We start from the raw sequence: 64,085 nt of genomic DNA, 5'->3' as shown, positions 1-64,085 counted from the left end.
CGACAATCGTTATAAAAGTGTTAGTAAAAGCTGAAAACTCAAATTTAATAATATTTTACTGATCTCTTTGATTATTTTAAAAAGAAAATTTTATTTTAATTTGTCTAGTTGTAAGCAAAATGTTGCTACCTTTTTTTAGCCCAACGAGAAAAGATTGGATCTTTTAGTTCATATCAACTTGGACCTGCTGATTTGATGGAGTCCAAAAGGTTCAAAAAAGTACAAAGTTGCTAACGAAGAAGAGAAGAAGAAAAAACAAACGAGAGAAAAAAACACACAACGAAATAATAAAAAAATAATCAAAATTAACAATATAACGAACATGATAATTATAAATAGTTTGAATCTGAGGAAAATGAGATTTTTTCTATTCAAAAGTCTTGTACAAAATATTTAAAAAAATCTAGAAATTATGAAGATATCTCTAATATTGCATTAGCCAGTATTCGATATGGTGTTGGTTTAAGAGCACTGAAGCCATAGCTACTGCAGCATGGGTAGATGGAGGACTTGTATCCCAAAGTGACACTAGATTAATAATAGATCACAGTAAAGTTCGGAGAGATAAGATTATTGAGTATACTGCAATGAGGAACATTAATGTACACTTAAAAGCAATTGGTGGAGACTCTACCAATGTAAACACTGGTTGTGATGGAGGAGTAATGCACTTTATGGAGCTGAAATTAGGGCGAAAGTTAAATTGGATTGTATGTGCTCTACACACCAATGAATTACCACTCAAACGTCTAATCAAATTGTTAATATGGAGAATCTAAAGTGGTAAAAAATGGAGTGGACCCATTGGAAGCTTACTTGATGAAGCAACCAATCTTGAAATTACCCCTTTTTTTAGTAAAGTTGAAACTGGTGAGCCTCTAATTAACTTAAGTAATGAAGTGGTTAAAGACCTTTCTACAGATCAGTATTACGTCTATCAAATAGTTACTATACGCAGTGGTCATGTTCCTCAGCAACTAGGACTTCTTGAAATTGGCCCTGTTAACATGGCCAGATGGCTAACAACAGCCAATAGAATATGTAGAATTTGGGTATCTCATCATGGTCTTCAAGGCGATGCAGCCCAAAAACTTCTTAAACTAGTCGAGTTCATTGTGGGAGTGTACTTTCCTGTCTGGTTTAACATCAAAGTTAAACATAGTTGGACAGAAGGACCAAAACATGTTCTTTACCAGCTTAAGTTGCTTCGACACCAGTCACTCGATATTCAGAATATTGTCATTCCAACTATTAAGCGATCTGCTTGGTATGCCTTCTCTGAATCTATTCTTCAAACTATGCTTTGTTCTGAAAATAAAGAGGAGAGAAGTTTCAGTGTACTCAAAATTCTAGAAATAAGAGGAGAAGGTGATGAAAATGAACAACTAGGAGATCTATCTGTTAGACCAAGAAGGACACCAGATATCAATACTAAGGCAACTTGTCTCAAGGATCTTATTGATTGGAATGAAGCTTTTGAACCACCTTTGACTTGTTGCATGACAACTAAAGACATCAAAGAGTATTTATTTAAACCAATGATTGTACCAAACTGGTGCTGCCACACTCAAGCTGTCGAAAGATGTGTAAAAAAAGTTACCCAGGCATGCGAAAATGTTTTTACAAAAGATAGAAGAGATGGTTGGATTAAAGGACTAGAGTTATCACAGAAGTTGATGTCACGTAATCTATCTAAACAAAACCTTATTGGCTTGACAATGTTTAAGAATTAATCTTTATTGTACTTTATTTTAATAAATGCCAGTAAATATTGTGTGGATCTATATAAAAGTTTTATTTTTAGTTCCAAAACAACCTAATTTTGCAGTTTCAGTGGTAGGCAGTGGGAGGGGGCAAACCTCTTTATTTGTTTTTACAAAAATATTTTTTTAAAAAAAAAAAAAAGAAATGGCGTTTTTTTACGTTTTATAAGTTATTTTTTTTTAATACTTCCATTTTTTAAGTTTTTACCTCCCCTCCCCCCCCGGGCTTTTGGTGAAATAGTCTCATTGACTCCCTGGTAGCTAAAACTTTTTTTTTTTTTTTTTTAACGGTTCTGAACTTTTAATATTATACCTCACCCTTTTTTAAACTATGCAAAGTAAAATTCAAAAAAAAAAAAGTATGACACACCCTAATATATATATATATATATATATATATATATATATATATATATATATATATATATATATATATATATATATATATATATGTATATATATATATATATCCACACACACAAATTAACCAGACCTCCAAACCTCTGTAAATAGGCCATTTTTCAATTTAGGGTAATATGGCCACATATTGACTTGGTTGATAAATTTGTAAAATTTTTTTTTATCAGTTGCAATATACCATGCACATACAAACTAAAGAAAGGTTACAAACACAGTAACTACCTAATAGAGCAAGTTCCTGAGGCTATAAAGGCAATTGCTGTTGGTATTCAGGTCAAAAGGGCCTTTGAGACCTACAAAGTTTCCTGATCAACTCTTAGAAATTATCTATGTGGCCAAGACCAAAAATATGCAGACACCTTGTTGAACTGCTATTTCTACTGAGTATAAGCTTGTCATTACTCAATATTGAGCAATGACAAAGCACTTCATCACAAGGATGAAGATTTTGGGATCTGGCTGCGTTAAAACAATTTATCAGATCAAATGTACCCTTCACAAATAAAAGAGAACTTCTCATGGCAAGATTTGACTTCCTGATTTTTTGAAAAGGCAACACCACCTAACCTTTACAGAGAATTAGAAAGAAAATTTTAAAGAGCCGTGCAACTGTAAGTGAAGAGCAGCTTATTGTTTATTTTCAACAATCTGCACAACCTAATCATGAACATTGTCTTTCTAATGTAATGAACTTTGATAAGACTAATCTCAGCTAAAACCCTGGCTCCAAGGAAAAAACAGAAAGGCCAACAAGATACCATTATAAAGATTGAAATGCCTTTGAAATTTGTATATTGTTTGTATTTTTTTGTATTTGCATTTATTTTGAACTTAGTTTTACACATATAGTTTTAGGATTTGAAACTTCCTTTAATTTCATAAACATGTATTGCAATGTTATGTTGTTTAAATTAGGTTTTTTTGTTAAATGGCCTAAATACACTATAATTTGATTTTTTTTAAATGATTTTTATATATAGAAATTAGTTAAAGTTTTAAAGCCACATAGCTGATTTTCATATATAATGTGCATTTGGAAAAAAGTACTTTCTCAAATATAATCTACAAGTTTATAGCTTTTGTATTTAGCAAATTATTGAAAAAAAAAAGTCAAAATGTAGCCATATTACCCCATCTGATGGTATTATATGAATTAATGTCAGTAACAAATATCTAATAAACATTGTTATTACCAATACATAGTTGGATAGCTGATATCCATTCATTCATTGATTTAAGATCAAGAGCTTCTATTTCATAATTAACACCTTTGATGCCACAATTCAACAGAAATCGAAATCTGTTACTTTTCATATCAAATAAAGGTTCAATTATTACTGCCTATGTCAACAAAAGTGAAAACATCTTTATTTACACACTAATATTATGTTAGATTTACATGGTATAAAAAAATATTGAATGTGGAAATTAAAAAACAGATAGGAGGAAACATGTAGATACAGATAAACAATAAACAACACCCTGAAGATCTTAGCGACTTTATAAATGATAAACTATTAGGTGTAAATTACTTCTTAAAAAGCTTACCTTATTAATGCAGATTGAACCTTTTTTTTTTGCTCCTTTAGTTTTACCATCATAATAAAACAAATTGTCAGGCGTGAGAACAAACCATCGTTCTTTCATTGATTTAATCCGATGGCCTTTCTTTACTAAGAATCCACTTTTTACTATTTCCAAGATATAATAATTAAGAATGGACTCCAGACCATCTTTATATATACTAAAAAAAAATAATTTACAAACTTGATTTTTTAACATAAAATATCAGATTTTTTTTGAACTTTTCTCTCTGTATACTAACATTAGATACTTTGATTTTTCTTTTCCATTCAATTCATTACAGCGACTGGTACTCAAATAATTGCCTTAACTCATCAAAAAAGAAAAATACAACAAGTATAAGACTTCACGGAGCTGAACACTTATTAAAGCATTGACAGCAAACATGGATGAGGTTGCTAATAAACTTTTAAAGTGGAAAAATTGTTTTGATAATTGTTTTATCTCCACATCAAAAATTAAAAAGAAATTCTGTTCAAGCTGGCTTATCAAACTGTTGTACTCCGTGGAACAAAATAGTTTGATAAGCCCAGGTTTTCTTTAACACGTTTGGGATTTGGTCTAAAAGTTGGTCATAATGAAAGCGGTATTGTTTAAAATTATATTGCAAGTTGGAATTCCTGGAAATAAACGTCATCATACATTTATGATACTTTTGTGAATGAGAATGTTGTACCAGTTCATTGAATACCAGTTCAAATCTTACAAATACAAGCTCAAATCCTACAAATACAAGTTTAAATTTTTTAAGAACACTTTCAAGCCATGCTTTGACCTTAAAATTCAACAGCGCTTCATGTTGTACTATACTTATCATAATTTAACAATTGTAAACTTTACTAGGAAGATTACCATCCAAGGTTTACAAGCTCCTAAAGCTTTTACCCACAATGAAAATGAGGGTTTCTACCAGAGTTTTGCTAACCGAGGTAAGTTGCTTCCACCAAGATTTAAGAGCCTCACCTGCCCAGGATCTGCAAGAAAAAGTTTACAGTAGAACATTTTAAAAAGAAGATTTTTCTTTCTCTGTTCATTCCGTTTTTCCGTTGCGTTGCACATCCCTACTTTTAAAACTGTTTGTTTATTTTCAAAAAAATTTTTTAGATCAATTAGTTATTTTATTTTTGCTTTTGACAAAAATCAAAAAAGTTGTTATTGTTGTATAAATTAAAACTAAAATCAAAAATCAAAAACTACAATAAAAAAATTTAGCTATTAAACAACTTATTGACCAACACCAACACCTAACCAACACCAACACCTAATTTAACTATAAACCTCAAGACTCACTTAAGATATTCTTGCTAACAAATTGAATTAAAATCTCAACATTTTAACATGCTTTCCAACAAACTATATCAAACATTGTACATTCCACCTACTATAAACCCAACAGACCTGCTTGAATATTGGCCAGGTGAAAGAGGCAAGACTGCTTATCTACACAAAAGATGCAACGCTGTGATCCGCTCTTTTGCTTTAGCTGTCAAAATACTACTTGAAAAAGTAGCAGCTCTTGAAAAAACCAAAACCAACCCGCAAATTCAACTTGCTAATTGCCAACTGTCGGCAGATCATCCATCCACTCCACAGTCTCAAACAATCTTAAAGTCATTTACCTCACAATTAGCCAAAACTGGGTCAACCACTAACAGTGCTGTCATAGATACCGTGAAAACAAGCACTAGACTTGAATAACTAAAAGCTTAAAGGGTCATTATTACCGGGTTTCCTAAAGCAGCTGGTACCAATGCTTTCACCGTTGATCAATAGGTTAAAATATTTTGCATTATATACACTACTCAGCTTCTTTCAGAGTTGTAGGATGCATTCTGGCTATTATTTATAACAAAATCAACAAAATTTGTTGATTTTTCAACAAAATTTGTTGATTTTGTTATAAATGATAACTGAGTAGTGTATAATACAAGCGCAAAAAGAAGCTGAGTAGTGTATATAATGCAAAATATTTTAAACCTAGTCATCGGCGGTGAAAGCATTGGTACCAGCTGCTTTAGGTGATTTAATCACCGCCAAACACTAGCACATTTACTACTTACACTGCCGCAATACTTACTCAACCAGCTCTCCCGTCTTTCATTTTCGAATTTGTAATCAATGAAACTCGTAATGGTCTTCTAGCAGTAGCCAAAAACCTGGCTACAAATGAGGCATACAAAAGTGTATTCATACGGTATGATCAAACTCCCTCAGATCAAGAGCTTTTAAGACAAATTAAACAACGAAAAGTACAAACTCAACAACGGCCAATAATCAACTACTCGCAATCACCCACTTAACAAAGAGGTGTTTTCAAACCGTCACTAAACTGATTCTACACTAACGCCTCATCTCTACACCCTATTAAAATCACCAAAACTTGCTTTATTGAATCCTCAGCACCTGTTCTTCTAAACTACAACATATATAGAAAAGATCGCTGTGGTCGTGGAAGAGACGTAGCGATTTATGTTAAGAGCAGTACTAACGCAAGCAAAGTCGACCATTCTTAATTACACGACATTTTTCAATAAGGTCTGTTTGATTTACATCTACACCAACACGTTTGGTGGACCACCTTTGAAATATACCTGATAAATAATAATACAAAAAATACTTGAAAAAAGATCATTTAAAAATACTTATAGAAAGCGCATAAAACTAAATTTTAGAAGTGTTTCATTTAAAATTTTAAAACTTTTCAAATTAATAAATAAAAACCAGGATATTTATTTGTTTTATTAAGAAACCTATAAAAACTTAGATTAAAACTTAGGTTTAAAAATTAGAGTAAAACAATCTAATAAAGACTAACTAAGCTTGGTTTCCAATAGTTGTAGGAATGTTATACAACTGTTGTACACCATTTTATAATAGAACATTGCGCAACTTAACGTCGGTTGTGCAACAAAATGGTGCAAAACAAAGGCTGCGGAAACAGAATCAAATTAATTTCGGCAACAACTTTGTACAACAAAATTGCACAATTATTCTACAACATTTTTACAACTATTGGAAACTAAGCTTTAACGTCTTAATTAGTGTTTTTCTCAAATGTTCAGACCTACGTTTTTATACGTTTTTATACGTTTTTTAATCAAGATAAAATTATCAATCAATAAATATTAATAAAATCAATCATAAAAAAAGTGGTGGTGGAAAATGCATAGGCGGAAGGGATTCCGTCTCTTTCTAAAAAATTTCAAGTTTTTTAAAATGAAATTTAAACGTTAGGATAGAGCGGGGCAAGTTGAACCCGGGGGCAAGTTGGGCAGTTTTTCAAAAACTATGCATCACATGACAAAACATTTTTTGTAACGGTAACATTAATAATAAAGTTTTTAAAATCGGGCTTCAAATTTCAAGATAGTTATATAAAATAATATTTTCCTATTTTATGATGTTTTCTTACTATTTAATTTTTTCTCTTTTCTTACTTATGTGATTAAGTGCATAAACTAAAAAGTTTGTAAATTATACACGCTTACTGTTAGTAAAAGTTTTATTGATGATTTACTCAATTTTCGTACCATGCATATTCTTTCATTTATCGATTGCTCAACTAACCTACACTATTGCTCACCTTACCCCGCTGGGGCAGTTTAAGCAGCTCCGCATACTTTAGGCAATATCTTATTAAAAAATCAAAATTTATACTTTTCTCTTAAAGCTTATAGCAGGTTAAATTATCTTTCAAATAGTGAAAAATTATGTAAATCCGACGCACAGTTCATGGGATCTGTTAGATTTAATAAAAATTGCTAAACTGCAGCCCCACTCTACAATATTAATAAAAATTTTAAAAAGTTAATAAACTTTTTTTTGCATCTCTGACTAAAAATTTACTAAGTTTGTGAAAGGTTACACTGCTTGTGGCACGCTTGCAAAAGGTTACATTGCGTGTGGCACTCTTGCAAAAGGTTACACTCATTTGACACTCTTGGTTATTGTTAGGTAATTTTAAATTAGATAAATACATTACCATGAAAAATTATTCTGAATAATACAATTTGATTCCAAACACTCTACAAGTTCCCAAAAGTTTAACTCTGTCTTATTTGTATAACTATCCAAGGAAGCTTTGGTCCATGGAGTTCCGATACCTTGCATAAATACTTGTAACAAAAAAACAGTTTCTTCAATGTCAATGAATCCTGACTCATTAATGTCAATTTTATTAAAGGCTCTCCATATATGAAACACTTCTTCATCCTGAAGGATCTTTGAAACATATTTCTTTTTATCTTGATTAGTTACAGTCCAACAAAAAGGGTCAAAGTCATCAAAGTTTACATTTAGATCAGGAGCTAAATTTTAAAACAAAAATAATTTTACTGCCTAATAATTGTGTTTTATTATTATTTTTTTTTTCAAAATATATTTAGATAACATATAATACTTTCTAGATTACAAAATGATATTGGATTAAACATTTTTTCAAATAAAAAATGTTTTTTGGGGTTTTGACCATTTACAGGATACCTAATATTAAAAAAAAAGTTCTGTAGAACTATGACAATATGGTAATCAAAAAAAAAAGACAATGAAATTGTATTAAAATTTTAAAGAAAATAATAGTTTTATAAAATTTAGCTGGAAAATGCAGATAAATCAGCACAAAACTATTTTCTGTGTTAATCACAATGTGTATTATCTGGTAAAATAAATTGGCCATTTTCTGATTTTTTTTTTTTTTTTTTTTTTGTTATTCACCTCCTCAAGGCCGATAAAGCCACTACAGATGAGGAGGTTACTTAATAGTGGTTATAACCCTCTCTCAACTCTATAACTCCGAAACACAAACCTTGACAAACAAGGCCGCTGCGCGGAGAAACAAGTTGAGCGCGGTACTACCAGGGACGTGGTGGGGATCGAACTCGGAACCTCCCGCTTATGAAGCGAGCGCTTTACCACTACACCACTACCGCATCGATTACCGATTTAAAAGAACTAATATTTTGCGGTTAAAACAATTTAATTTTTACGCTTGTTACGCTCTCATCAGTAAAGGCTTTTTAAACATTAGTAATATTAATTGAAATAGTATGAAAAAAGATTACTGCCCCATGCCAAACCCTCAGTCGATGCAGCAGCAGTCCCTTGTAGCAGCATGCTGTAAGATAATCGATGTAGCAATACTCCCTTGTAGTAGCAGGCTATAAGATAGTCGATGTATGTACTAAAGCCAATAAATAATTACTTACGCTTATATTAAAAAGTCACCACTTTGAACAAGTCTCCGCACGAGAGCGCTGCAAGCGAAAAAATAAAATTATTTTGAACCCATGAACTGTAGATTTACCGAAAACTGTTTACACATGGGCTATATTTACAATCCGATTATGCATGTGCTTATATTGTCCATCAAATCTCAAGTGAAATGCATAAAAAGCTTGTAAACTATATACTACATAGCAATAATAAAGTAGGATTTGTGATTGAAGAATCTCTCGATTGGTAGAAATTTTGCTCTTTGAAATTGCTGGCGAGTAAACATTCCAAAAGTATGAGTATATTTTTTAACTTTATCGAATCAATAAACATATAAGTCACTTCGATTGCAAACTCTCGCCAACTTTGCTTACTTTACTAAACTTTTGCCCAGTGGGGATGCGTCGTTGGGCATACAGGGAAGGACGTTCTCCCAGTGGGGGACGTCCGTCCGGCGTCTTACAAACGTCTCCACGTGCCTACTGGAAGGTAAGTTTATATTGTATTGTTATTATCAATACAATGTTAATATACATATAGTGATGGCAGAGATAATAAAAGGAGGCTCAACAACAATAATAATAATACTTTTCCTCCCTAAGACCAATATTGTTCTTAAACACACAAGCATACGAACACAGTTCCGTGTTACGTTACACACAAAAAAATATAAGATAATAAACGTAGCGGCTTAAACATACTCAGAACACAACAGTTTATATATTATAACTTTTTACAGGTAAGTTTTTAAGTAAAGCTTTTTTAAATGAGTAAAAAATCTATACTCATTTTACATATTTTATGTGAAATTTTTATGTAATATATACTATAGGTTATACCAATACCAAGTTGTTTTTATTTGTTTGTAATCTTTTTTTTACTTTTTAGTGTCATCACCATTTTTCTTTATTTTCATTTATTTAAATTCAGTGAACTCGATTCTTAAAGAATTTAAAATTGTTTGTATCAAGAAAAACCATGTTAAAGAAAGTTAGTTGGATACTTTTTTTCTAATCAATTTCTTAAATAAATACTAATATCGTTTTGTTTTATATCATTTTTATTGTTTCCTGTTTTTTTTTTTTTTTTTTGTAATAGTTTTAACACATATAGTAGTTAATCATTATTCGAAACAAAATTTAATTTCAAATATTTAATAATTATATATAATAATTATGTTTAATAATTATAAGTTGAAATTGTATTAGTTTAATTGATGTTGTAATTAGTAGGTTTAATCTGTAACGGAAATATCCGTGATTCACGGACCGTGAACTTTAAAAGCGACAAACCGCCGCTATGGGTCCCAGATAGGAGGTTAACCAAAAAGTTGTGAATAGAAAATAAAAAGTGTGTACTTAAAGTTAGCAAAATACATATTTATTTACTCCTGGTGTCTAAATGTGGTGAGAAGAACCCCAGATGGCCCAATATATACAGGGCAGGGACCGGTAATGATGACTATCCATTTGAATTTACTGGTGCCGTGGTAAATTTTGAAATATCGGATAAGATACGGAAAACAGAGCAGCGGGCATTGGCTTACATGGTTCAAAGAGATAAGCAAGTTTGTGGTTCAGTTTAGATTAGGTTAATGAACGCTTATATTTTTTAGTCAAAAGTTCTCATGCTATTGAGCCAAATGAAGTTTCATGTTAAAACAGGAAAAGAAGCTAAACGTTTTAATTGTTAGATGTTTAAATGAAAAATAACGTTTCCATTGTTCGATGCTTAAATAAGCGTTTTAAGCAAACCAAGAACACCTTCACCCGCGCTGTTTACATAAGGTATTTTATCCTCTGGTAAGCTAACCATATAAGCGTTTATCTAATCAAAATAGTAAATAAAATTAAACGTTGAAATTAAAAAAATAACAACAAAAGAAAACAATAACAAAACAATGTTATGTTTTTGGAATTAGTAAAACGTAATGGAGTATATAGAATTCGTCAAACAATTGAATTAAATTTAAAGGATAAATAATCAGGTAGACAACGTAATAGATACGCAAAAAAACAGAAAAGATAATCAAGTAGACAGCGTACAGATATTCAAGAATACGAAAAAAAAGATAATCAATCAAAAAATAGATAAAATATATAATAGATAAAATATATAATAGATAAAATTGCGCAAGAAATCTATCTACACCAACTTATTACTTAAATGTAAACGTCAATGCACAAAACTTGAAGCATTTTATTTTATTTATTATGGTATCGAATAAAATAATAAATCATAAAAAAGTATTTAAAGCGTATTTATTATTACTGTAGTTCATTTTGCGAGGTTTGAGCTATCAACATTCAATATGATAGAAAAAAAAAAAAGATTTGACAGCTAAAAGCTTTCAGTTTTTGCAATAATTTTCTATATATATATATATATATATATATATATATATATATATATATATATATATATATATATATATATATATATATATATATATATATATATATATATATATATATATATATATATATATATATATATACATATATATATATATATATATATATATATATATATATATATATATATATATATATATATAAATATATAAATATATATATATATATATATATATATATATATATATATATATATATATATATATATATATATATATATATATATATAGAAAATACTTCAGAGAAAAATAATCTGATAAAAAGATATCAGATGTTGCATAAACAGATGCGATAATTATTAGAAATATTTATCATTCATTCTTTACGATTTGTTGTACCATTAATTCAAACATCAGTTTGAAAGTCCAACAACAATCTTATTGCTAGATAAAATTCATTGATCAGGAGATGATTTTATCTTTTGAAAGTCATCTTCTATAAGAAGATGACTTTCAAAAGATAAAAAATCTACCGCCTAAAAATATTTTTACATTATTCTAAAATTATAAAGTTGAATCAATAACCGAAACACAATATTCCAACATCTCATCGTAACTAAAATTTGGGATAGTAGCTAATTTAAATCAAGTTTATCATTACCTGTTCTTTTGTTAGACCAGGAGGTACCCATGCGTATTCATCCGTAGCGCAACCGCTGTCATCGTCATTTCCCATACCAATTACAACTCTTTCAGAATTTGTTTTAGATGCACTGTGAATTTTCTCTTGGAAAACGGCTGAAGTCATGCAGTGCTCTTCACGATAACAATGACAATGGCGACATGTTTTTCTAAAAAAATCATAAATAAAAAAGTTTAATTAAAATTTGTAACAATAAATTCGTAAAGAAATTTCTAATTTATTTCTATAGAAAATAAAAACAACGCAAGTAATTAGAATTGAGAAAAATGTTTAAATTTTTTAAAACCAATCTTTAGAAACCAACATTTTTTATATTGTTTTTTACTTTATTTTAAATTCATTATTTTGTATATTATATTTTTATATGTTAATATCTTTAAACAATTTTTATAAAACACCGAGAATTGAAATATGTTTTCATTTAACTAGATAAACGATTTTTTTTTAAAGATACTTAAATCATTTTTTTTATCAACAGTCGTTATCCTTGCTTCTATTTAAAAAAAGCATAACCTGCTGTCAAGAAAACAACAACCTCGCATATCAGCAGTAAAAAGATATGTGCTGCGCAGTGGGGTGCCACTTGGTGAAATGAAGACTTCATTTTAATGTTAAGTTATGTTAATCTTCAGTTCGTTGCATTACTAGGTTGTTGTTGTTTTTTATTTTTAACAAAAAAAGAATAATGAAAAACTGTGCTATACAAAATAATATGCTATACAAAATCTTTTTCAAGTCAAAAAAAACTTGTTAAACTTTTCTTTACTAAATAAAAAAAATGAATAATTAACTCATAAACTAAAATTAAAAATATCTATGATATTTATGTTCCCTTTTTTCAAAATTTACAACATACATGGACAAACCTGCATTTGGAACACAGCATGTCTTCGTCATCATCACTGGTTAAAAGATGATCAACCTTGTCGCTAGATTCCAAAAAATCAAGCGACTGATTCACTGGACGCACACAGTTCTCTTTAGTTTTTTTGTGGCGCAACATTATCTTTTTATTAATATTAATATTTGTCAGCAATAATAATTTTAACTATAAAGTAATAATACCAACAAAATAATACAATAAACGGTTGACTATTTCAACGGTGTAAGGTCCATATAATTAGAAGTATACCGGCATCCCTTTGTTAATATAAATATAAATTTTACAAATTCGATAAAAGTTAAAAATCTACAAAAATGCGTTTGGAAAATTTTCTTATAAAATATTTTTATATTGATGCTTCTAATCCAACCGAAAACACGTATATAATCAAGTTTACGTATTTTACAAATCCATTTCATAATAAAATTTTTTGAAGACTAAGCTCTTTTAAAAGCATTAATTAATTTTTTAAAATATGCATTCAAGTAATTAACTCTATCATAAAAGTTATCTCCGCAATACAAAAACGTTTCCAAAGAAATCCCAAAATAATTTTCTGAAATAATTAATATTATCGACTCTTATCGACTTTTAAACTAAATGTTTTTACATATAAATTATATATTCCAAGTAAATTCTTTTTTCCTCTCACTTTTTTTGTTTTATAAAGTTTGAGTATTTGTTTAAACTTTATAAACTAAAGAGAATCTAAAAAAAGAAATTTGAAATCTACAATTCCTATAGTAATTTCGTTAAAAATCAGTTTCATTTTGCTTTAAATAAAAGATTAAAACACTTGAAATAGTATTATGTAGATTCCTTCCTCAGTAATTAAAATATTAGAAAAAAACTTGTCGGTATCTTGCTGCAAAACGATAAAAAAAACAAACGTTTAGGTTTCAAAAAATGTTTAGACATTTTTATTTAGACTATTTTTAGAAGTGATCTTATTAAAAATCAACGTGGAGTTGACTAAAATTGAAATAAATCGCAGTGCTAAACATTTAAGAGAAATAATTTTAGAGAAAAGTTTAACTTTTATGACAACAAAAATATATTTAAGTTAAAACGTTTTTTTACATTAAAAAAAAAAGCTCTAAAACCATACAACTTGTATGATATTTTTTTTATTTTAAACCACTAATTTAATATCGGTTCAAGGAAGTTACATTTCGATATTGACCGTCTAAACGTTGGTATTACAGGTATTTTTAACAGTAATATTAGCTTAATTGCAGATAAAGATGTTGTGGTTATTATCATTTTAGTTGGAATTGTGAAATAAATCTTATTTAAAAATAATAATAAAAAAAAAAGTTTATGAATTAACATAATTTAAAGCATAGTTTTTATATCAAAAATTTAATATGAAATCAAACTAATAAACGTAAAATAAAATGTGAAAATAAAAAGCAACATAAATTGTTCAATCATCAGCTCAATCGAAACGTAAATTCTTGAAAAAATTGAAGGTAAAAAAAATTTAAACAGAAAAATTATAATAAATCTAGTCCTATCCAGCTAGCAGAAATCGAGTAAAATAATAAACAATTAAAAAACATTGGGTAAATTTTTAAACTGATTTTTTTTATTAATAATATAAAATATTTCAACTTTTGTTTGTTTGTTAGTATAATTAATGTTTATTATTAATATATTAAGAATAAACATAAAATAATGTAACAAAAAATGATAAGAATATAACTTTTATTTTAGATATGACTTATACAACGTACCAAATAGATGTATTTGTAACTTTTATGAAGTAAATGTAATTGTGTTCAATTACGATGTAAACAAGTTAAGGGTATTTTGCGCGGGAATGAATCGAGGTAACAAATGAATGAAATTAGAATAAATGAATGAAAAAAGAAAATGAATGATACCGGAGAACAAGATATAGCGTTATAAATGAACACTTCGACTACTTCTTTGTGTATACATTGTTGTAACTAACGTTTACTAATGTCGTTAATAAATATGGATTAATATGTTTTAATCGTATTAATGACACATTAAAAAACTTCAACTTTCACTCTTTCTATATTTTTCTTATTTATTTCAGAAAAATTTATACTAAAGAAACCCAAATAATATAGCATGAAATATAAACCAAAAAAAGATAACGAAACATTAAATGTTTACAAACATTGTTTATTTTTTGTTCTTGGTTAATAAGCAAAATAACAACATTAAACTCTACTTTCATCAAAACCGCATGGAGCTATATTAGCTATTGGACCTTGCAAGTTAACAATTTATCTGTCGAAACACATTTTAAAACTTATATATAAATATTATGTATAAATAATATTTATACCAAACCATACTTATTTTACACTTAGAATAAAGAGATAATAACTAAATTATTTTTATTCCATAGAGGAAAAAGAATTTACAAAACAATAATAACAATAATAATAAAATATGAAAATCGTAAATCTCTAGAGGAAAACAACGATATTTATAGTATTTATTTTCAACATTTTTTACATTTTTAAAAAGCGTCTTTAATAAAAAGATTTGAGAAAATAGCATGACAGAAGAAAAAAAGTTATCTTAAAAATAACAACACATACCTAATTTTTTTTTTTCGAAAAAGCTTTTTAAAAACGTTACTGAAAACAAACAGGATACCTCTTTTGTATCGCTCATTTCCAATATATTTTTACGGTTAATAGAAGAAATTCCGAAACAAAACCAATTAAAAAAACAACATCTGGTTTGTTTTCTTTGTTACGAAAATTTCAACACGATCTCCGAGGTGTAAAATGTTGTAGAGAAAATATATTTTCCAAACGCGTTTTAACTTAAGTAAATTATATGGATTTCAGCACAGTAAAAAAAAAAAAAAAATAATAATCAGCCACGCCACACACCTATTATCAAAGGCCCTTTTTTTTCAAAACGTTGTTCTCATCTAATATGAGAACAACGTTTTAGTAGCTACAAGATTCCAGTCAACTAGAACACAAAGAACCAAACGCAACCCTTTAAAATGTTTCATGTTTACAACAGAATATACTTAAAAACTTCTGAAATAGATGATTGAAAATCGATTATATTATTAAATCGATTACAATGTAAACAACAAAAAAAGAGCCAAGATTGGAATTCTGTTTCAGTAGAACGATAGTAACGCTTTAAATCTTGAATTACCGTTGAGTATAAGCTAATCATCATTTAATAGACACACCGTTGAGTTAATTTCAGTTGGTTATTCAATGAAACTCGGTGCGTTCGTTCGTTACGCATTAAACAAAATTTTTGTAACGTAAAAAAATTTAGAAAAAAAAAGCTATTTTAATTGCGAATAAAAACTCAGTTTATTAAAACATTTTACCGCAAGTGACATAATAGCCAATAATAAATTATAATAACAAAATATGTCTAAGGTAAAAGTGTTAAAAATAAGGAAAAAATTTCAAAATGTCGGTTTCCGCTCGTTTCTTGTGGCAACATTAATCTCATTCGTAATGAAAAAAAATTTATAACTTAGAGACCTTTGAGCATAAGATTAGCTGTAAAGTTTACAGAGCTCACATACATAATTAGAAAAGAGACAGAGAGACTTCAACGATAACAAAAAAAGATTATATTTGTTGCAGTGAAAATGTTAGAATATTAAACTAAATTATATTTCAGCCTTTATGTAGAATACTGCTATATCAATAATGTTGTCAATTCAAGGATCGCTGCTGTTAATTTAAATACCGCTGGTTTTAAATTCCAGGGTCGAAAAAATTTTATTATAATCATAACCAGATCATGACACCTAAAGATTGTTTACGTTTTTATAAAGGTTTCTAAAGGAAAAAAAATTTCTAAAAATTATGACGTAATTATAGCGAGAATTTTTGTCTAGACAGCAAACTAAAAATGTTTTTATACAATAAATTACTAAAAATTAAATTTTTAAAATAAAAATGAAAATGTATCTCTTATGTAAAAGCCCGACCCCCCCTAAAAAAACTTTTTAGAAATAATTTATTTAATAAATGAATATAATGGAGGTCATGTTGACAAAAAATAAACATATATTAAATATAAATATATCAAAAATAAAGGATTTATTTCCATCCATTGTCTAGATACTGTATTTTACAGTGATAGCAGGAAAAAAAAATCACTTTGTGTTAAACATGTAGAATATCTCGAATGAATTAATGACCATTCATCATGAAATACCAAACGAAAGTAAAGAAAAGTTTTTCGAATTCATAGTTACTCCGAGCGTAGGCGAATTTATACTCACACAAAAATGTTTTAAAAGTATAAAATAACTATAAAAAATTCCAGCAGAACAACATACCAAAAGCTCCTAAAGAGTTAAATCGAGATAAACAAATCAAAACAAACAAATCAACTCAATTTCTGTGCTCGCCAACAGCGAAGTTAAAAACACGCAATAAAAACGAATGCACGTGCATTGATCACCCATATTCACAAGCATAACCTTTAGCAGTAAAACTATATAAATACATTAAAAATTCATAAGTTTGCCACAACAGCTTTTTGAGAAAAATAATAGTAAACACGCCTTTATCGTTTCCAATGACAAACAATATTATTTCCAATATAAAACTTTTAAATATCATTAACATTTTTTATTGGAATTATAAACGACTTTTTATGTTATTCTATGTACTCAATCTCTTTACATATTTCTTTTATATTTGCATGTTTCTATTTTTAAAATTTTATTTAAAAAAAAAAAGTGAAATCTCGAAGTTAGATCAAAAATCCTCCCCACACACCACCTCAAAACAAAACCTTTATGAAAAAAAGCGGACTTTTTTCGGTGGCCTGTAACTCAACCTAATTTTGAAATTTCATAAATCGCAGATTATGACGTCTTTGATTTTCAACCGATAATTTATGATTTATATATTTACACCTAATTAGAACATGTACTACTAATTTTCCAACCTACTAAACCGTTGACGTACTTTTGACCTACTGAATTTTCAAACAACTGAATATTCAACCTACTGTTATTTCAATTTTACAACTACGGCGGTATGTATTTTTTATATTCCGGTATGTATTTTGTATATTTTGTTGTTGATTTGAATACGAGCCAAATTTGATCAGCCTTGGCACAGTGGTTAAAGCGGTGTCTTCAGAATCAGGAGGTATTAAGTTCGATGAATGCTTGGAAAACATATTGATTGTTAATTTAAAAAAAAAAAAAATTGTAGTTTAAAAAACACAACGTTAAAAACACATACCCGATAATTGGTTGAAAGTTAATTTATCACAAATTGGTTGAAAATGGAAATCTATAAAATAAGTCGAAAAATAAACCGTTTGAAAACGAAAACGTCGTAAACTGGTTGAAAATAAAAGACTATAATCGGTTGAAAACATTTAGTAGGTTATCTAAAAATTAGTTGCACTCTTTAGTAAATGTTCTTTTTGTAGAACAACTTAGTAGGTCGAGATTTTTGTAGGTCTAACTATCCGACTCGCTTTTTTCGCTTTTTTATAAATCTTATAAAGTTGACTACGCATAGTTAACAAGATATTTAATTTTTTTTTTTTTTTTGTGAGGTTTTCAGATGAAATTATTTTTTACTTCAGGTCTTTTCAAACCACTCTAGTGTGATGATGGAATTCGTTTTCTTTTTACGTTTTCGTTTCAACAGTTTCTTGACATAAAACCGTTGAAACGAATTCCAAATCGCACCATTGTTTTTAAAAAGCCCTAAAACTAAAAATGTTTACAAAAATTGAGTTCAAAACTTTTAATTAGCTGTATCCTTTGAGTGCTGAAATTGATTTTGATGAAATTATAAATCTATTTATTAATCAACTTATTAAGATAAAGCAACTATTTTTTTAAATTTAATTCTCCTAAATAAAGTATATAACCTATACTAAAACTTACTTGACAAAATCTAGACAAATGCAGCCATTTTCCCACAAATATTCAAAAATTATGGGGTACACGTATTGGGAAATAACAGGCTACTTATTTATTAAACAAATCTATAAGAAATTAGTTTCTCTGCGACCAATAATTCACTTTGAAGAATGATTTTTTATTTAATTTAAAAAAAAAATTATTTTAAATGATATAATTTTGACAGTTACATAAAGATACTTCAAACTAACCAATAAAATCAAATATATATATTTCAAACTAACCAATCAAATCAATTTATGAATTCAAAAAAATCAAATATATTTTATAACTGTACCAATTATCTTTCCGGGAGAAAATAAAATTTTTTGATTTTCGAAAAAAACATGTTTTTGCTTTTTATTTTTTAAGAAAACGCCTAAAATTTAATTTTCAAAAAAACACTTAAAATTTAATTTTTCATTAAATTTGAAGTGTTTTTTTAAATGTTAAGTGAGAGAGAGAAAGGACTGTTCTTAAAATTTTAAATTCTTAAAATTTAAAGAACAGTCCTTAAAACTTAAATATTGATATATTTTACTACATTTATTTTTTGAAGTTGTAGCATTTATAAATAATTGTCGCATCGATTTTTAGCATTGATAGGTTAGAATATAGGAAAATGTGACAAACATTTTTTGCAAATTTTTATTGTTTATATCTTATGCTAAATTGTTGTAAGCATAAAAAAATTAATAGGTGGAAAAACGTGGACCACGTGGAAGGCATTATGTAGCAATACTCTTAAACCCAATTGAGAATGCCTGGGTTCTTTTAAAGAAAAAAAGTTTATATATATATATATATATATATATATATATATATATATATATATATATATATATATATATATATATGTATGTATGTATGTATGTATGTATGTATATATATATATATATATATATATTTATATATATATATATATATATATATATATATATACATATATATATATATATATATATATATATATATATATATATATATATATATATGTATGTATGTATGTATGTATATATATATATATATATATTTATATGTATATATATATATATATATATATATATATATATATATATATATATATATATATATATACATATATATATATATATATATATATATATATATATATATATATATATATATATATATATATATATATCTGTGTGTGTGTGTAAAATTGAAATCAAAATTGAAACTAAAATAAATTAATCAACATCATTGTTTCACAATGATATTGATTAATTTATTTTAGTTTAAATTCAATTAATCAATATCATTGTTTGCAAACATGTCTTTAAGTCTCCAAATTTATAGATCTAGTACACCTACATTTAAAATTTTTTGACTTTTAATTAGAGGTGTACAAGATCTAAAAGTAGAACTACTATTACTGTAGTACCAGAGTTAGAGTTAAAGCTGGGTACTATGGTCCAGGACTTGCTAACATATCATCTGGATTATTTTCCTCTAACTCTTCTTTACTAGAAACTATATTCGACTTCTTAATAAGTGCTGTCAAAAAAACATAATTTTGTTGTATAAAAACTACATTTTCGCATTATAAGGGTCCAGAGTGTGCCTTTTGTCTGTAATTATGTTTCCAGAATCATTAAACAGTCTTTCTAAAGTAGTTGAAGTCATCGGAGTTTTAAATATTGCACACAGCATATTTTGTAGACGTGAAAATTATGCTTCATAAAACAATTTAAAAATCATTTTTTTCTGGTCTCAAACGTGCCATAAACTTCTGTAATTCAGCTTCTATAGATGGTAAGTTTGAAGAAAATTTCAGTGTGAGTACTTATAGATAAACCCTAATAAGACCTGTTATAGATTTAGGACAAGCTACCTCTTTTCCAAACTCATTGCATACATCAAACTTGCCAGTTAGTTTTTTACCAAACCTAGACAAGGTTTATGTCTAGTCTTTTCAAAAAAATACTTTGTAATTTTTCCGAACTTCAAGCTTACACAGAAAACTTTTTGCAAAGCAAGCGCTCTACGACTACAAAAAACAACATTTTAATAATTATACAAAGATTACAAAAAGTTTGAAGTTCTTTAAAAATTATGAAATTAATTATGTTAGTATGTATGTATGTATGTATGTAAATATGTATGTATGTATGTATGTATGTATGTATGTATGTATGTATGTATGTATGTATGTATGTATGTATGTATGTATGTATGTATGTATGCTTGTATACATAAATAAATATATATATATATATATACATATATATATATATACATATATATATATATATATATATATATATATATATATATATATATATATATATATATATATATATATATATATATATATATATATATTTATGTTCACACAATAACATATTGTATAATAATACACAAGATATTGTGCCATGAGAAAAAGAGAAAATAAAAATTTTTTCGAATTAAAATGTGTTTCAAGAAACCATTTTACTTAGAATTTAAGTTCTTAGGGACAACATAGTTAGACATCCTCACATCCCAATGAGGAAGAGGGGTTTTAGGTCTGAATATAAAACTTGAGATCAATAATATATAACTTAGATGAAATATAAAGTATGAATTTTTGAGTTTATTAACTTTTTTTAAAAATTTTGTAGCCATGCCTTTTATCTATTATATTCATGTTTATCTATTATAGTTATTTATTTTAAATTTGTTATAGTCTACTTTAGTTTCTTTATTATTGTTTATTTTTGTTATTGTTTCTAATTATATAAATAAGAAAAGTTTCAGAGGACATTTTATTAAAGATGTTTTTAAAGTCAATTTAAATTAATATAACTTTTTATTATTGTAATTCAACTCCCCAAGGCTGAGAAGCCACTACAGTCGAAGAGGCTGATTTTATAATTGTGGTTACAACCTTGACAAAAAAAAGGCCACCACACAGATTTGCTTATGAAACAAAATTGTCTTTTGTTGTATTGGTGTGGTGATAGACCATTACACTACTTCCACATAAAGACAATACCACAAAACTAACTAACATAATTGTATGTCAATTAAAATCAATCTCACTAATAAAACATATAGCTGTTTATTTTCTTTTCACAAATTTATTTTAGTTAAACATAAAATACTTTTATTTTACTCAAACAACATTCCAAAACAATCATTCAGTGCTATAGAGCATTCAGACAACAAAGTAGAAAATCAACTTAAAGTCATTAAACATTTAGGTGACATTTAGGAATACAGATCCAATATTTTTGGACATAAAACATTGTTGTATACTTAAACACAAATAAAACTCTTTATAATAAGATCCTTTAAAAAAAGAGATAAAGCCTGAAAAAATCATATTAATGTATTTATTTACTTATTATTTTTTATATTCAAACATTTTTAAACACATAATAAAATTATAAGCGTTTATAAACCTTTTTATGTCATTTAACAGACTATATCTAATTTTTACTTGATATGCTCAAGGAATCACAATTTTGAAAAATGTGTGTTATTAAGATAAGTCTTTTTAATTTTTGTAATTATGTTTTTTTGTGTGGGTGAAATGTCTTTAATTTAAATATAACATCAGTTGTAAATATTTATAACATTAAAATTTGTATAACATTTATTTAAACAACTGTTTTTTTTTCTAAATAAATATTTTAATGATATCAATAATAATAATAATAATCATAACAACAACAAAAATATTATTTTTAACAAAATCAACACTTTTCTAATAATTTGGTGCATTTATTTAATATATTTAATAAATGCAAATAAACACAACATTTTAATTTTCCAGCACATTTTTTGAAATTTGTCCTATGGCAATAGTAATATAAAAGGATGATTTGGATTTGGATATCAGTGGTTATATAAATACAAAAATAAATTTTTATGTGCAACTTTATTTTATTAAAGTTGTCACTTGAAATTAGATAACTATATAACAACAACTATCCTCTAAATGATTTTAACATTTTTTTTGCGAAAATTCAGTTTCTGTAAATAAAAAAAAAAAATTCTAAAAGGTTTTGACACTTTTTAACTTCATTTATACAGGGCTAAACTCTATTTTGAAAAATTAAAAAAAAAAGAGTAAGATAAAGGCAAGATATTTATTAAAATATCAAAATACCTCCAGTTTGTTGGTTCATAACCAGGACACGATCGACCACAGGAAATGCAATGTATCATGTGATCGCGTAAAGACATGTTGGAAAGATCGTCTTTACTATTAACACCCTTTGAAAAAATTTTATATGTTACTTACAAATAAAACTCAATAAAGAACAGAAATTGATTTTAAGTTCATTAAAATAATATCCATAAAAATTGTTGCATTTGTAAAAACGATTGATAAGTTTTTAATATTTTCACAGTCAGTCACTTTTTTCTAATTAATTGTTTCAAAAATTGTTTCACAGGATTATTGAAACATTCCTGAGATTATGTCAAAAAATGTTTAATATTTAAAAATACTAGAATGACAATAAATCAGACATAAGAACATATTAATATTTATAAATAAAATAAATTTAAACATTATTATGATGAAAATATTTATAAATAAAATAAATTTAAATAATATAAATATAATATGATGAAAATATTTATACTGATCATAAATAAAATAAATTTCAACATTATTATGATGAAAATATTTATAGCTATTTAACTATTCATTTAAAAACAGAATTTTTTTTGATAAGAAAATGTCTAAAATAATTAACTAAAAAGTAAATATTGAAAAATAAAAATATAATTTTTCAATAACTAGCTTTATAATTAGAACTAAAAAAAAAAAATTAGAACTAAAAAATTATAAAAAAATAATTAGAACTAAGGAATTATAAAAAAAAAAATTAGAACTAAGGAATTATAAAAAAAAAATGCTTTTAAAAAATTTTTTAATTAATTTGAAACAATTTATAACAAGCGAGAAAAACATTTTAGTAAACTTGAGTAACAAATAAAAAGTTAAGGATAATAATTTCAATAAATTTGAAAAATACTTTAATAAAAAAAAATCAAATGAATTAAACTATAAAACACATTTTTCAACCATTTTTTGATGAATTGCTGCAATATAGTTTAACAAAGAATGTGTCAAGCATGTTGTGAATGAATGTGTCAAGCATGCTGCTACTACATTTTGTTATGAAAATGAAACTTCACATTTTAAACGATTACTGCAAATTTCATTTTTACTTTGTGCTCATTTTATTAATAAATACAAAGTTGTTAAAATTCTTAGAAGGATTTTATAGATTTTATTTCATATTTTATTGAACCAACTAAAAAAGTAATGAATTGACACAGTAACATCTGATATTTTCATGATTTTTTAATATTGCAAATTAACTTTTAACTTGTGAGTCTACTTAAGTTTATTTGGTAAAAATTCTGGTTTAATCTAAAGACACCTAATTGTTAAAAACATAACCTTCGATTTCACATAAAGATCTTGTCATTTTTAAGGTATGATCTGTATTAAATAAAAAATAGAAAAATTAATAATTCTAACTGATTATTGCAGTAATTATAGTATAGTATATTCTGATCAATTGTATAAAATGGAGCATATTTTGTGATTCTAATAGAACAGTAACAAAGATTTAAAGTGATGTTTTAAAGGAAAGAGATAATTCATATTTTGAAGGAAAGAGATCATTCATATTTTCATGGAAAGACATAATTCAACTTAAAATTTTTCATCACAGGTAATTAAAAGTTATTCTGTGTATTAAATTGGTTTTGCAACGTAAGAGCTCTGCTGATGGATTTAGAGACGAAAAAGAACTTATTTTATGTTGATATAATGATCTAGCTATGGAATAATCACTTTTTAATCAACTAAAAACACATTGTTTCTACTTATATAGTATCAGATAACAATTGTCTCTTTTATTTCTCAAAAAAAAAAGAAAAAAAAAAGAGAATTGGAATTGAATATCAAAAAAAGTAAACTCATGCATCTAGGATCAACGAGTTCCGAGATTATTTATGGCTTGGTCAAACTAAATAGTTTTATTTATTTAATTAATTTCATTTATTTAAGATAAGTCTTAAGTTAAAAAACATCTAGGTTTTCTTTTGATTATAAACTGACTTTCCCTGTTAATGTGACTTCATAGGAAAGTTGTTGATTTAATTAAAAAATTACTCACATACTTGCATGCTTTGTTATTCAGAAACTTATTTATCTCGCTTGCCTGTACTTCTGCTTAATTGAAGTAGTGGCAAAATATAGTTTGTTTTAAAAATTGTTTATTTTATATAAAACTAAATGTCATACTCTGAATTCAATATGTAATTGATGATAATTATGCAAATATGGTGTATTATACGATTCAAATGGTTTTTCAAATGTATGTACTAAAGCTCTCATGGATATTTCATTAAAACTTCATCAATGATGCTTTTCAACTATGCATAGCAATTATGCATAGCAAAGCCCGCCTTTGTATAAATAAATATTTATAAATATATCTTTTTGTTGTTGTTGAGAGAAGGATTGTCATTGTTTCATAATAAAAAACATTATTTTCTATTTTCTAAAAAGTTTCTAAATGCATAAGAGGAAAACAGACATTTTCTGTTGACTAAATTTTTCCCACTTTGTAAACGTACACAAAGTGAAAAAAATTTTCACAAAATTAAGACCCCACCCCTCTTTAAAAATTCAAAGCATTAAAGGTCAAAACTATTAGCTAACTTGACATTTTTTTTTTTTGTATGTGATAAAAAAAGAGTGGGTACATTTTATCAAATGGAAAAAAAATTGATTGGAATTGTCAAGGGCATTGTGAAACAAATGGCAATTTACATCATCATTGAAACTTTGAAAAAAAATTCAAAACTTTATATATCATTTATAAAGTAGAATAAACCTAGTCAAACAAGCTTTTGCTAAAACTTTCTTCTATACCCTTAAAACTATTTGCCTGTGTTCTGAATCTTTTTTGACTGCAAGAAAGCAGCATTTATCATTTTTTTAATTTAATAACTACAGAGAATCGCTTTCATTTTAATTTTTGCAATTCATTCAATGCCGTTTTGCTCTAATACTGATTTGTTTAACTGTAATAAAGAAAAAATAATATCCCCATATCTATCTATAACTTAGATAGATATAGAGAGGAAAAGTACCTTTTGATTTGTTGTCACAAGAAAAGTTGATCAAATTATTGAATCTTTAATCACAGTCTTTGACTTTTTCTTTTTACACATTTTTCTTTATCATTTGCAATAACTTAGGATACTATGAGGTTCTATACTGCAGCTGTATTTTTTATAGTTTTGATTAAATGCCAGCTGCATTTATGATTGCTTAAATGAGAGAATTAATCCTAGTACCCTGTGTAGCAGATCCGCTACATAACTTCAAAAACCTTTAACAGCCGCCCTGTTGATACAGTGATTTTAAAAAGATCCATTGTAGCATATTTACAACATATTTTTGTTGATCCAAATTAGCCAGGTTCACACAATTGGATATTATAGGCAAAAAAATGCATCAAAATTGTATTTTTTTAAATACAAGGGATTTTTAAAGTAAACTTTTTCTATTTTTTGTATATATTGAGGCTTTTTTGTTTATTTTTTTGATAAACTGATAATATATAAAGATTTTGTGAGTTTATAAATGAGTTCTCTCTAGCATACATACTACAAAGGGCTTTTTAGTATATAATATAAACAAATGATAACTGCTTTAGAAAAAGCAAGGAGATGGATTATTTGTAGCTGTTTGTTGGATAGATAATAAGTCAATTACTTATCTAATAGATGAAAATATTTATTTTTATCTTTTACTAGTATTGAACCAATTAACTAATTGAGGCGTATGGATAGAAAATACCGCAAACATTTTATGGTAAAACAACCACATAGTATGATTATATAGTATGATTGTTTTACCATAACATATTTGACAAAGAGTTTGAGTTGACAAAGTAGATATGATTTGCTCATTCTACAAACCAATTTTGAAATGCCATAGATGGTACAACCATATATGATACGTTTGATGGTACATATATAAGGGCACATACCCTTCATTTTGTGTTATCAAATGTGTGGTTTTCTATTTCCCCAGTAAGAATTACATGTCTCTGAAAAAGTTTCAAGCTAGAAAAGCTTCTTACTTAGTAGCTGTTGTAAAAAGAAAAGCTGGAAGACTATCCTTTGAGCAATACCTATTTCAACCAAAAGAGCTGCTGTTCAGAGATAATTGATTTGACCACTTATCAGTTTATAATGACTATTGACAGCGCTGTGAGAAATGCAAACTGGTTTTTTTTTTTTATATTTGTTGCAAGAAGTGGAACTTTTGGCCATGGTTAAATAAAAACAGAAATTGCTATTATGACTACAATTAAAGACATTTATGATTTGTTAATATAAATTATTTTTTACTGTCATATACCTATGTTGTGAATGTTTTTTATTTGATTAGAAGAAAATTTGTCAATAGTAAAGTTTCATTTTCCTGTAAACTTTTTAAATTTTTTCTACTAACAATTTTAATTTTGAATAGAATGTTTTTTTTTTAAGTAAACTATATCTATAATTTTATTCCTCGTATTCCCATTGTAGAATATAAGCTACAATTAAATAGTTGGATTTGCAAGTGAGATGTTTATTTATTTATTTATTTATTTTGTCTAATAAAGGCCCTAAAACAATTGCTTTTTAAAGTTTTTAAAATTTTTTGAAAAATTTAAGCTTTAAATACATAAACACTAAATATTATACAAATTTTAAAATACATAAACACTAAATATTATACAAATTTTTAAATTGTTTAGTTACTTTTATTTATTTTTGTTCTTTTATACTTTTTGTATACTTTATTTTGTATTAATTTTTTTATTTTTTTATTTTGTTCTTCTATATTTTGTTATTCTATATTCTGACGTCTTTCATAATTTAAAAAAAGAATACAAATTATGTTTAAAAATATTAAACTTCAAAAAAATGCATTAAGAAAATTTAAATTTAAAATTATTTTTTTATCATTTAAAATTAAAACTATAAATAATTACATTTTATGTATAAATAAATAACTTTATATTGTAACGAGTTAATCTAAAAAACTTTCCTATAGACACTACTTTACCAAACTTTTAGGACACTTTGTTGTAATATTATAAATATATAAAACACAAAATGCAAAATAGAATATTTATCGATAGCATACTTAAAACTTACATATTTATCTTTCTTCGAACGATGCATACTTTTTTTTTATTGAAATTAAAAGTTATATAAAAATAGTCATAACGATCTATACTTTGAAAATAGAAATGTGGTGACAAATCTTTTTTTTTTTTATTTAATGTAACGGTTCCAATGTTTACATTTTACGAGAACCGACCAATGGAACAACTCTTTTTTACAAAACACACCAATCGAGCTTTAACATAAAAATCTGCGGTTACTTTGATTTTTTATTTATTAAATAAAATATTTATTAAATAAAAACTCTGTTATAGAGTTTCATTTTTTTTAATGTAACGTATTTGTTGAAATTTATGTTAAATTCAAATTAAATTAATACTACTTGAAATTAAGTTTAATATAGCAAATTTGCATAAACAAAAGAAAAAAAAATCGTTTTAATGCAAAATCGCTTTAATCGCATAAACATAAGAAAAAAAAATTTCTTACCAAATTTATTCTTCTTATAGGCACGATTGACAATACGGGGGGAGGGGGTTCTAAAGGGTTATTTAGAAAAAACTGTTTTTCTAAATGACCCTTTATATATGTATAAAGAAATATCAAGAAACAAAGGATCTTTTTTATAGAAACTGATGATTGTGCAATTTTTGCAGTTCTTTTTATTATTATTTTACTTTTGATTTATCTTTACGTTGGCACTCGAAATCAAACTTAATATGTTGAAAAGAATTAAACATAACTGTATTAAAATTTAATGAGTATATATATATTTTTTTGTTTTTATTTTCATAAAAACGTTTATGCGCAGGCCTGTACCGACGTAGTGGTGTATAGGGTGGAGACCTCCAGATTTAGAATATTCTGTCAGTAGAATGGTAGATTTTCAAAAATTTGGTCAAAAACGAAGTTTGGATCCATGGGGAAAAGAAAAAAAGTCATGAAGCGTACTCTAAAAAAATTATGAAGCGTACTTCTACATATTTCATTTAAAACAAACTGTTTTTCAAAAACTGCTGGTTGAACTGAATAATACCTAGAAAAAGTTGTCCCAAATGAAAAAAAATCTATTAACGACAATGTGATGGTTGACATATACTGTCTTTTAACAAAAAAAAAACATATTTAAAAAAGTAATGGGTAAAACTATCAAGCTTTTCTAGTAATTTACAGCCTAAAAAGTATCGATATTGTATTTTATCACTGATCCATAACTTTTTTTAGATGGTCAGCCAGATAATCTGATAATTTGTCATTACTTTTAATGACGAACACCTAAGAGTCGAGAATTCGGTAATATTTTGCGATTTTGTTTAAAAGGTTTTTTGATAGCACGAAAAACAGTAATGTTAACGCAGAATGGAATAATATTTGTAATAAACAAAATGAGACGTGATGCTATGCTTTTATTTGCACAGACATGTCTGTATATATATATATATATATATATATATATATATATATATATATATATATATATATATATATATATACATATATATATATATATATATACATATATATATATATATATATATATATATATATATATATATATATATATATATATATATACATATATATATATATATATATATATATATATACATATATATATATATATATATATATATATATATATATATATATATATATATATATATATATATATATATATATATATATATATATATATATATATATATATGTACAGGCATACAGACACATATAATATATATATATGTGTGTGTGAGTGTGTGTGTTTATATATATATATATATATATATATATATATATATATATATATATGTATATATATATATATATATATATATATATATATATATATATATATATACATATATATATATATATATATATATATATATATATATATATATATATATATATATATATATATATATATATATATATATATATACAGGGTGATTTAATCAAAAGTATAAACTTTAAAATTAAATAAAAATTGTAGATCAAATCGGATTATTAAGTCCGATACACCATTTTAAAGATAAATTAAAAGGAAATTGAGTGATAAGAATTTATTTTTTATTTTTTATTAATATAACCTCCATTTTTTTCAATTAATAAATTACATCTTTTTGTAAAATTTAAAAACGTTGATTCCATAGCCGAAGTGTTTATTTTTTGGATTTTTCTCGCGATGTTCTCTTTTAAATCATCCAAAGTCTTCGGTAATGGCTTATAAACTTTAGACTTAAGATAACCCCATAGGAAATAATCACATGGATTGATCGTGGAGGCTATTGTTGCTTGGTAATGAATTTCTCCCCAAATTTACTCTGTAACCACTCTTGAACCATATTAGCCGTATGCGGAGTAGCCCCATCTTGTTGAAAGTAGTATTTTTTGTGACTCTCAACTCTATAGTGCTTAGGCCAGAAAAAAATTTTAAGCATATTCAGGTAATTTTGCTGATTTACCGTTCCTTCGAAAAAGTAGGGTCCGTAGATTTTTTGGCAGGAAATGCCACACCAAACCAAAACTTTCGCATCGCGCAACGGTTTCTCTATCCAATCCTCAGGTCTCTCATTCAGCCACATTCTGTTATTTTGCTTGTTGATCGACTCAGTAAGGTGAAAATAGGCTTCATCTGTAGTGATCAACCATTTGTGAACATCTTTTTCCAAGTCCAGCCACTATTGAGCAAAAATGACCCTTTTTTCATAATCAAGTGGCAATAGTTGATGAGCACTTTGGTATTTATACGGTTTGAGTTGTAAATCTTTGAGAAGAATATCACGGCAAAGGCTGTATGAAATTTCAACATCAACTGAGGCTTTTCTGATCGACGATGTAGGATCTTCGAAGAAGAGTACTTTCAGATTATTTCTGGCATTAATTCGAATGTCTCGCTCATTCCTCGGTTTTGGTGGCAAATCAAGTATTGTTCCGGTTGTATCAAATTTTTTAGATAATTTTGTGATAGCTGTTGCCGTTAAACATGGTCTGTTCTTAAATTTACTTCTATAAGCTCTCTGAACCAGACTTACGCTCTTCAACTCGACCAATTTTATGGTTATGGCTATCCTGTTATTTAAATTTTTTTGAAATTATTAACATTAAATTTCCTTTTTAATGAGCTTTAAAATGTACTATCGCATGTAATGTATTTGCAATCAAAAAATTAATTATGTTAATTTAAAGTTTATACTTTTGATTAAATCGCCCTGTATATATATAATGTATATATATAAATTATGTTAGTGTATTCTACAAACAGAGTGCTCAATGTTCTAAAAAAAACAGAGCAATAATAAATTTATATATATATATATATATATATATATATATATATATATATATATATATATATATATATATATATATATGGGCTGTAAATTTTAAATAGTTTAAGCAACAAAAATTCATTTTATTAAAATAAAATGTTTCAATGAATTTTGTAATTTTCCATATACAAAAAACTGCTATAACTTGACTTCCAGACCAATTATGAGAAGTGTATTTTTGAGCTATAGGTGGATGGTGATGTGATGGTTTAACACAACCTATTAAAAATCATTAAAAATGACTAATTAATATAAATATTTTTATCCGTATTAAAACAAATAAATCTAATATAAAATACAAAAATTATCTTCGCTACTTTACAACATATACTAGAGATATATACATTGACTTAGGGTGAGGGGCGTGTGTCCATCTCCTCCCTCCCCCTCATCCTTCCTCCTGCCTTTCCGACTTAAAAAAAAGTTAATAAAAGTTTTAAATGTGATTTTAATAACTTTAAATTGATATTATTCAAAATAAGAGAAATGAGTATTAATTTTTTACCGAATTACAAGATGAAATCAGGTATCGATAATTTTAGTAAAGGGAGCTTTGTAACCCCCTCCCCCTTTAATCTAAAATAAAAAATTAGATATTTTTTTGAAAAAAAAATTGTAATTAATTTGCCTTGGCTTTTAGTAAATGATTAAAATTTAAATTTCAATAATGAAACCTAATAATAATCATTGTTAACGATAGACACGACAAGAACGTAAGCCAGAGCATCAAAATAAATTATCAAAAAGTTTCATGTCACACAATATGCAGATCTCTTTTTGCAAGTCACACTATTTACGACATCTAATTACGGCACTTAATTTGCAAATCAAAATAAAGGGCCGTCCATAAATTACGTAACGCATACTTTCACAATAAACAAAACAAAAAAAAATCGAAAGCTTTTCCTTGCAGAGTCCTGATTAAAAAAAAATTTAAAATAGCCCATTAAGTTTATTGAAAATTGCCGCATAAAAGAGCTTATTATCTCCTACTTCTTTTTTTCTGAAAACTCTCCGTTGCGTAATTTAAGGACGATCCCAAAGGTATGTAAAGACAATTGCCACAATCGCTTGGAATGATACGTTGTGGTAGTCTGTTAGTGTTTAAAAAACTAACAAATCCTTTTGGGTCACCTTAATTGTCTTTAAACCTCATTTTTTCCATAGCCAAAACGATTTTGTCTGCCATACAATCATTACCAAATAACTCACAACTTTCAAATTCTGGGGATTTCAATGCTGAACAACATGAAATGGTGAATGTGTCAAGATGGTGCAAATACAGTTTGGCTTATTCAGATTTTTGCTCCAGGTTTCACAAATTTAGTTTATGGTAAGATTTACTACAACTCTTTCAGACATTGTGTTGGATATATTTGAGGTGATTTAACTACAACAATCCTCAATGGAGATCGATTAAAAATCTGATTAATCTGAAGCCATAAAATCCACTTCCGTACATATTTAGTTTTCATAATCATCAGCTGTTTGTCAGAGGTTAACAACTTATTACAATTGGTTAGCTGTTGCATCTCGGAACTAAACGGTAAATTTTAACGAGATATCTTTTTTTTTTTTTTGTTCTTTATTACAATATTTAACACAATATTTACAAACATATCAATAAGAAAAATTACATGCAAAGAAATCGTTAAAAATAAATAAATAAAAATAAAGAACAAAGATAAAGAACGCGGATACTCAAAGAAGACCATACAGGTCTTGTCACCGAGAACCGCTGTTGAAGAACTTTGAACTTAGTAAATATAAATAAAATAAATAAATACAAATTTTAAAATAAATAAATACAAATTTTAAACTTTTCGTGATACAAATTATTTACAAATATTACGAATTAAAATAAAAATTAAAGTAAACAAGTAAATAATAAATGACTACTGTACAATTAATGTCTGTGCAACTTTTAACAAAATTCAAATAATGGTGTTTAAATATAGTTTCTCACATAAACTTTAAATCAATATTGTATAAAAGTAAAATATAAATGAATGATGACGAAACTGGGTACAATTAAAAGTATATAAATATATTTTCAATTGAGAAAATTACTTTTTTTAGTTTTCTTTTGAACATATAATAATTCCATTCATGAGAAAAATCAAAATTTTTTAAAATTATTTGGTTCCATACAAAAGCTCCACGAAAATACGGTAAAAAACTGCCAAAGTTTGTTTGAAATTTTGGTTGTTTAATAAAATTATCATTTCTTAAAGAATATTTATTTTTTTCTTTTAAAGAATATAAATCAAAAAAAGAAGCTGGAGATGAGTTGGTTTTACATTTAAACATAAAACAAAGAACATTATAAACATTTACTTGATATATATTAAAAACATTCATGTTAAATAAGAGTGGCCTTGAGTGAGTAAAACAATTTTTGAAATTTATAAGACGTGCAATATGCTTTGCTGACAATAAAGTGGCTTTAATTTACTTTTATGGGTACTACCCCATGCAATATTGGCATAATTAATATGACAGTGTATAAAAGAGTAATATAGTTGAGTTAATGAATGTTTGTTTAAAACGCTTCTTGCTTTATATAAAACTCCGATGCTTTTTGCAATTTTGTTGCATAAATGTCCGATGTGATTCTTCCATGATAGATTTTCATCTTCAATGATACGGAAGAAATTTGTGAAAATTACTCTTTTTATTTGAATATTATCAATATGAAGAAGAGGCATATTACTTGAAATAAAAATGTTTTTTAAATTGTGGATGAAAGAAAATCGATTTAGTTTTATCTCTTGAGTGAAAGTTTATTTGACTTGAACCAGTCTGATATTTTTGATAGTTCAATGTTCATATCATAAAAATGTTTATTTTTGATGTTATTATTAGATAGGAATAGGTTTGTATCATCAGCAAACATTATAGTTGTTAATTTTGAGACTTCATGGAGATCGTTAACATAAATCAGAAATAATAAGGGCCCTAATACAGATCCCACCACAGGTTATATTAGATAATCTTGTGGAACAGATCTGTTTGACATAGGACAAATTGTTTGCGATGTTTTAGATAGCTTTTTAGTAGTTTTAACGCATTACCGGTGATACCATAATGCTCAAGTTTTTTAAACAGTATTTCATGGTCAATTGTGTCGAAAGCCTTAGATAGGTCTATAAAGACGCCTAAAGTAGTTTCTGGACTTTTCGAATGAATCAGTTATACTAACGAGGAAGATGAATTATTGCATGTTCAGAAGAGTTACCGTATCTATTTTTGTAAAGTATATTATTAACAGCAACATGATTAGTATTTGGTTAAACAGAATTCTTTCTAAAATTTTTGAAAAAAACAGAGAGGTATAGATATTGGTCGGTAATTAGGGGAGAGTGGGATGTCGCGAACACGGGAACGCGAATTAAAGACACCAGTTATACAAAATTGATCATATTTATTGCTTATCAATTAGTTTAACTACTAGTTACAAACCCTAAAAAAATTTTAAAAAAAATCTTATTATAAAATAAAAATTTATGCCAGAAATAAAAGCCATTGGTGTTCGGAATTACCCTGCCTACGTGGGGTAATTCCGAACACATTGGGGGGCAATCACAAGCACTGTTGTGTAATAGTGAGTAAAAAAAGCTAATTGTAATAACTAAGTCTAAAAACTATATTATGCAACAAAAACAAAAAAAAGGAGTGACTTTATTTCCAAAGAAGCTACAACAGAGTGTTACTCAAGAAAAAAGTTGCATAAAATTATCAGAAAAATTTAAAATCAAATTATCTTCACACATTCCAGCTTCATTACACTACTGGAACTAGTATAGCATCCTTTAGCTCAGCAGGTAAAAAAAAATTGTCGAATTTATTTTTTTACAATGCTGTTTTGACCATGTTCGGAGTTACCCCGCGTTCGCCATTACCCCACTCTCCCCTACTGACATTTGACGGTTCACCTCCTTTAAATATAGGCTTTATTTTGGCTATTTTCAATTGATCGGGGAAAATTCCTTGATTTATAGAACATTTAAAAACTTTAAAAAGAATACGTTTTATGGTATCTCGTGAATCTATGACTATATTACAATTAATATCATCAGGACCAACTGCTTTATTATTAGTTTTAAGCATTTTAAAAGCACTTTTAATTTTCTGAAGAAACAGAATTCAAATTTATCTAAATTAGAGATTAATGGAAACATGTTCACTTCATTGGATTAATCATATTTGTAATATTTTTGGCTAAATTAGGGCCAACAGACACGAAATATTTATTTAATTTTCTTGCTATTTTGTTTGGGTTCATATTAAAATACGCCATCAAAATTAGGCACAGAACATAATTTTAATTTACTATTTCCAGTAATTCGAATTATAATTTGTCAATGTGCATTTTGAATTATGTTTATATTTTTCTAGTAAATCATAGTAATATCGTTTTTTAAATCGTTTTCTTTGCAAAAAACATTTTAGCGTAATTTTTATAAATAACTTTATTTTCTGGTGTTGGTTTTTTTAAGTACTTTATATACAGTTTTTGCTTTATTTTTGAGGATTTCCTAAGATCTTTATTGACCCATGGTGACTTTAAACTTTTATTGGTCAGAACAACTTCATCACGTTTTGAAAAATTTGCATCATATATTTCATAGAAAGTTTGAAAGAATGTATCGTATACTTCATTAGCTTAAAATGAACTGTTAATATGGTTCCAATTTATTAAAGATAATTGATCCTTAAACGATGCTAGATTTGCATTGGTGAAAAAAACGTTTGATAATGACTTTTTTTTTGACGTCGTCGTATTAATTTGTTGTCAATATTAATAGAGAAAAAAAATAGGGGAAGTGGTCAGAAACGTCACTTTTTATTATACCTTTTTTAAGAGTTCTATTTAAACATATTGGTTGTTATAATGTTGTCAATTAAGGTAGCTGAAGTTGAGGTTACTCTAGTAGGTTTGTTAATTAGTGGAATTGCTCCGTGTTCGAATAAGTCATCGTAAAATTTTTTAATGTTGTTATTAACGTGATATTCAACACAATTTAAATTTACGTCACCAATTATATAATTTAGTTTATTTTCCTTAAAACTATTTTTTTTTTTTAATATCATTACACAAAAATGCATTCAAAACTTTCAATATGGCCAGATGGTGGTCATACAGTAGTTATAAGTATGTTTTTAGAACTATTGGTTAAAAGTTCAATTGTTAAAATTTCTTTATTGCCATCAGAAATACTCATCTCAGGCCTAATAAAAAACCTCAAATTTTCCGTTATATAAAAAAGTACACCACCTCCGCGTTTATTTGCTTTATGTGTCAGTGGTTTATATTAAAACCTCGAATATGGGGATTTAAATTAGATTTAGCGTCATCCAGTTTACACCACGTTTCAGTTAAGCAAATTATACTAAATGTATTTGAAGTTTCCTCAATTAAATTACACAAATTTTCAATTTTATCAAATTTATCGTTTCGGAACAGATTTCGCTTACTTTTTAATTACTGTTCTCATCTTGTTATAACGATAAAAAAATCTAATCTCGCTTCATTTTGAGACAAAACGAGATTTTATTAAAAAAATTCTTCCAATTCATTTGCTGTATCAAATTTAATGAAAAACTTTCATTAAATTTGGAGTGCAAGAGCGATAGTGAGACAATATAGTAACTAAACTATTCGTAATTTCTCATTACGATAGTTTATTTTACGTTGAGTGGTCCGAATACTTTTTTTAACAGGAACATTCAAGTAACTGTCATATTAAAAAAGTGACATTAATTTTTTTTGTTTTTAAAACAGGTTAAAATCCAAAAAAGACGTCTGAGATCCAACCTTCCTAGGGATCATCTAATAATAGGTGCAACGGGTACTGATGCTGATTAGGTCCATTTTAATGTTACAAAGTAAATATGAAATTTCATAATTCTAACTTCTTATAGTGTTATCTAATACTACACCTTATCAAGATGTAATTGAAAACTTGAAAGTTGTAATTAAGAAAAGTAGGATGTAATTGAGAACTTGAAAGTTGTAATTAAGAAAAGTAAGATGTAATTGAGAACTTGAAAGTTGAAATTAAGAAAAGTAAGATGTAAATGAACTTGAAAGTTGTAATTAAGAAAAGTAAGATGTAATTGAGAACTTGAAAGTTGTAATTAAGAAAAGTAAGATGTAATTAAGAACTTGAAGTCTTCAAATTCAAGAAAAGTAAGATGTAATCGAGAAATTCAAAGTTGTAATTAAGAAAAGTAGGATGTAATTAAGAACTTGAAAGTTGTAATTAAGAAAAGTAAGATGTCATTGAGAACTTGAAAGTTGTAATTAAGAAAAGTAAGATGTAATTGAGTACTTGAAAGTTGTAATTAAGAAAAGTAGGATGTAATTGAGAACTTGAAAGTTGAAATTAAGAAAAAAAAGATGTAATTAAGAGCTTGAAAGTTGTAATTAAGAAAAGTAAGATGTAATCGAGAACTTGAAAGTTGTAATTAAGAAAAGTAGGATGTAATTGAGAAATCTGAAAGTTGTAATTAAGAAAAAGAGGATGTAATTGAGAAACTGAAAGTTGTAATTAAGAAAAGTAAGATGTAATTGAGAACTTGAAAAGTTGTAATTAAGAAAAGTAGGATGTAATTGAGAACTTGAAAGTTGTAATTAAGAAAAGTAAGATGTAATTGAGAACTTGAAAGTTGAAATTAAGAAAAGTAAGATGTAATTGAGAACTTGAAAATTGTAATTAAGAAAAGTAGGATGTAATTGAGAACTTGAAAGTTGTAATCAAGAAAAGTAGGATGTAATTAAGAACTTGAAAGTTGTAATTAAGAAAGTAAAAAATGAGAACTTGAAAGTTGTAATTAAGAAAGTAGGATGTAATTTGAGAACTTGAAAATTGTAATTAAGAAAAGTAAGATGTAAATTGAGAACTTGAAAGTTGTAATTAAGAAAAGTAAGATGTAAATTGAGAGCTCGAAAGTTGTAATTAAGAAAAGTAAGATGTAATTGAGAACTTGAAAGTTGTAATTAAGAAAAGTAAGATGTAATTGAGAACTTGAAAGTTGTAATTAAGAAAAGTAAGATATTGAGAACTTGCAAGTTGTAATTAAGAAAAGTAAGATGTAATTGAGAACTTGAAAGTTGTAATTAAGAAAGTAGGATGTAATTGAGAACTTGAAAGTTGTAATTAAGAAAAGTAGGATGTAATTGAGAACTTGAAAAATGAAATTAAGAAAAGTAATATGTAATTGAGAACTTGAAAGTTGTAATTAAGAAAAGTAAGATGTAATTGAGAACTTGAAAGTTGTAATTAAGAAAAGTAGGATGTAATTAAGAACTTGAAAGTTGTAATTAAGAAAAGTAAGATGTAATTGAGAACTTGAAAGTTGTAATTAAGAAAAGTAAGATGTAATTGAGACTCGAAAGTTGTAATTAAGAAAAGTAGGATGTAATGGAGAACTTGAAAGTTGAAATTAAGAAAAAGAAAGTATGTAATTGAGAACTTGAAAGTTGTAATTAAGAAAGTAAGATGTAATTGAGAACTTGAAAGTTGAAATTAAGAAAGTAGGATGTAATTGAGAACTTGAAAGTTGTAATTAAGAAAAGAGGATGTAATTGAGAACTTGAAAGTTGTAATTAAGAAAAGTAAGATGTAATTGAGGCTCCAAAGTTGTAATAAAGAAAAGTAAGATGTAATTGAGAAACTTGAAAGTTGTAATTAAGAAAAGTAGGATGTAATTGTGAACTTCAAAGTTGAAATTAAGAAAAGTAAGATGTAATTGAGAAATAGCAACATGTAATTTAGAAAGTCGCAATATGTAATTAAGAAACACAACATGTAATTAAAAAATTTTAAACGGCTAATGAGAAACCCGACATGTAAATAAGAAATTGCAATACGTAATTTGAAAAAACAAAAAGTTGTAATTAAGAAATCGTAATATGTAAATAAGAATACATTATTTGTATACACCTGACAAATACAGTATTATAGTAATGGAATTAAAAGATCGTTCAGAAAATTCACCGGCTCAGTTGTTACGATTAGGACCCTACAGTCCAATGTTAAAACTAGTAGAAGCTATGTGGTCCAAAATAAAAATAAACGTTAAAAACGTTCTCAATTAAATTTTTTACAAAACAAAAATAAAAGAAAGTTTTAATTGAGACCCAATTGGATTTTTTCAGTTACCGCCTAAACTTCAAATGCCTTTTTCATGACTTTTTTATATTTTATTGTTATTATATCTTTCAAGTTCTCAATTACATCTTAGGTTTCTTAACTACAACTTTCAAGTTCTCAATTACACCTTAGATTTCTTAATTACAATTTTTAAGTTTTCAATTACACCTTAGGTTTCTTAATTACAACTTTTAAGTTCTCAAAACATCTTAGGTTTCTTAATTACAACTTTCAAGTTCTCAATTACATCTTGAAAAGGTGAAGCATAAAAAGCATAATAAATTGTTGATTTTTTAATAAAATAAAGTTTACAAGAATCGAAAGATAAATCGAAAGTCAAATTTTATGAAAATTTTGAAAAATTCACAGAAAGTTTGAGAATAAATCTATTTCATTTTTGCTTTTTTTTTTCGGAATTTCTTGCAACTTAAAAAGTCTCGTTTCGTCTGGTTTTTCAACACTAAAATTTTTCCTGTTACAGTTATTTTTCTCGTTTTAATTTTAACTGATTTCTCGTTACCGTTTTAAATAATTCCGAGATGCAACAGCTTACCAATTGGCAGAAAAATGTTTACTGTTTCTTTTAAAAAATCACACTATTTTTAAGCTATTTTAACAAGATTTTTATATTATTGGGAGTTGTGTTGAAGCCGAAATAGATTCATAGGTTTTACAACATTTGGTATACTTCTTCATTGTTAATAAATACAAAAGGTTTATGTCCATTTCTACACTCTATTTCTTTCAGAATATACTGCGAAACTATCAACTAAATATTTTTTAGGTGCTTTTTAAATGCTTATTTTTTGGGGGCCATATAACCTTTAATAATAAAAATGCAGATAATTACTTTGCGATGAGATGATTTTTGTTTTTCTAGAAAATGAAACAGAAAAGGCTATAAGTTTGTGTAAAAAAAATATCATAAATACCTTTTCTCCACACAAATGAAAAGTAGATATAACAAAGTTTTTAATTTTTAACTGATACTTTATTAACTGTAAATAGATGCACAATAAAATTAACGTTAAACTGTTTAATTATTTAAAACACAGTTATTGGATTTAAAATGTCGCTTGATTGTTAAAAAATGTGTTGAAGAAGACTTTTTTTACCATTAATTTAATAACTGACAAGGGGCTAACTTTTTTTTTTTAACAATTGACATCAACTTAAGTGACATGTCGCTTTTTAAAAAAACGATAAAGCAACGGTACTTCCGCATTATTTTAATTGTTTTAACTAAACGACATTAAAATGCATTTTAATGTCGTTTAGTTAAAACAATTAAAATAACGCGGAAGTACATTTTGGTTTTTATCGTTTTTTAAAAAAGCGCAACAATAATGACTGGAAAGTTTTTTTAATTAATAGTGTTTTGATTTTTTCATTCTTTTATTATGTTTTTTAACGTGCGAGAGCATGTGTTGCTACATTGACTGACAAATAGATAAAACATGCAAGTGATGGTTTTTTGGTGTAAAACATGGTGCGTGCTGCTTCATCGACTATCTTATAGCCTGCTGCTACAAGAAGTGCCGCTACATCGACTGAAGGTTTGGTATGGGCAAGCAATCTATCATTTAAAAACAAAACTTTTATAAGCGTTCGATTTAAAACTTCAGTAAATTTATGAAAGAAATTTTTTGACAACGGAGTTTTTAACGTATACTCATCACGTAGCATTTTTCAGAAAAAAAATTCCATCTCAATAGTCTCTATTAATTGTGAACTTAAAGTTTTGTGTTTTTGTACTACAATTTGTATTTTTGTATATATATATATATATATATATATATATATATATATACAGGCCCGGCGTGAGTAGGTGTCACTAGGGGGTACCATTACAACTTTGCCCACTAAAATAAAAAAATAAAAAAAAAATCCTCGTTTTTTAAAATTTCCCGACTGCCTTATCGACATTTTCTGACTGACTGTTTAAATTTATCGACTAACTTGTCGAAAGGGTCTACATTTGCCAACTAACTAGTCAATAAGGGTCAAGTTTGCCGACTGAATGAACAATAAAATTATTGCTTCCCATTGCGTAAGTTTTGTACATATATACATTATTAGGGACACTTTACTTTTTAAGTAATTTTAAAGTTTAAGTGGTTTTTGCAAATAAATAAAATTGTTTTTAAGTAAAAAATTTTGTGTATTTTAGTTACTAATATAACTATAATTGTTTTAAACTGTTGCACGTGTTAGTCACCTTATCTGTTAAAAAGTTAGGTCTTTACTCAATTAGTTGACAAATGTTGAAAAGTGTGGTTGGAGTAAGTTCAAAATTGATTAAAATTATTTATTTTTGGAACAATTTTTTGTAAAAGTTTTTGAGTTCAGAAATATTGAAACCTAAGTATTGGTTAGTAGTTCAATTAGTTATAGTTAATAATTTATTATTGTTGCTAATTTTAAATACATAAATCCTGACTTGTAACTATTGTCACCTTTCTAATTGTTTTAGTATGGGCAACTACAGACTTAACCCCAAGAAAAAGAGGAAGTAAAACCTTACTTCTTCATTCTACATTCTCAGAGAGAGATAGCAGCAATAGCAAGTGTTTCAAAGTCAGTAGCCAAATGAAAAGAAAAATTGATAAAATGTGTCTCTAGAACCGAAACCGTGTTGACAAAAGTGGCAAGAAAAAGGATCACTACTCCACGTTGTGACCGTAAAATTAGAGACATTGGTCTTAAAAACAGAAAAAAAGCGCGGCCTCAACTAGCTACAATGATGAACAATGAAGGAATTAATGTCTCCAAAAGGACCGTTCAGAGAAGGTTGACTGAAAAGAGAATTTAATGGTTCGTCGTCAACTCAAAAACCACGTTTACATCCGAAGCCATGAAAAAAATAGCCACTGGAATCGGCTAGAAAATACCAGCATATGACTATTGAAGACTGAAGTAGAGTAAATATAATTTATAATATTGTAAGAAACCCGAAAAATTTAAGGTTAATAATTTAAAATATCTTTGAAATGTTTTACAGGTCTGCTTCTCGGACTAATCAACATTCAAATTTTGATGGACAAAAGCTCATTTGTTCGACGAGACCGCCAGGCAGAAAAATTCTATCAGGACTGCTTTTGTAAAAAGTTAAACATACCGTGAGTGTAATGGTGTGGTCTATCATCTCAGCCAAAAGCTGTCTTTCTGTAACACTTCTAGTTTTATGTCACGGTGCTGAGTCATGCATGAGCATACATGTTCATGCATGACTCAGCACCGTGTCATAAAGCTAGAAGTGTTACAGCATTCGCAACTGAAAAAAAAAGTGGCGCACTTTTCGCCATGGCCAAGTGACCTAATATTAACCCATAGAAAATCTATGGGAGTTCACAAAACGGGAAGTTGCCAAAGAAATTATCACTAACAAGAAGAAGAGTGGCATACAACCCCAGTCTCCAACACAATGCAATAGTCTTCATAGAAAGCATGTCCCGGCGCCTAAAAGCTGTTATTGTAGCAAAGGGTGTCATTACAAAATATTAAGATTATTACCTTATTTGTTATCTTAAAACTTTTAATAAAAAAATAAATAGCTATGAATATGTGATTGTGTTGTTTTATATTCTAAATAAATCTCTAACAATAAAAACAATAAAAAAATAACTTCGAGATATGTATTTATTCATTAAAGTAGTTTATACTTTAAAATTACTTAAAAAGTAAAGTGTCCCTTTATATTTATATTTATATATATATATATATATATATATATATATATATATATATATATATATATATATATATATATATATATATATGCTATTATTTATATATATATATATATATATATATATATATATATCTTTAAAGTAATTTCTTGTTATACGATATGTTTAGAACAGTTACCATTTTAATAAAAAAAGCCAGTGTATGACTATTTTTTAAATATATTTTGATATAATAATGTATTAACAATATTTCGCTGACTTATTGTGGTCTGTGTCATTAGGTAATGAAAAAAACGTTACAAAATAACATAAAACTAACCGTTTTAAAAAGAAGACATTAAAAAGCGTATAATATAAAAACCAATCAAATAATATAATAGTGACGTTAGTTAAATTTTTGTCAAAATTGGTCCCCAAATTTTTGTTTTCACATTATTCCTGTGATCTCTATTTAGAACAGTTTGCCCAATACCTATCTCGTGTCGAATTTTCTGCTTCATTTATCTCCAGGGATACTCTAACTTTTTCTTATGCTGTATTCTTGAATGACTGCCAAGGTTTTAGGATTCAGCTCTTTGATATTCCGCACTTCTGGAATGATTTTTTGGCCTCACCAATGTATATACATACATACTTCCGTATGAGCATTTAAGTTCGTAAACACCCGGATTCGGTTCGGTAGTAGTTTTGTTTCGTCGTTGCATAGTATGTTACTTAAATTGGGAGGTGAAGTAAATATAACTCTCATGTTTCGTTTTCTAAACTCTCTTGGAATTTAGTGTCAGTAATAAGTATCCAAGGTAGTTTAACAAATTGCTTATCTAATTGTTTAGTTAGGTAGTATTTTTTGAAACGCGGTCTAAATAGTTTTTGGATATTTTAATAAGATTATGTTTGTTATAGTCGTTCTAAAAATGTATCTATGAGGAAATCAATTTCTTGTGAGGGGTGTTTTTGAGCAGATTTTTTTGTTCCACATAAAAATGGTTTTTAAAGACGCCAGTGATTATGCTTGGGATGATGTTAGAATTTGGTTTTATTTGAACATTGTTTATCGCATCTTTACGGTGTATTTAAAATTCATAAAATCCGTTCATTGTATTTGTAATAGAAATATCTAAAAGGTTGAGCTGTTTTCTTCCGTTTTCAAAGTTACAGTATATTTTATGGTGGGGTCTTGTTCATTTAAAGTTTTAAGAAACAGTTCATGTTTTTCTTTCGAATTGAAGAGAGCATGCGTATCGTCTACATATCATTTGTAAGTTATTGGTTGGAACGAATTAACAAAAGGCTATATTAAGGGTTCTTTTTCTATATTTTTTCAAAATGCTTCAACTATGACTATCAACGATATACCAATTGGACCTGAATTAGGTAAAACTCGGATTTTATCTTCGTATAAAAAGTAGCGGTGAAGTTAAATTAACTTCACTAAGCAAGTGTATATCTAAAACAGTTAATTAGTCTCTTAGCTTTTAAATCCTTTAAATAACGGTTCAATATGCTAACATTAACTGGTATTGCATTTGATTGGTACAGATGGGATATAAATTAACTACATCAAATGAAACTTGAATTTCATTAGGGTCTATCTTCCATTCTTTAGCATCGTTGCATAACTACTTGAATTAATTAGCTTAGTTTCTTTAACTTTTAGTGAACAATTTAAATATATTTCTTTAAATATATATATTAATTTATATAAAATAGTTATAAAAATAGTTATATGCTGCCTTTTTTATTAAAATCATTATATATATATATATATATATATATATATATATATATATATATATATATATATATATATATATATATATAAATTAGTAAAAACACTCACGGCCTTCATCTTCTACTTGAAATTTCATGATTGCTGGATCATCAGGAAGAGTTACATGATGACCCAGCAATGGTGAAACTTCAAGTAGAAGATAAAAGTTAGATAGGTGTTTTTTACTAATTTATTATTGCTCTGTTCTTTAAGAACATTGGGCACTCTATTTGTAAAATACACTAACATAATTTACATATATATATATATATATATATATATATATATATATATATATATATATATATATATATATATATATATATATAAACAACATAAAACCATTTTAAGCATTTTTTTGTTAATGCGGCTAGTATATCATCATATACTAGTTGCATTAACTGATACGAAAGAAAATAATACATCACTGAGAAAAAGCTGCATTAAAACATGGCCAGTACAGTCTCAACAATTGTAACAACAATTATAACAACAAGGGCTCAGATACAGCAACGTACTCTCAAATGAAGCAGAAAGAATGATGCGGTATGCTTTCCAATCACTTGGTGACGAAAATTATAGTTTAATTCAAGTTTAATTCTTAGTTCTTTAATAATAGTTTAATTCTTCGAATATGGTGACCTTAAATTTGAAGTTTAATTGCACTTATTCAAAAAATCGCAAGCCTGGTAAAGACTGGTTTTATGCCTTTATGAAGAGATGGTCAAAAAAATTTTAACAAAAAAAGCGGACAACTTATCATCAAACAGTCGCGTCATGTACGCCAGAAATGATTGTTATTTTGAATGCGTTGCTAAGCATTATTAACAGACTGGTATAAAATCTGGGTCGCGTATTGAGCTCCGGCGAAATAGGTTTTTCAGGTGATCAAGAAAAGCGACCGTAGTGTGTCGAAAAGGAACAGGACGTGTATTTAAACTTACTGGCAACAATGAAAACATTTATTATACTGTGAACAATAGCTGAACGCTGATGGGGCATTTTGCACCACCATTTGTGATATACAAAGCCAGAAGAAACTTTCGTTCTGACTGGGCAAGAGGTGGTCTAGTTGGAACCAAATATTCAATTTCAAAATCAAGTTGAATAGAGCACGATACGCACAATAATTGATAGTATCAAATTGTGCGGCCGCTGCGTATTGGTTAGAGCGCTTGCTTTAAAAGCAGGAGATCCATGTTCGAAAAGAGCTTTGGAGTCTTGCGTCATGGTAAGGAGAAGGCGTGAACTTCCTGGTTAAATGCACTTCCGCGGTGCTCTATGACAAGACCATTAGGTCTTCTTGGGGCACCTAAATAACAAAAAAAAAATTAAATGACAGAAAGAAGTATTTATACCCAAAACTGAGCAAACTGGTGGTATTTATATTTTAGTGTTAGATGTGTATACAAGTCACTTAGCTTTGGAAGCAGTATTGCTGAGTAAAAAATACAATATAATCTTGATTTGTCTACCAAAGTATTTTTCACATGTTCTACAACCGTTGGATATAAGTGTCTGTTGTCATGTCAAACAAGCTTGGAAAAAAATTCTTACAAAATATTACAAAGACTCAAAATGTAAGAATTTAGTCAAACAAAATTTTTCACCGTTGCTTAAACTGCTGTACGAGAGTGGTAAATACTTTAAACACTGGCATGTAATCACTGGTTTTCAGTACACTGGCTTATTTCCATTTAACAAAAGCAACATAAATCATTAGGCATTAGCAATCACAACGTTGGAATCCACCTTCATCAACTTTAGCAGTCTCCGCAGTACCTACACCATCTTGTTCAGACACACACACTGATTACCATCTTTATACACACATCTTTATACACACTTTATACACACTGATTACCATCTTCATGCACACTGATTACCATCTTTAGAAACTACGCTAACTTCGAGTTTTGACCGGTATCAAGCATGCGTTGAACGTTGCAAAAACAGTATTGAGATGGAGTTGAAGCAATATTTTCTAGCTAAAAATCTATTGCATGTTAAGAAATTAAAGTAGTGCATCATGTCAGAACTTGGTGGAAAATGTATTACCGAAGAAAATGTGACCGAGTTGCTTAAACAAAAAGATGAAGAAAAAGCACAAAGGAAGCCGTGAAAGTTGCTAATCTTAAAGCAAAGCGTAGACTTTTTATGTCAAGTACTCAAATATCTGAGCGTAACGATGCAGAGTAACTAAAACAATAATGAAAAAAAAGTATCAGCAGCCAAACAATTAAAAGTTGCAAAATGTAAAAAATATAGAGTACAATTTCACACAGAAATATTACAATGTGAAAATTCGGTGTGTCGGGAATGGTTGTGTAAAGAAACATGTTTATCAAAGAAATATGTAGTTAGTACTGAGTTTTTTTGTTCCATAAAAAGTAAAAATTTAAATATAGTTTCTTGAAAATAAGCTGTGTTAAAATTAATAATAAAAAAAAAGAGTTAAAATTTAAAAAAAATTAAATGTTTTCTCAAGTGTGCGGTTTTATCAGAATGTCGCCTAAAATTGCACTTTTTTTTTTCTTTACATTTAATATTTTCAATAATTTGATTTTTTTTTTTTTTTTAATGTAAATTTATATATTCTTATGTAGTTTTTTATTACCTATCTAATCAAAAAAAAAAAATCTGAAAAAAAAAGTTATTTAATTTTTATTGATTAGTGTGCGGTTTGACCCGGTTTTACTCTAATAGTTTGGTCGCTTCATGTAAAAATAAAAAAGGAAAACTAAACATTTTGAGTGGACATTCTAATTTTTGTATAGATTTGTTCCATATAACTTAAGAAGTTTAAAAATTTTTATGTGCCACTTGGAAACTGCCTATAACTTTAGTTAGAGACAAATATAGATGCAACTTTTTGAAAAGATTTCAAGTATAAAATATCCGCCATTATAAATCGAATACCGCAAAGCATTAACTTAGTTATCACAAATTATTGACAGGGGGTTACCAATTTGTTAAGTTAGATTTAAATATAATTATTCAAATTTATGTTATCAAAACTTCATGAACCTTATTTAAAAACAAATGTGTTTATAATTGCCTCTTAATATTGTATTAAAATTATAAAATAGTTTAAATTTAATAAATCTAAAAAACAAAATTTATTCCTGTTCTTTGTTTACGTTAAAAAATGTTTACGTTTCAAAAACTGTTTACTAAAAAAACGTGTTTTATTTATTTTATTTATTATTATTAAAGTAAATAATGACGAGTAGCAAAAAAACGCAGCATCTTAATCTAGTTCCTAAAAAAGAAATTAAAAATGCTTGCATACTTCATTAAGGAGAAGTTGGTCATTATAATAACAAACTGCGTGGTTTTACTGAAAATGCGCTTGCGAAAGTGAATAATGCTTGGCTAGTCACATTCTAAATGTCCAATTCAATTTATTTCTTTATATATGCCTAAAACAATGGTACGGAAAAAATAATAAATAGCATGGATTTGATAATAATACTTTTTTTACTTTAGTCAAATTCGAAATGACTTTAGAATCATAAACATTCTACCTGATATGTGCCCAACAACTCTCTTGTTTCATTAAAGATGTTACAATAAGTATGTGAATATAAAACCATTAAACATTCTACAATATTGAAAAATAGAGCAGAAAAAGTCAACGAGAGTGTAGGTGTGGATGATGCATCCTCATCTGAGCGCAGAATCTCAGCTCGGAAAAGAGATAGAGTAAATTAAAAACCTATGAGTAGGAAATGCAAAGCAAAGAAAACTACCCTAAGGTTTCACGTTTTTTATTGTTTTATGTACTACTTCAAACTTAAAATAACTCCCTTATTTCAGGAAAAACTACTGCGGATAAGGAATGTTGCATTTGCTATCGCAAAAAGACTAATAAAGATAGAGACGGATATAAAACGCTTATAAAATGCACAACGGAAAGCGCAGCAAACATGTTAAAAGAAAAAGCTGTAATTAAATCTAACATTCCTTGACTCATGGCTAGTATATTGGGCACAGAATGGCAAACCATATTTTCCTTAAAGTTATATTATCATCGGTTTAACTACCTAACTATACCTAAAGGATACCAGAAGATATCCACGCTATAAGCTATCTTTCTGCTATTAACTTATCACCTACAAACTTGAGCACAGTGCTTGAAGTTCTGCTCCAGTCAAAAGCTAAAGCCGAGAATCTTGGTCTCTCAGAAGTTGACGTTGTAATGGATCAAGCTATATATGCAAAAGCGGTGGAAATCCTGATGAACCCTAATCATATTGATCTTAAAAGATTAGTTGTCCTTTGAATGGGTGCATTTAACAAATTTTGTATTTTTCTAGCTGTAATTGGCAAAAGATTTAATGATGCCAGATTACAAGACTGGATATTTGAAGCTGATATAGCCGGTGAGTGGTTTTTTTACCTTTTTAAATTTTATTGATATTATATTATGTAGCAAGTATTCCAGCAGATTTTTTTTGACCGAAGAAGGTTGAAATACTAACGATATTTTTATTTTTAAGGTAAAAGTTCATTGGAGCGAATTTTGAAGGGGAAACAATATAACCGTGCCGTTGGAATTTATCAATATCTGTATAATGCACTAACTCAGTTGAGGATAAAACATTTTTAATATTGGTTAGTCTGAAAAACAATCTCTCCCTCGTTGAATCATATCTCTTCCTCACCTGAGTTCGTTAACTGTTTAAAGGAGGCAAATAAGTTTGCCTTAATATACTTCATGTCTGTCAATTTAATGGTACAATGATATTAAAATTATACTTTGACTATTTCTAGACAAATTATGACAATTTGAAATCCTTGTTCTACTACGATCTGAAAACTTGAGATGATTACTCAAATGCGTCGAAAGATATTGATATTTCCGGACCAACTTCCGCTTTTTGGTTTTCCCTTATCGAAATCTTAAAATTTTTTTTTTGCTTTGCTCCGGTCAACGAATGTTGGTAACTGAACTCTTCATCTGGAGGCAACACACCAAATGCTACCGTAGTTTTTTGCATATTATTGTCCGAATTATTCTCGCTTTTTAACTTTCTATTGGGCCGAAATGATGCATTTTCCTAAAACTCATCCAATTTATCGACAATTTATGTAAGCTTGTACTCCAAAATATTTTGTTCGGATTTCAACAAGTTTTAGTTTTAACAGCTTCAATTTAAATCTTTATAATTTATTATCTTTTTGACAGGGATGGAAACTTTTCCATAAGAAAAACGAGTGATACGTTTAACAAAGTTCCATCTGACCAATGCATTTAACAAATTATTAATCATAATTAGAAATGCTTAGAAACAATAAAAGGTTATAGTAAATCTGAATAAACTGATCAACTTGAGGGAATTGATATTCATTCCACCTGTTCCAGAAGATGTTTTGCAGTTAATTTTGTGCATGTAAAAAGTCAAAATGTGAAACACGGCTTTGTCTTTGTTGATCGCAATGATTAAATTTTACGGATTTGTCCAACTGTTCGTCTTGTGAAAACACAAATGGTTGGAATGACACTTTAATAAAATATTATTTGACTGATTCCGATGCAAGTTCAGGGTTTTCTGATTCTCCTATCTCAATATCTATTTATGATATATATATATATATATATATATATATATATATATTCATTTAGTCTCTCTTCATTCTCATTATTTGCACTTAATTGGACTTAAATTGGACAATAAGATTTTTTTTACACTTTAGTGATTGACTCACTATAATGAAGCAAAACTGCAACAATGGCTTTTTTAATGCTAAAAACAACAAAATTTTGTTTTCTATTAATATCAAAGTTTTTCTGAACAACTTTATTTAGTAATATAATTTTTATAAGGTAAAAACAGTTTTGCTCCATTAAAATAAAGTACTTGTTTACAATTGCTTATTCTGGGCAGACTAAGTACAAACTTTTATTCAAATAAAAGTCTAATCAAACTTCATTCACAGTGTTTTCATTTATTTTTAATGTATGAAGCTTTACTAATAATAATTTCTGAAGTAAAAAATTCAATTATTTGTTTTTCTTGGTTGACAATCAATTTCCGTGAAATACTCTTTTTAAAGTTATAAAATGATTTTCTTTTACCCATAACACATTTTTAACTTGAGTTCTAATTTACTAAAGTATAGTACAAATTAAGTTAAATGAAGAAAGCATGTCGTTAAACATAAAGTTTATTTGTATATAGCCACAAAAATAAAAGGATAAGGGGTACACCACCAAATATTTTCTCAAAATTTTCAAAAAAATGAAATTTTTGATATTTAGCTTATCTGATAGGCAATTTATTGTAGATAAATAATATATAAAGTTAGTTGCCAATTTTTTTTTTAATATTGAGAAAAAGCAACTTTTTAAAAAAAGTTCCGTAGCAACGGCCTTAGCAACGCAAAACATCCATAAACCAGGGCTGTGGACGGGGACCGCAGTTCCCAAATTCCACTCCGACTCCTTAACTTTATCATAGACCGACACCGACTCCCAACTCCGACTCCATAAGTCACCAATTTGTAACAATAAATTTACCATAATATCAATAATCCGACCACTTAGTGCTTTTAACAATATCTATTAGAAAACAATTTCTGAACAAATAACTTTTCTGAACTTTTGTAAATAAATATACAATAAACTCTTATGTAGTCACTAATAAAATTATGAATTAGTCCTCAGAAAAATTATTGCCTCCGTCAGATCCTCCTTTTTGGATGTTCTCAAATCTGATCTTATCATTTTTAGCGCTGAGAACAACCTCTCCACACTAGCTTGAGTTGGTGGCAAAGCAGTAACCACTCGGGGCAACTTCTCTGACCATTCCAGGATACATATCAATTGCTTGCAGTACTGTTACTTTTGATGAACGGTCAAATTGTTCCACTACTTTTAATACACATGTAAAACTGTGCTGAAATTTACTGGCAGTGTTCTCTAATAGGGATGACTCTTTTTCCATGCGGGAACGCTTTGCACGGTCTTTATGGTCATATATATATATATATATATATATATATATATATATATATATATATATATATATATATATATATATATAATTGGGTCATACTGCCACATCTTCAACATCACTACTGAAGAAGAATTTGATTTCGAGAAATATTTGGACCATAAAGACCGTGCAAAGCGTTCCCGCATGGAAAAAGAGTCATCCCTATTAGAGAACACTGCCAGTAAATTTCAGCACAGTTTTACATGTGTATTAAAAGTAGTGGAACAATTTGACCGTTCATCAAAAGTAACAGTACTGCAAGCAATTGATATGTATCCTGGAATGGTCAGAGAAGTTGCCCGAGTGGTTACTGCTTTGCCACCAACTCAAGCTAGTGTGGAGAGGTTGTTCTCAGCGCTAAAAATGATAAGATCAGATTTGAGAACATCCAAAAAGGAGGATCTGACGGAGGCAATAATTTTTCTGAGGACTAATTCATAATTTTATTAGTGACTACATAAGAGTTTATTGTATATTTATTTACAAAAGTTCAGAAAAGTTATTTGTTCAGAAATTGTTTTCTAATAGATATTGTTAAAAGCACTAAGTGGTCGGATTATTTATATTATGGTAAATTTATTGTTACAAATTGGTGACTTATGAAGGAGTCGGAGTTGGGAGTCGGTGTCGGTCTATGATAAAGTTAAGGAGTCGGAGTCGAAGTTGGAACTGCGGTTTACCGACTCCACAGCCCTGGTTTATGGATGTTTTGCGTTGCTAAGGCCGTTGCTACGGAACTTTTTTTAAAAAGTTGCTTTTTCTCAATATTAAAAAAAAAATTGGCAACTAACTTTATATATTATTTATCTACAATAAATTGCCTATCAGATAAGCTAAATATCAAAAATTTCATTTTTTTGAAAATTTTGAGAAAATATTTGGTGGTGTACCCCTTATCCTTTTATTTTTGTGGCTATATACAAATAAACTTTATGTTTAACGACATGCTTTCTTCATTTAACTTAATTTGTACTATACTTTAGTAAATTAGAACTCAAGTTAAAAATGTGTTATGGGTAAAAGAAAATCATTTTATAACTTTTAAAAAGAGTATTTCACGGAAATTGATTGTCAACCAAGAAAAACAAATAATTGAATTTTTTACTTCAGAAATTATTATTAGTAAAGCTTCATACATTAAAAATAAATGAAAACACTGTGAATGAAGTTTGATTAGACTTTATTTGAATAAAAGACTTGTATTTAGTCTGCCCAGAATAAGCAATTGTAAACAAGTACTTTATTTTAATGGAGCAAAACTGTTTTTACCTTATAAAAATTATATTACTAAATAAAGTTGTTCAGAAAAACTTTGATATTAATAGAAAACAAAATTTTGTTGTTTTTAGCATTAAAAAAGCCATTGTTGCAGTTTTGCTTCATTATAGTGAGTCAATCACTAAAGTGTAAAAAAAATCTTATTGTCCAATTTAAGTCCAATTAAGTGCAAATAATGAGAATGAAGAGATACTAAATGAATATATATATATATATATATATATATATATATATATATATATATATATATCATAAATAGATATTCAATCAGAATCAGAAAACCCTGAACTTGCATCGGAATCAGTCAAATAATATTTTATTAAAGTGTCATTCCAACCATTTGTGTTTTCACAAGACGAACAGTTGGACAAATCCGTAAAATTTAATCATTGCGATCAACAAAGACAAAGCCGTGTTTCACATTTTGACTTTTTACATGCACAGAAAATTAACTGCAAAACATCTTCTGGAACAGGTGGAATGAATATCAATTCCCTCAAGTTGATCAGTTTATTCAGATTTACTATAACCTTTTATTGTTTCTAAGCATTTCTAATTATGATTAATAATTTGTTAAATGCATTGGTCAGATGGAACTTTGTTAAACGTATCACTCGTTTTTCTTATGGAAAAGTTTCCATCCCTGTCAAAAAGATAATAAATTATAAAGATTTAAATTGAAGCTATTTTTAAAACTAAAACTTGTTGAAATCCGAACAAAATATTTTGGAGTACAAGCTTACATAAATTGTCGATAAATTGGATGAGTTTTAGGAAAATGCATCATTTCGGCCCAATAGAAAGTTAAAAAGCGAGAATAATTCGGACAATAATATGCAAAAAACTACGGTAGCATTTGGTGTGTTGCCTCCAGATGAAGAGTTCAGTTACCAACATTCGTTGACCGGAGCAAAGCAAAAAAAAAATTTTAAGATTTCGATAAGGGAAAACCAAAAAGCGGAAGTTGGTCCGGAAATATCAATATCTTTCAACACATTTGAGTAATCATCTCAAGTTTTGAAGAAATCATCATCAAACAAGGATTTCAAATTGTCATAATTTGTCTAGAAATAGTCAAAGTATAATTTTAATATCATCATTAAATTGACAGACATGAAGTATATTAAGGCAAACTTATTTGCCTCCTTTAAACAGTTAACGAACTCAGGTGAGGAAGAGATATGATTCAACGAGGAGAGATTGTTTTCAACTAACCAATATTAAAAATGTTTTATCCTCAACTGAGTTAGTGCATTATACAGATATTGATAAATTCCAACGGCACGGTTATATTGTTTCCCCTTCAAAATTCGCTCCAATGAACTTTTACCTTAAAAATAAAAATATCGTTAGTATTTCAACCTTCTTCGGTCAAAAAAAATCTGCTGGAATACTTGCTACATAATATAATATCAATAAAATTTAAAAAGGTAAAAAAACCACTCACCGGCTATATCAGCTTCAAATATCCAGTCTTGTAATCTGGCATCATTAAATCTTTTGCCAATTACAGCTAGAAAAATACAAAATTTGTTAAATGCACCCATTCAAAGGACAACTAATCTTTTAAGATCAATATGATTAGGGTTCATCAGGATTTCCACCGCTTTTGCATATATAGCTTGATCCATTACAACGTCAACTTCTGACAAACAGATGCAACATTCTTGCTTTAGCTTTTGACTGGGAGCAGAACTTCAAGCACTGTGCTCAAGTTTGTAGGTGATAAGTTAATAGCAGAAAGATAGCTTATAGCGTGGATATCTTCTGGTATCCTTTAGGTATAGTTAGGTAGTTAAACCGATGATAATATAACTTTAAGGAAAATATGGTTTGCCATTCTGTGCCCAATATACTAGCCATGAGTCAAGGAATGTTAGATTTAATTACAGCTTTTTCTTTTAACATGTTTGCTGCGCTTTCCGTTGTGCATTTTATAAGCGTTTTATATCCGTCTCTATCTTTATTAGTCTTTTTGCGATAGCAAATGCAACATTCCTTATCCGCAGTAGTTTTTCCTGAAATAAGGGAGTTATTTTAAGTTTGAAGTAGTACATAAAACAATAAAAAACGTGAAACCTTAGGGTAGTTTTCTTTGCTTTGCATTTCCTACTCATAGGTTTTTAATTTACTCTATCTCTTTTCCGAGCTGAGATTCTGCGCTCAGATGAGGATGCATCATCCACACCGTAATCGTTGACTTTTTCTGCTCTATTTTTCAATATTGTAGAATGTTTAATGGTTTTATATTCACATACTTATTGTAACATCTTTAATGAAACAAGAGAGTTGTTGGGCACATATCAGGTAGAATGTTTATGATTCTAAAGTCATTTCGAATTTGACTAAAGTAAAAAAAGTATTATTATCAAATCCATGCTATTTATTATTTTTTCCGTACCATTGTTTTAGGCATATATAAAGAAATAAATTGAATTGGACATTTAGAATGTGACTAGCCAAGCATTATTCACTTTCGCAAGCGCATTTTCAGTAAAACCACGCAGTTTGTTATTATAATGACCAACTTCTCCTTAATGAAGTATGCAAGCATTTTTAATTTCTTTTTTAGGAACTAGATTAAGATGCTGCGTTTTTTTGCTACTCGTCATTATTTACTTTAATAATAATAAATAAAATAAATAAAACACGTTTTTTTAGTAAACAGTTTTTGAAACGTAAACATTTTTTAACGTAAACAAAGAACAGGAATAAATTTTGTTTTTTAGATTTATTAAATTTAAACTATTTTATAATTTTAATACAATATTAAGAGGCAATTATAAACACATTTGTTTTTAAATAAGGTTCATGAAGTTTTGATAACATAAATTTGAATAATTATATTTAAATCTAACTTAACAAATTGGTAACCCCCTGTCAATAATTTGTGATAACTAAGTTAATGCTTTGCGGTATTCGATTTATAATGGCGGATATTTTATACTTGAAATCTTTTCAAAAAGTTGCATCTATATTTGTCTCTAACTAAAGTTATAGGCAGTTTCCAAGTGGCACATAAAAATTTTTAAACTTCTTAAGTTATATGGAACAAATCTATACAAAAATTAGAATGTCCACTCAAAATGTTTAGTTTTCCTTTTTTATTTTTACATGAAGCGACCAAACTATTAGAGTAAAAACCGGTCTAAAAACTGCACACTAATCAATAAAAATTAAATAACTTTTTTTTTCAGATTTTTTTTTTGATTAGATAGGTAATAAAAAACTACATAAGAATATATAAATTTACATTAAAAAAAAAAAAAAAAAAAATCAAATTATTAAAAATATTAAATGTAAGAAAAAAAAAGTGCAATTTTAGGCGACATTCTGATAAAACCGCACACTTGAGAAAACATTTAATTTTTTTTAAATTTTAACTCTTTTTTTTTATTATTAATTTTAACACAGCTTATTTTCAAGAAACTATATTTAAATTTTTACTTTTTATGGAACAAAAAAACTCAGTACTAACTACATATTTCTTTGATAAACATGTTTCTTTACACAACCATTCCCGACACACCGAATTTTCACATTGTAATATTTCTGTGTGAAATTGTACTCTATATTTTTTACATTTTGCAACTTTTAATTGTTTGGCTGCTGATACTTTTTTTTCATTATTGTTTTAGTTACTCTGCATCGTTACGCTCAGATATTTGAGTACTTGACATAAAAAGTCTACGCTTTGCTTTAAGATTAGCAACTTTCACGGCTTCCTTTGTGCTTTTTCTTCATCTTTTTGTTTAAGCAACTCGGTCACATTTTCTTCGGTAATACATTTTCCACCAAGTTCTGACATGATGCACTACTTTAATTTCTTAACATGCAATAGATTTTTAGCTAGAAAATATTGCTTCAACTCCATCTCAATACTGTTTTTGCAACGTTCAACGCATGCTTGATACCGGTCAAAACTCGAAGTTAGCGTAGTTTCTAAAGATGGTAATCAGTGTGCATGAAGATGGTAATCAGTGTGTATAAAGTGTGTATAAAGATGTGTGTATAAAGATGGTAATCAGTGTGTGTGTCTGAACAAGATGGTGTAGGTACTGCGGAGACTGCTAAAGTTGATGAAGGTGGATTAAACGTTTGTGTGATTGCTAATGCCTAATGATTTATGTTGCTTTTGTTAAATGGAAATAAGCCAGTGTACTGAAAACCAGTGATTACATGCCAGTGTTTAAAGTATTTACCACTCTCGTACAGCAGTTTAAGCAACGGTGAAAAATTTTGTTTGACTAAATTCTTACATTTTGAGTCTTTGTAATATTTTGTAAGAATTTTTTTCCAAGCTTGTTTGACATGACAACAGACACTTATATCCAACGGTTGTAGAACATGTGAAAAATACTTTGGTAGACAAATCAAGATTATATTGTATTTTTTACTCAGCAATACTGCTTCCAAAGCTAAGTGACTTGTATACACATCTAACACTAAAATATAAATACCACCAGTTTGCTCAGTTTTGGGTATAAATACTTCTTTCTGTCATTTAATTTTTTTTTTTGTTATTTAGGTGCCCCAAGAAGACCTAATGGTCTTGTCATAGAGCACCGCGGAAGTGCATTTAACCAGGAAGTTCACGCCTTCTTCCTTACCATGACGCAAAAATATTTCCAAAGCTCTTTTCGAACATGGATCTCCTGCTTTTAAAGCAAGCGCTCTAACCAATGCGCCACGGCCGCACAATAATTGATGCTCTATCAATTATTGTGCGTATCGTGCTCTATTCAACTTGATTTTGAAATTGAATATTTGGTTCCAACTAGACCACCTCTTGCCCAGTCAGAACGAAAGTTTCTTCTGGCTTTGTATATCACAAATGGTGGTGCAAAATGCCCATCAGCGTTGCAGCTATTGTTCACAGTATAATAAATGTTTTCATTGTTGCCAGTAAGTTTAAATACACGTCCTGTTCCTTTTCGACACACTACGGTCGCTTTACCTTGATCACCTGAAAAACCTATTTCACCACAACTCCGAATATGCGACCCAGATTTTATACCAGTCTGTTAATAATGCTTAGCAACGCATTCAAAATAACGATCAATTATTTCTGGCGTACATGACGCGACTGTTTGATGATAAGTTGTCCGCTTTTTTTGTTAAAATTTTTTTGACCATCTCTTCATAAAGGCATAAAACCAGTCTTTACCAGGCTTGCGATTTTTGAATAAGTGCAATTAAACTTCAAATTTAAGGTAGCCATATTCGAAGAATTAAACTATTATTAAAGAACTAAGAATTAAACTTGAATTAAACTATAACCCCAGTCACCAAGTGATTGGAAAGCATACCACATCATTCTTTCTGCTTCATTTGAGAGTACGTTGCTGTATCTGAGCCCTTGTTGTTATAATTGTTGTTACAATTGTTGAGACTGGAACGCCATGTTTTAATGCAGCTTTTCTCAGTGATGTATTATTTTCTTTCGTATCAGTTAATGCAACTAGTATATGATGATATACTAGCCGCATTAACAAAAAAAATGCTTAAAATGGTTTTATGTTGTTTATATATATATATATATATATATATATATATATATATATATATATATATATATATATATATATATGTAAATTATGTTAGTGTATTTTACAAATAGAGTGCCCAATGTTCTTAAAGAACAGAGCAATAATAAATTAGTAAAAAAACACCTATCTAACTTTTATCTTCTACTTGAATTTTTATGCCATTGCTGGGTCATCATGTAACTCTTCCTGATGATCCAGCAATGGTGAAACTTCAAGTAGAGATAAAAGTTAGATAAGTGTTTTTACTAATTTATATATATATATATATATATATATATATATATATATATATATATATATATATATAATGATTTTAATAAAAAAGGCAGCATATAACTATTTTTATAACTATTTTATATAAATTAATATATATATTTAAAGAAATATATTTAAATTGTTCAACCAACATTAAAAAAAACTAGACTAATTAATTCAAGTAGTTTAGTCAACGATGCTAAAGAATGGAAGATAGACCCTAATGAAATTCAAGTTTCATTTGATGTAGTTAATTTATATCCATCTGTACCGATCGATGAAGCAATACCGGTTAATGTTAGCATATTGAACGATGATTTAAAGGATTTAAAAGCTAGGACTAAATTAACTGTTTTAGATATACACTTGCTTAGTGAAGTTAATTTAACTTCACTAAGCAAGTGCTACTTTTTATACGAAGATAAAATCCGAGTTTTACCTAATTCAGGTCCAATTGGTATATCGTTGATAGTAGTCATAGTTGAAGCATTTTTGAAAAATATAGAAAAAGAACCCTTAATATAGCCTTTGTTAATTCATTCCAACCAATAACTTACAAATGATATGTAGACGATACGCATGCTCTCTTCGATTCGAAAGAAAAACATGAACTGTTTCTTAAAACTTTAAATGAACAAGACCCCACCATAAAATATACTGTTGAACTTGAAAACGGAAGAAAACAGCTCAACCTTTTAGATATTTCTATTACAAATACAATGAACGGATTTTATGAATTTTAAATACACCGTAAAGATGCGATAAACAATGTTCAAATAAAACCAAACTCTAACATCATCCCAAGCATAATCACTGGCGTCTTTAAAGGATTTTTATGTGGAACAAAAAAATCTGCTCCCAAAAACACCCCTCACAAGAAATTGATTTCCTCATAGATACATTTTTAGAAAACGACTATAACAAACATAATCTTATTAAAATATCCAAAAACTATTTAGACCGCGTTTCAAAAAATACTACCTAACTAAACAATTAGATAAGCAATTTGTTAAACTACCTTGGATACTTATTACTGACACTAAATTCCAAAGAGAATTTAGAAAACAAAACATCAGAGTTATATTTACTTCACCTCCCAATTTAAGTAACATACTATGCAACGACAAAACAAAACTACTACCGAACTCGAATCCGGGTGTTTACGAACTTAAATGCTCATACGGAAGTATGTATGTATATACATTGGTGAGGCCAAAAAGAAAATCATTCCAGAAGTGCGGAATATCAAAGAGCTGAATCCTAAAACCTTGGCAGTCATTCAAGAATACAGCATAAGAAAAAGTTAGAGTATCCCTGGAGATAAATAAAGCAAGAATTCGACACGAGATAGGTATTGGGCAAACTGTTCTAAATAGAGATGACAGGAATAATGTGAAAACAAAAATTTGGGGACCAATTTTGACAAAAATTTAACTAACGTCACTATTATATTATTTGATTGGTTTTTATATTATACGCTTTTTAATGTCTTCTTTTTAAAACGGTTAGTTTTATGTTATTTTGTAACGTTTTTTTCATTACCTAATGACACAGACCACAATAAGTCAGCGAAATATTGTTAATACATTATTATATCAAAATATATTTAAAAAATAGTCATACGCTGGCTTTTTTATTAAAATCAATTTACATATTTATAAACATATCGTATAACAAGAAATTACTTTTAAAGATATATATATATATATATATATATATATATATATAAATAATAGCGACTAGAATGTATATATATATATATATATATATATATATATATATATATATATATATATATATATATATATATATATATATATATATATATATATATATATATAAATATAAATATAAAGGGACACTTTACTTTTTAAGTAATTTTAAAGTATAAACTACTTTAATGAATAAATACATATCTCGAAGTTATTTTTTTATTGTTTTTATTGTTAGAGATTTATTTAGAATATAAAACAACACAATCACATATTCATAGCTATTTATTTTTTTATTAAAAGTTTTAAGATAACAAATAAGGTAATAATCTTAATATTTTGTAATGACACCCTTTGCTACAATAACAGCTTTTAGGCGCCGGGACATGCTTTCTATGAAGACTATTGCATTGTGTTGGAGACTGGGGTTGTATGCCACTCTTTTATCAATTTCTGCTTGTTAGTGATAATTTCTTTGGCAACTTCCCGTTTTGTGAACTCCCATAGATTTTCTATGGGTTAATATTAGGTGAATTCCTTGGCCATGGCGAAACACGCACTTTTTTTTTCAGTTGCGAATGCTGTAACACTTCTAGCTTTATGACACGGTGCTGAGTCATGCATGAACATGTATGCTCATGCATGACTCAGCACCGTGACATAAAACTAGAAGTGTTACAGAAAGACAGCACATACCCTTGGCTGAGATGATAGACCACACCATTACACTCACGGTATGTTTAACTTTTTACAAAAAGCAGTCCTGATAGAATTTTTCTCCTGGGCATCGTCGAACAAATGAGCTTTTGTCCATCAAAATTTGAATGTTGATTAGTCCGAGAAGCAGACCTGTAAAACATTTCAAAGATATTTTAAATTATTAACCTTAAATTTTTCGGGTTTCTTACAATATTATAAATTATATTTACTCTACTTCAGTCTTCAATAGTCATATGCTGGTATTTTCTAGCCCATTCCAGTGGCTATTTTTTTCATGGCTTCAGTTAAACGTGGTTTTTGAGTTGACGACGAACCATTAAATTCTCTTCAGTCAACCTTCTCTGAACGGTCCTTTTGGAGACATTAATTCCTTCATTGTTCATCATTGTAGCTAGTTGAGCCACACTTTTTTTCTGTTTTTAAGACCAATGTCTCTAATTTTACGGTCACAACGTGGAGTAGTGATCCTTTTTCTGCCACTTTTGTCAACACGGTTTGGTTCTAGAGACACATTTGTATCAATTTTTCTTTTCATTTGGCTACTGACTTTGAAACACTTGCTATTGCTGCTATCTCTCTCTGAGAATGTGTAGAATGAAGAAGTAAGGTTTTTACTTTCCTACTTTTTTCTTGGGGTTAAGTCTGTAGTTGCCCATACTAAAACAATTAGAAAGGTGACAATAGTTACAAGTCAGGATTTATGTATTAAAATTAGCAACAATAATAAATTATTAACTATAACTAATTGAACTACTAACCAATACTTAGGTTTCAATATTTCTGAACTCGAAAAGCTTGCAAAAAATTGTTCCAAAAATAAATAATTTTAATCAATTTTGAACTTACTCCAACCACACTTTTCAACATTTGTCAACTAATTGAGTAAAGACCTAACTTTTTAACAGATAAGGTGGACTGACACAATTGCAACAGTTTAAAAACAATTATAGTTATATTAGTAACTAAAATACACAAAATTTTTTACTTAAAAACAATTTATTTACTTGCAAAAACCACTTAAACTTTAAAATTACTTAAAAAGTAAAGTGTCCCTAATAATGTATATATGTACAAAACTTACGCAATGGGAAGCAATAATTTTATTGTTCATTCAGTCGGCAAACTTGACCCTTATTGACTAGTTAGTTGGCAAATGTAGACCCTTTCGACAAGTTAGTCGATAAATTTAAACAGTCAGTCAGAAAATGTCGATAAGGCAGTCGGGAAATTTTAAAAAACGAGGATTTTTTTTTTATTTTTTTATTTTAGTGGGCAAAGTTGTAATGGTACCCCCTAGTGACACCTACTCACGCCGGGCCTGTATATATATATATATATATATATATATATATATATATATATATATATATATATATATATATATATATATATATATATATATATATATATATATATATATATATATATATATATATACAAAAATACAAATTGTAGTACAAAAACACAAAACTTTAAGTTCACAATTAATAGAGACTATTGAGATGGAATTTTTTTTCTGAAAAATGCTACGTGATGAGTATACGTTAAAAACTCCGTTGTCAAAAAATTTCTTTCATAAATTTACTGAAGTTTTAAATCGAACGCTTATAAAAGTTTTGTTTTTAAATGATAGATTGCTTGCCCATACCAAACCTTCAGTCGATGTAGCGGCACTTCCTTGTAGCAGCAGGCTATAAGATAGTCGATGAAGCAGCACTCCGCGCATGTTTTACACCAAAAAAGCATCACTTTTTGCATGTTTTATCTATTTGTCAGTCAATGTAGCAACACATGCTCTCGCACGTTAAAAAACATAATAAAAGAATGAAAAAATCAAAACACTATTAATTAAAAAAACTTTCCAGTCATTATTGTTGCGCTTTTTAAAAAACGATAAAACTAAATGTACTTCCGCGTTATTTTAATTGTTTTAACTAAACGACATTAAAATGCATTTTAATGTCGTTTAGTTAAAACAATTAAAATAATGCGGAAGTACATTTGCTTTATCGTTTTTTTAAAAAGCGACATGTCGCTTAAGTTGATGTCAATTGTTAAAAAAAAAGCGCCTTGTCAGTTATTAAATTAATGGTAAAAAAAGTCTTCTTCAACACATTTTTTAACAATCAAGCGACATTTTAAATCCAATACAACTGTGTTTTAAATAATTAAACAGTTTAACGTTAATTTTATTGTGCATTTATTTACAGTTAATAAAGTATCAGTTAAAAATTAAAAACTTTGTTATATATTTACTTTTCATTTGTTGTAAAAGGTACTTATGATATTTTTTACACAAACTTATAGCCTTTTCTGTTTTCATTTTCTAGAAAAACAAAAATCATCTCATCGCAAAGTAATTATCTGCATTTTTATTATTAAAGGTTATATGGCCCCCAAAAAATAAGCATTTAAAAAGCACCTAAAAAATATTTAGTTGATAGTTTCGCAGTATATTCTGAAAGAAATAGAGTGTAGAAATGGACATAAACCTTTTGTATTTATTAACAATGAAGAAGTATACCAAATGTTGTAAAACCTATGAATCTATTTCGGCTTCAACACAACTCCCAATAATATAAAAAATCTTGTTAAAATAGCTTAAAAATAGTGTGTAATTTTTAAAAGAAAC

The 64,085-nt window shown here is 27.7% G+C and overlaps 1 protein-coding gene and 1 long non-coding RNA gene across 2 annotated transcripts; one reads left to right on the top strand and one right to left on the bottom strand.

Annotated features, from left to right (window-relative positions):
• Positions 1-3,341: 3,341 nt before the first annotated feature.
• LOC136071964 (switch-associated protein 70-like) lies at positions 3,342-28,161 on the bottom strand. Its single transcript, XM_065811658.1, has 7 exons — positions 28,018-28,161; positions 22,940-23,046; positions 11,993-12,182; positions 10,733-10,805; positions 7,750-8,074; positions 3,732-3,927; positions 3,342-3,524 (listed from the first exon to the last, which is right to left on the bottom strand). The coding sequence occupies exons 1-7, from the start codon at positions 28,042-28,044 to the stop codon at positions 3,357-3,359; spliced, it is 1,086 nt and encodes a 361-aa protein (XP_065667730.1). The 5' UTR covers positions 28,045-28,161; the 3' UTR covers positions 3,342-3,356.
• LOC136088591 (uncharacterized) lies at positions 13,906-15,101 on the top strand. The gene is made up of 2 exons (XR_010642302.1): positions 13,906-14,482; positions 14,634-15,101. It is a non-coding gene; the product is annotated as an uncharacterized LOC136088591 (long non-coding RNA).
• Positions 28,162-64,085: the final 35,924 nt, after the last annotated feature.

This window comes from Hydra vulgaris, chromosome 12, assembly GCF_038396675.1.
Source record: "Hydra vulgaris chromosome 12, alternate assembly HydraT2T_AEP".
Classification (NCBI taxonomy): Eukaryota; Metazoa; Cnidaria; class Hydrozoa; order Anthoathecata; family Hydridae; genus Hydra; species Hydra vulgaris.
Note: the sequence above shows the minus strand (reverse complement) of the source record. Positions and strands in the feature narration are given on the sequence as shown.

What these genes read in the sequence shown, in the direction of transcription:
- LOC136071964 (XM_065811658.1), bottom strand. Translation starts at nt 28,044, where the DNA reads ATGCATCGTTCGAAGAAAGATAAATAT. An exon ending in GTTCGAAGAAAGATAAATAT is followed by an intron (nt 23,047 to 28,017) that starts GTAAGTTTTAAG and finishes ATTTTTTCAAAG; the next exon opens with GGTGTTAATAGTAAAGACGA. An exon ending in GTTCAATCTGCATTAATAAG is followed by an intron (nt 3,525 to 3,731) that starts GTAAGCTTTTTA and finishes TTGTTGACATAG; the next exon opens with GCAGTAATAATTGAACCTTT.